At 38.2% G+C, this 60,948-nt stretch overlaps 1 protein-coding gene and 1 long non-coding RNA gene across 3 annotated transcripts; one reads left to right on the plus strand and one right to left on the minus strand.

The window, feature by feature from the left end:
• Nucleotides 1-10,619: 10,619 nt before the first annotated feature.
• TMEM65 (transmembrane protein 65) lies at nt 10,620-47,312 on the minus strand. 2 transcript variants are annotated; one of them, XM_081116667.1, is made up of 8 exons: nt 46,492-47,312; nt 33,938-34,018; nt 27,012-27,056; nt 23,810-23,877; nt 19,033-19,087; nt 18,090-18,132; nt 16,142-16,247; nt 10,650-13,340 (listed from the first exon to the last, which is right to left on the minus strand). In XM_081116667.1, the coding sequence occupies exons 1-8, from the start codon at nt 46,796-46,798 to the stop codon at nt 13,239-13,241; spliced, it is 807 nt and encodes a 268-aa protein (XP_080972793.1). In that variant the 5' UTR covers nt 46,799-47,312; the 3' UTR covers nt 10,650-13,238. The 2 variants fall into 2 exon arrangements, with proteins under 2 accessions (XP_080972794.1, XP_080972793.1); XM_081116668.1 differs by lacking the exon at nt 33,938-34,018 and having other exon boundaries at nt 10,620-13,340.
• Nucleotides 47,313-47,372: 60 nt separating this feature from the next.
• Nucleotides 47,373-60,081, plus strand: LOC308547038. The gene is made up of 4 exons (XR_013997429.1): nt 47,373-47,952; nt 53,868-53,943; nt 54,560-54,627; nt 59,586-60,081. It is a non-coding gene; the product is annotated as an uncharacterized lncRNA (long non-coding RNA).
• The last annotated feature ends 867 nt before the right edge of the window (nt 60,082-60,948 follow it).

Genomic DNA, 60,948 nt, shown 5'->3' on the forward strand with positions numbered 1-60,948 from the left:
TGCAAGAACGTGCTGCAGAGGGTTCTGGCCAGGTGGGGTCTCTGAGAGTAGCACCTACCTTGGGGCTTATAGGGCAGAGCATGTCCCACTTCTTAAATACTGATGCTCAAGTCAGAAAGCCTGTTTGGCCCTGGCCGGTGTGGCTCAGTTGGCTGGGCACCATCCCTGCACCGAAAGGCTGTTGGCTCAATTCTTAGTCAGGGCATATGCCCGGATTGTGGGCTCAGTCCCTGGTAGGAGGTGTGCAGGAGGCAGCCAATGTTTTGCTCTTACATTGATGTTACTCTCTCTTTAAAAAAAAAAATCAATAAAAATATATTTTTTAAAAAGAATGCTTGTTAGTCTAGGATGAGAAGTATGACTGTCAACCAAGCCCAGGTGTCCATTTCAGCACTTCTCAACTGTTTTCCCCATAAACCAAATACCTGGACATCCAAATTACAGACAGATTCTTGTCTGATGAGTGGGATGCCGAGTTGGGGTGGGATGCATGCTAGGTTGATACAGGATAGGACACACCTACCCAGGAATAGGGGTGGTGCCACTCATTGGGAAGGAAGCAGGGCCTTTCCACTGAACAGTGTTCGAAAGGCTCAGCCTGCTCCTGGTTCTTCGAGGGTTTTCTTTCTTCTGTTCTTCAGCCTCACTCTCACCTTGGTTCACATGGTCTTTCCCAAACCATAAACTTCAAGTGAGCAGGTTTCTGCCAAGTAGACTCCCAAGACTCCTGCTAGGTCCCCTTAGAATCACGTCACCTTGATTAGTTTCCTATCATCCCAGACTCCTTGGTTTCTCATCAACAGGTAACTGGTTTGCTCCCAAACTCCATAGGTGGGTTTTCCTGACTTAACTCCCAAACAGAAACTTCATCTGAATTCCTAGGGAAACATCAAGCTCACTGCCCTCTTTTAGTCTCTCTTTCCTGCTTTTAAAGAGTTATTGAGAACACACAAAACAGATGGGTGGTTGCCAGATGGGAGAGGAGTTAGGGGACTGGGTGGAAAAGGCGAAGGGATTGAGAAGTGCAGATTGATAGTTACAGCATGGCCATGGGGATGTGAAGTACAGCGCAGGGAAGACAGCCAATACTACTGTAATAACTATGTATGGGGCCAGGTCGATACTAGACTTATTAGGGAATCGCTTCGTAAGTTATATGAATGTCTAACCACTATGCTGTACACCTGAAACTAATATAATATTAAATGTCAACCTTAACTAAAAAACAAAAAAAGCCCAGCTGGCGTGGCTCAGCGGTTGAGCATCGACCTGGGATCCAGGAGATCATGGTTCAATTCCCGGTCAGGGCACATGCCCGGGTTGCGGGATCCATCCCCAGTCGGGGGCATGCAGGAGGCAGCCGATCAATGACTCTCTCATCATTGATGTTTCTCTCTCTTTCCCCCTCCCTTCCTCCCTCTGAAATCAATAAAGATATATTTTTTAAAAAAAGAAAGAAAGAAATCGTTATGTAGAGAAAAGAAGATCAAAGGTACACTGATTATTGAGGGTCCTGGGCATTCATGGACTTTTAGCATGACACCTATGCAGAGTCACAGTTCTTTTTCAGAAAAAGTGATACTCTTTGGACTTGACAACATCATTTATTTTTTAAAGTCCCTGTAGTTGTTTTCATTCTGGAAACACCTGGTCTGAGGCTGGGCCAAGGGAAACCACACACAGGTTACCCCAGGTCCTTTGGATGCACATCTCTCCTCACCCAGTCTCACTTTAATTCGTAAGGTCCCAGAGGGTTTGGAGAGGCAGGTTTGGCTCCTAATAATATTTATATCCCTTGGGGTGTTAAGCTCTAATCCTCCCCACCCACCAGGTTAATTTTTGGTGCTACTGGTGTGTGGAAGGCCGGGTGCTATGAATGGGTCTGCTTTATTGGACTGTGCTCACACCAGGGCAGAGCCTGACTCCATGCTGCCCCCCAACTGGGCCCCTTGGTTGGAGACAGCCGGTACCTGGATTCCAGGAAGGCAGGGCTCTCAAGATGCAGGGCCTTTCCTGCAAGCTCAGGGAGTCTTCTCTACCTGTCGCCATCCATGACGGCCTCACCTTTCTCCCATCGCCAACCCCTCTCGTAATGGTTGAGCATGCGGTTGTTTCTGATTGCTTTAGAGGTATTGTAAATTCCCGAGTTTAATGAGGTGGAGGGGAGCAGAAGGCTGTCTTACGGATGACTACAGCCCCCACAGGCCTAGTGCAGGATCCAGCTCACATGCATCAAGTCTTGGCCAACTGTCTGGAATTTCTCTGGGTCCCCAAAGTGACTTCTTCAGTCCTGGCTGCAGTGTGGCCTGCCTCTGGAATTCTTTGTTGTGACCTCTGTTTTCACCTAGAGCATATGGACTCAGAAAAATGAAGAGACGTAGAGACAAAGGAACAATAACTGAGCTTGGGGATCTGATCCCAGACTTAAAACTGGTTCCTTGGGCATAATGTCATTTTGACTAACAAAGCCCCAGTAGGTGTAGTTTGCAAGCAGTATTGGTGTCTGCAGAGACCAAGTCTGGGAGCTGTCCAGGCTCTTTACGATGATTCCAACTTTCATTTTGGTCTGAGTCTCCAGTTTTTCTGTCTCCCTCTGTGCTCTGAACGCAAACTGAACTCCGGGGAGAAGTGACTTGTGAGACGGAAAGAGAATGGGCTTTGGGGTCTGGCAGAAATGGGCCTGAATCCCACCTCCATGTCTTGGGAGCTATAACTTTCCTTGCAGGGCTTCTGCCATGATTAAAAGAGATAATATATGTAGATGTGTAGAGTATATAATAAGTGCTCAATATGTGGACATGGTTTGCTTTGATTCATATCATTGTGAACCCTGAACACACCTCACAACTGCTTCTGCCCTCGATGAACAGCCATCTCCACTGGTTGACATCCTATCCATCTTTAGATTAACTGATACCTCTTCCAGGAAGCAGCCCCTGATTTCCAAGTCAAATAAGCCATCACACCTGGAAATGGGACCATGTCCTTTCCTGCCCCTACTCAAAGCCTCTGGGAGATTCTCCATTGCCTAGGAACAAAACATAATCTCTTAGGGAGAACAGCAAGGCCCTTCATGATCTAATCTTTGTCCCCAGTCCTCCAAACTCTGCCTTCATTCTATATTCCAACCCTATACTCTACTGTGGTTTCCCGAATGCAGCAAGCTCCCTCATATTTCCCTACTGCTGGGGGCTGCACCATCAAAATCAGGCACAGAATCAACTTGCACTTAGATTTCTGGGATGCGAGGCATGCAAAACCTGGGGCCCAGATGTAAAGGGCTCTTTGAAAAGTTCTTTCCTTGGAGCACATCGAGAATCATGCCCAAGGTCCTTGAGGGTCTTTGCATTTGCATCTTGCAAACAGAGCACTCCCTGTGTTCACCTGAAGCCACCCTCAGGATGATCATGGAAGATGTGCTGGTGTCCCCACACCCCAAACCAAGCTGTCCCAACTGCAGCCTGGGATCAGCATTCCTCCCATGGGTGGATTGAAAATCCAGGGCTCAGCCATTGTTCTGTCTAGGGTACCAGGTGAGAGTGTGGCCCCCAGGCAGAAACAAGACCTGTCCCTACCCTGACTTATCACTTACCAGCTATGGGACCTTAGACATGTCTCTGAACCCCCATTTCTTCATCTGGGGGAGGGAAGTGGTAATAATGGCCCAAAATGTTATGGGAAGGAGTGCCTGGCATATAGCAGGTGTTCAATAAATGTTTACTATTATTAGAATTTCTGAAAGCAGTTGGCAATGGTTCCTCTGAAATATCACTGGACCACAACAGGCATTTGGGCTGGGTTGTATGCACCGCCTGAAGAGATTGATCCAACCACCTCGGATAGATCTACAGTTCAACATGAAAAGGTCAAGGTCATGTCCTCCATTCTCATCTTTCCCTTCCAGAGGCCTCCCTGTGGAAATTAGTTTACAGCGTCTGGTAAGTCACTTCTCTGGAGAGAAGCATCTCTGTGTTCCAGGGAACATGTTCAAGAATTCGACCCCTGCACCTCTGACTCTTCAGGACTTACTGTGTGATGTGTGGGTTCTGGTGCGGAAAGATGCAAAATCTGGAGGCAGAGGACCTGGGTTCTGGCCCTGGCCCAGCTGGTTACCAGCTGAGCTGTGTGATCTTGGCTAAGTCACTTAGCCTCTCTGAACCTCAGGCTGCTTTTCTGTAATACACGGGTGTCTGCCTTACAGGAAAAGTACCTTGTAAACTACGAAGTGTGGCTCAGGTCTAAGCTGATTGGGTTTCCTTCTTTTTCTCTAGGTCTGTTTTACTGTAGGTTAAAAATCTCTTCTCCGCAATTCCCAAACACAAACACATCTGAAAGACAGTATTTTTTGTAACTCATTTGGCAGCAATACTTGACCTGAATGAATGGGAGTCCATTTAAAGACTTTACTTATTCCACTTCTGGGGAATATTCAGGTTTTACTGCAGAAATAATGTGTTTGGCTGGAGAGTACTGCTCCGTTACCTCTGGGGGTGAAAGTATGAGCAAAGCATTCTGAATTCTGGAACACACCTGGCCCCAAGAGTTTTGCTCAAGTAGTTATGGATTTATATTCTAGGTGTAGACCCTATGTAGTCATTCGTGTACCACTTTCATGACTTTTGTAATATCCCTATTATTTGCTTTATATATTTTAATTGACTCCATTTTCTTACTTTCTCAAATCAATCTTTTTTAAAATACATAGTAAAATAAATCCTAATTATATCTGAAAAGTGTGTATGTGATACCCCAAACCATAACCTACATATCACAGTGAACGGATGTATCCCGCCCTTTAGGCAACAGCGATCTTGAACCAACACTAGTTCTTAAATAGCCGGAACACAAAGGATAAGCATGACATCTACAAGGTCTGGACTCATCTTTGAGGTTCTCAATTATTATAAATATTCAGCAGTTCAATTCCATCAAGTGCTGGCTGCTGTTGAAAATTACTACGAACCTGCCAACAGCGATGGCAGGTGAATCTTAGCTTCCTAACAGTTTTGCAGGTGGTAATTTCTCTCACTGACACTGTAATCTGGTTCTCACCTCCACCCATGGCATAGAAAGTATCAGTAAAATTGAAAACAAAAATCCCAAGCCCACCCAGGTTGACAGCTTTGCCTAAGACCTCACAAGTGACAGGCAGAGCTGAGAGTGCGTTCAGGTGCCCGCTGCTGACACAGTGGGTCTCGGTCTCGGTCACATCAAGGCACTGCTTATGCTGCTTTCTACCTCTAGCTTTTATGAACACTGAGTTTTCATAAAATCAGCCTGCTCTCAGCCTAAAATATCCCCTCTTGGCTCAGCTATTATTCTTAGCCAGTTCTCCGTGAAAAGGCTCCGCAGAGGTCGAATAGGTCTAACAGTTTTGAGCACCTTCAGAATGGACTGACAATGATGTGCCACATCATTTGCCACAAATTTAGAATAGCAGTTTGTGGAAATGGGGCAGGGCCCAGAAAAATCTGTTTCAAGGCCACATTTGACAGCATAATTTAGCCTTTTGGTAAATACCTTTTAAAAAAATCACCATTTCTGGAGCAATCAATTTCCCAAATTATCTAAACAAGTAAAGGAAAATCCAAGGTCTCTCTCTCTCTTTTCCTTTTTACCAGAATTAATCACTAATGTCCCAGCTTACCTCTTTCCCATGTAAAGGAAATTACGGGGTGGGGGTGGGGGTCAGGAGGCCTGGGTCCTAATTTCTGGCCAGATACTAACCGGCCCTAAGTCCCAGGCATTAGTCTACCATCTGTAGACAGAGGCGTGCTCTAAGGAGCTGGGCTGCAGTGTAACATGCAAATCAAGCAGATATGTTTTAATCCTAGTTCTGCTGCTTGGACAAGTTATTTAAATTTTTCTGAGCCCTTCTCTCCTCATCTATAAAACCTACTCAAAGATATTAGTGAGAATTAGAGAACAAAATGGGTGTAAAATACTGAGCACCATCCCGGTACCAAAGTAAATGGTAAGTAACCGGAAGCTGCTTCTGTTTCCGGCCATGTGGACAGTCTGGGCCTCCAGAGTGAGCTATATGAATGTGTGTAATGAACAGCTCTTGCTTTCGGTGATTACGGATTTACTGCCCGGAACAGAACGGCTGAGGAAACATCATGCAGCTGACAGATAAGCTCATCACAATTCAATTTTCAAATGAATGACTTTTTCGAGCTTTGGAAAGCTATTCACAAGATGCCCTAAAAAAAACTTTTAAAAAAGCAACCACCTCAGCTTTAAATATGGCCAGTCATTGACTGCCAGTGGAAAAGGGAGTCAGGGAAAATGGAAGTAAGTCCTTGACTTTCAGAAGAGAACGTTTCATCCAGGTGTGTAACCCCGACTTGAGTTTCACCAAATTACCACCTCTGGCTCCTCCTTTACTGGAGGGAAACTGCCCAGAGTTAAGCAGCAAGAGGCCAGAGGAGGCATGAGGAACCTAGGCTAGTATTTTGTAAAAAATGGAATCACCTGGCCAACTGCATCAGGGTGACTTTGATATGTTAAAATGCAGATTCCCCTACACCCAAATGCATGAGATTATTGGGTTTGAGGTTGAAAATATGTATCTTTAAGTACCCTTGATGCAACCAAAACTTTGAAAATCACTGATCTTACGCCATATTATAATCATGTAATAAATGCCACGTAATATTCATGTGTCATCTCACTAGGATTTCTCCGTCTCCATTAGAAACTCATGATCTGGAAGGAACAAAAGACAGGCAAAGAAACCATCCTAGGAATTGCATAGACAAATAATAGAGGTGAAAACAAAGTACAGTAGTGCCCCAAGGCGGGGGGGGGGGTTGTCAGTCTGCTTGGGGACACAGAGGGACAGTTGTCAAGAAGGCCTTCCCCAAGTGGAAGCTTCACCTACACATTTTCCATTGTTGACGCCCACCTTGCCCCAGACATTGTCAGCAACATGGCTATTTTTATCTTCAACTGCCTGGTTTGTATGTCCTGAGTTTCACAGGACCTTAACAGATTTTCACAACATGCAAGAGAAATACTGGGAGGCTCCAAATCATTGCACTTCGGTGCAGTTATTTTAGGGGTAGCAGTGGAACAAATAACTTCAAAACCATGTGTTTGATCTGGGTTACCTTTTGGTGGCTTAACTTTCATCAACGATGTGTCCAATGAACAGAAATTTCAATACTTAACACAAAATGGAATGTTTTCACTTCCCATTATTTCTCAGCTCAAAAACTCAACAAGTTCCATTTCTTTCAACTATTTAACCAAAAATGGAAGACAGGAGAAAGATTCCTAAAAACTACTATCTTCATTACAACCATCTACAGAGAACCTTCCATATTTCTAGCATCTTTATATTCACCAGGCATTATAAATATATAACCTAAATTCTTAAACTCTGTAGAGACAGTATTGTCTCAATTTTATAAATGGGGACAGGCTGAGAAAGACTGGTCCTTATGTGTAAGTTCCCACAGCTAGGAATTGACTAACTTAGAGCTGTTGGATTCCCAATGACAAATACTATTAACACAGCTTCAAAAAGCAAAGGACTTCAGCAGTGAAATAAGTCTTCCTATATGACCTCCTGACAGGTCTATCAGCAGCAACCATTCCTCTCAAAGGCTCAGAGGCTGAAGGCTTAAAAAGAGCATTGACAACGAATGAGTAGTTTTAATCTATTCATGTATATTTAATGAGTGCAATTCTATCTAGCCTTCTGAAGTTCAAAATTGATACTGATGCTAATAAAAAAACATAAAGAAGGATAACATGTAATAAGGAACTATAATAAATACCAAGGACATGAAGTAGATGTAGCCTTGGCCTCAGTGATGAGATATCACACAAGAGATGTGAAACAATGTGCTAATGATATCAACAGGAAGTCATGGGATCATGGAGAATCTAACTCATGAATTTAAATTGAAGTGATGTTTTGCTGTATTTCATTTATATCTTTCCTGAAATGGAATAATTCAATGTTTTTATTTAAAAGGTTACTTACATTAAGTCTTCCTGCAGAGTAAAGATCAACTAGTACGAACATGTTAAAATGACTTTATTGCTCAATATGTTGAATTATATAAGAATAAACTATAATATAATGCATTACAAGACCTTAGCACCATTGTGAGCCATGTAGGTCACTCAGGATCACAAAATTCTGGAGTTTGCAGAGTTACCAAAGATTGTCCTTCCTCTGGTACCAGAAGATCCTCAAGAGAAGGAATTGCACCTCATGGTTCTGCTGACCCACCTCCCTCATAATCTGGTTCATTACTGGACATCACACACACACAATGGTCGGAGTGACTGCAGAAAATATTTTTTTTCTGAACTGCATTTTGAATTTCTAAATTTTGCAGAAAAAAGGATGAATATTTAAATTAGTTAAACTATTTATTAGCTGTCTGAGTAGGAACAATATTGCAGGAAGATATAATTATAAAACCTGAATATAGCTGGCATCCAGCCTAGAGTTTTTAGTGTATTTATAAAACATGCCAAATATCAGATGGCATGCAAAGGGTACTGTGTTAATAGCAGAGCGCCAAAACACTGGCTAGGAAACAATTTCTAGGAAAGACTAAAAAATCTGACTAAGCTTTTGGCAGAGCTATTCTACAATACACTATTTCTCTTGAAATCTAACTACTTAGAAATAGAAATGGCTTGAAATAAATGAGGGAAGTTTAGAACTTTCATTTTCTACACAAGGGAATATAAATATGGAAAGCAGGGTACTAACCACCAGAATGTTCACTTTGTGAATGCAAACCCCCTAAGTTATCTACTCCCTCTCCAAAATGTAATCCTATAAAATTTGAAGTCTATACAACTGAGAAGCTGCAAATTAGAGACAAAGCAGTCACTAGCATTGCAAAAAATGTCAAAGGGACTGCTGTAATAACAAGAAATAGAGAGAAACACAGGCATAAAGAATAAAAATGGCAACAAATAAGTACCTATCAATAACCTTATATGTAAATGGATTAAATGCTCCAGTCAAAAGACATAGGGTAGCTGAATGGGTAAGAAAACATGACCCATATATATCCTGTCTACAAGAGACTGACCTCAGAACAAAAGACTCACACAGGATGAGAATGAAGGGATTGAAAAAATTTTTCCATGCAAATGGAAAACGAAAAAAGGCCAGGTTAGCAATACTCATATCTGACAAAACAGACTTCAAAGCAAATGCCGTAATAAGAGACAAAGAACTTCACTACACAATAGCAGAGGGAAAAACCTAACAAGAGGATATAACCCTGGTAAACATATATGCACCCAACATAGGAGCACCTAAATATATTTTTAAAACTCTTGGAGGACTTTAAGGGAGAGATGAACAGTAACACAGTCACAGTAGGGGACTTCAACACCCCACTGACTTCACTGGATAGATCTTCCAGACAAAAAATCAACAAGGAAACAGTGACTCTAAATGGCTCACTAGATGAGATGGATTTAATTGACATTTACAGAACATTTCACCCCAAAGCTGCAGAATATACATTCCTCTCAAGTGCACATGGGATATTCTCAAAGATAGACTACATGTTAGGACACAAAACAAGTCTCTACAAGTTCAAGAAGACTGAAATCATATCAAGCATCTTCTCGGATCACAATGGCATGAAACTAGAAATCAACTACAACAAAAACACTCAAAAACATTCAAACACATGGAGGCTACATAGCATGTTATTAAATAATGAATGGGTTACCAATGAGATCAAGAAAGAAATAAAAAAATTTCTGGAAACAAATGAAAATAAACACACAATCCAAAATCTATGAGACATCACAAAAGCAGTCCTGAGAGGGAAGTTCATAGCACTACAGAGCTACCTCAAGAAACAAGAAAAATCTCTAATAAGCTATCTAACCCTACAACTAAAAGAATTAGAAACTGAAAAACAAGAAAAACCAGAGTAAGTAGAAGCAAGGAAATAATAAGGATCATAAAGGAAATAAATGACATAGAAACTAAAAAAACAATACAAAAGATCAATGAAACCAAGAGTTGGTTCTTTGAAAAGATACACAAGATTGAAGAACCACTAGCCAGACTCTTCAACAAATAGAGAAAGGACCCAAATAAATAAAATCAGAAATGAAAGAGGTGAAGTAACAACTGACACCACAGAAATACAAAGGATTGTAATAAAATATTACAAATAACTAGATGTCAACAAATTGGGCAACCTGGGTGAAATGGACAAATTCCTAGAAACACACACTCTTCCAAAACTGACTCAGGAAGAATCAGAAAATCTAAATAGACCAATAACAACAAATGTAACTAAAGCAGTAAGAGAGAAAAGGAGCAAAGTAAATAAGGCATTATTATATAGAAGGCTTGGATATCGCTGCTGTAAATGTCCATCAGTGTCATTTATGCCAATCTTTCTAACGTTTTTTGACATCCCCTTAAAGATAAATTATCTCCATATGGGATCATGCTTCTCTCATAATCTGTAATGTTGTATCTCAAGTGTGGGTTTCCGTGAGGTGATAAATAGTTCCATTTTACTGTCTCAATGACATTGCTACAACCCTGTAACAAATCTGCATCTATTAATCCAATTTCCTTTAGCGACACAATAACCAAGGCCTTCCAAGATAAGGAAGAAAATCAAATTTCAAAATCAAAACCACATTCCAAATTTCTTAAAAGATTTTTTTTTTTGTTCAATTCTTTCGTAAAAACATTGGTCACCATTTAACATACAGTGGCAACAAAATGCACCCAATTTACATGCATCAAGAAGTCAATAAATCGTAATACACGGATGACATGAATTTAAATGAACAGTACTAAAATGTAGCTCATGTTGCATTTAACCACAGTTATAGTGCTCCCAATAAAGAAATAGCTAATATAGAAATAAGAATTCCAGTTCCAATCTGAAATAAGGTTCTTTGTAACAAGTAACATAAAATAATGGTTACATAAAGTAATTAACTTAAGGGGAACCATTTTTCAGAAATCACTTTATGCAAAACGCAAAGATCTTGAAAAATGTGTATCTTAGGTTAAGGGTGCCATTTTTTGAAAAGTAATTACCTGAATGATGCAAATGTTTATTGTGTCCATAAATTAAAATATCTTTCAATATGAAGATTTTCTGTTACATGTTTTGACACCTTAAATAATTTTGCAGATGTTCAGCTAAACTGAAAGATTCTGTAGGACTGGGTTATTTTCAACAGGAAAAAAACCAAAAACACACACAACAGTAATCAAAAGCCCTTTCTAAACTCAAAGGCAAAGTTTCTGGATATGGGATTTAATTAATAAAAAAATTTAAGCACCACAATAAAATGCTTTTTTTGAAAACAGAAAGGACTGGCAATATGTAAGTTAGGGAGGGACAAAAGCACATAAACATTTACCAAAAAAAATTTTTTTAATGAGCACTCTAATCCTCTCATCTGAAATAATAAAAAATTTTTGGTGTGTGTATGGTATTACGTGGAAGATACAAACCACAATTCTGCTTAAGATAGCAAGTTCTATTAATTCTAATTTGACCAAAGAGACTGTGATACTATTTGTACATATTAAGAATGGTATGTATTTATCTTTTGTTTTATTATTTTTTTCCTTCAAAAATCTATGCTTAAAGGATAGCACTAAATTATTTTGAAGTACACTGAAGAGAATTTACGATAAATTGCCTTGTGGGGAAAATTGGCTCCTCAGGAAAAAATAGCTCAAAGTAAATATTTGCAAATAAAAATTTTAAATATATAGTTATAGCTGTAAATACAGCTATCTTATAAGTTTCCCTTCTTTTGCATCTATTTACCAACATTAATAATTTCAGTGGCCCAAGTAGTAATTTTAGTTTCAGTTTTTCTCTCCATGATGTGTTTAATTACTCTTACAAGTAAGAATAACTTTTTAGTATGTGTAACAGGTCACAAGCTAACAAACTTTAAGGGTTCATAAAATTAAAATTTATGATTCCTATACAGATATACTTAAGTCAGATATACAAGAATGGAAATAAATAACTTCCACCTAGAATCTGATTTAAATACCACAAAAGAAGAAAAAAGATCCAAAAAGGGAGAAAACATTTCAATTCATGTAACTTTTGACTATTAGACTATATATAGCAAACCCCAAAACATAAAATATTTATATCTCACTTCAAAAGAAGTTATCCAGAAATAAAATTCATTAAACAAGATTCAAAATCAGGATTACGAGTAGGAAGTACTCAGACTCATTCAATTCAGATGAGAAGACATTTTGGAGTAAAAAACCCTTCCTGAACAATATAAATTGTATGTAATTAACCTTACAAACATCCTTTCAGCTTCACCACTTGATACCATAAACCTTCTTGACAGTTCCCATTTTTTATTTCTCTAAAAAAACTCTTTTAGCCTCTAAATTTTCAAGTGTCATGTCCAACCCCTTAGTTCACTCTAATTCCACAATCACCATTAAAAAGACCTGAAAATAATAATTTTCTTCCTCTCAGGAGTCAAACACCACCATGTAATTATGAAAAATTGAGAAATTAAAAGTAAAAAAGTCAATTTGAAATAATATACTTAAGATATATGATTTTATGTAGTAGGACGACCACAGAATTGCACATTCTGATTGACCTCTGGCACTTGAGACAGGAAATGAAAAGGAGTAACAGAAACTTAAAATCCTTAAAGTCTGCCCCTGTTTTGAACAGATGTGGGAATAAATAAAAATTACTAAAATTATATGATTGTGAATGTTTACTGTGAAACAGTACAAAATTGATGTTGCCAGAAAGAGAGTAAAAAAATCTTCAACTGATAATAAACATCTTACATAATTCGGAAAAATCTTAAGGTTGAGTTGTAACTACAGGGAACACAACAGAAAATGTTTTCATGCATATACACGTTAAGTAACAAATACGCAAACCCCAAGTCAGTACAATACATCAATGACTGATACTTAAATGATATTTGGATATATTAAGAAAGAGAAGGAAAAGGTAAAATGTTGACTGCCATTGATGAAAAAGCATTTCAACAATTTACATGAAATGATACTAAACAGTTTTTTTAAAAAAGATGTCCTAAGAAAACCAAGCCACAATAAGTTAGTGTTTTCCATAATACATGCTGAATTATTTGATCCCATATCTATACACTGTGACTGTCTTAATTCCTAAATGTTGTGACAGCATATTTAATAACTGAGGTACATTAGTTTACATCTTTTATGGGTTACTCTAAGAGGGTTAATTTTTCTTTTCCAGTTTTTCATCTTCTTCACCTACTCCCAAGAAAATCAAAGGAAACATTCCTAGAATGCAGCCAATAGTCACCCCAACAGCTTTGCCCTAAGGAAACAAAAGAAAACATTTTTTGAAAGTTATTTTACCCATGTAAAAGGAATCCTTGCTTAAGTATCTGTAATAAACAATTACTACGTACTATAAAATTCAACTGTGACTGCATGTCTTTTGATAATAGTAACTTAAATATAAAAATAAGCTACAAAAATATTCTAGAACAAATGATATTTAAAGTTCAAAGCAACCAGGAAAATTCTTTTATCAAATTGCCATACGAATAACATCAAAGAAACATTCAAGTAGAAAACACTTATTAAATATTGTACATATATTTTAATGTCAGAAGAGAAGAAAAACCCTCACCTAGATTCTTATTTTGACCTTAGATAATGTTTGTATTTACTTATACATACTTACAGAGACTGTATTCTATTTTAGATTCCTGAGTTCCCCATATACATGAAATGACCATTGCTAATAGACTCCACTTCCACTTCCCACCCATTCGGTTAGAATGCCTGTTACTATCATCCATGAAAACCAAGGCTTTCTTCCTCCTCACTTTAGGAATGCCAGTCAATGAGTTCCAACACAATTATCTCAGTGGGGCACAAAGTCAACAGGGCAGAGAAGTAGGAAAGAAATGGGGTATCCTTTCCTGGCTCCCTGATCAAGGACCTGAAACCTATTTTTCCATTGTAAGAACAGTTACTTATATATATTATTTTTGGGTCTTATGATACTAGGTACTATAGTTAACTATACTGGAACTAACCAAGGACTTGAGTACATTTGTAAAATTGTTCTGCAAGAAAATATTTTCAGAGTTTCAAACAACCAAATTACAAATGGAGTTTTAAAATACAAGGTATGTCAGTTAGAACCTGCATATGCATTGGCATTGATTCTATTTTATTGATTCTAAATTTCAGAGTTAGCTTATGTCATAACTAGATGGCTGATCACTAACTTCAACCACTACAGGCTGTTTATACCCAAATGCTATGTTACAAAATAGAAGATTTGATCCTAACACATAACAAGCAGAGTCAACAACTAAGGAACAGAATTCATATGCTTATGATTTTATCAAAAAACACACTCACAAGTATGTGTGTGTGTATGTGTGTGTGTGTTTGTGTGTGTGTGTGTGTGTGTGTATATATATGTGACAGTTTAGTATTTGAGGTGCTTTTGTTATAGAAGAGGGGGGAAGTGGACCTGCTTATAATATAGACAGAAACAGAATTATCAATTATGTGAGAAAAGGAGACCCCAGGAAAATAATCTTCTCTTGACCCCAACTGTTGTGTTAAAATGTTAAGCCAAATTGCTAGAATGCTAGAATATCCTTACGCCTCAACAACTCTGGCTGATTGATATTAACTAGCTAGTCTCACTTCAATTTATCTACAAATTGCAGGATATGGACACACACACATATAATTTTTTATGCACCGATTGATAGGTCTAAGGTACAGCCTGAGAATTTGCATATCTAATAAGTTTCCAGGTAACGTTGATCCTGCAGGTCCTAGCATTGCACTTAGAGAACCACCACCCTATACAATCCCCTTTTCACACAGTTTTAACCATCACCGACCTTTTCAGTGAGGCCTGTAGTGACCCTCCTATTTAATACTGCAATTTGTCTCCATCCTAGCACTCCCAATCTCTTTTACTCTGCTCAGCTTTCTTTTTTTCTTTAATTTCCCATAACACTGTGAACTTCTAATATACTATTTTACTTGTCAGATTTTAAAATTGTTTCTCTCTCCTCACACTGCTAGAAAGTAAGATCCACCAGAAAAAAGATCTTGTTTTGCTAACCAATATATTCAGAACTCCTAGATCTGTACCCTGCATATAGTAGGCAAACAATAAATATTTGTTGAATGAGTGAATGAATGATTACACCTCCATCTCTAATTCAGACCCTCCAACTCTTGACCTTTAATCCAAATGCCTACAAGGTATCATCACTTGAGCGTTCTACTAACATCTCAGGTTGAACATGTCCAAAACAGAGCCTATTCTCTTCCCTTACAAAGTTCTTCCTCCTCTCTTCTTGACTTAAGTGGTAGCACTGTGACTCACCCAGTTTCCTTTCTATTTTAAATAGCACTCCATCATCTAGGTACGAGGTTCAAGCTCCTCAGCACAGTTTATACATCCACAGAAAAATGCCTTTCCTGTCTGATCCATTCTTACATCTCCAATGTCGTTTCCCACTACTGCTTCTATCTACAACTACTACATATTATATCTCAGCAATTACGAATTTCTTATATTCTTCTGAACACACCCTGTTTTTATCATGCTTTTCTACTGGCTATTCAATTCCAATACTTGGAATTCTCTTGTTCACCTAGTAAATGTCTCACCAATAATTTTTAAAAATCAGCTTTAGATCTAATAATCACCAAGAAATCTCCCCTTAAAAAGAAACTTCTCCCCACAAAATGTTAATTCTTATACTTATGCTATTGATATATCTATTGTATAATTCTATTACTGCATACATCACACTAAATTATAATTTGTTTAAATGTCTTGTTCTTTACCTAAACAACTCTCCAAAGAACTATAGTTTATATTCATTTTATGTCTAGCATATAACTGATACCTCAAGATTAACTGAATCATATGAAGAATTTTTTAAAAATCAAGTACACCTACAAAGTATAAGTCAATAAAAAAAATTACTCTTCCTCTGAGAACTGCCAAGGCTTGGACAATTTGTGCTAAAAACTCCACTCAAATCAATTTTAGTCTCAAATTTCTCAAGGGACTGAACTTGCTCTGGCTACCCAAATTCATTATCATAAGCCATATAAAGTACTTACCAAATGTGTACTAACACGCGTTTGCCACATGTCAACTTGCTTTGGTGTGAGATCAGGAATTGAGAGGCCTAATCTGGCAGCCAAAGCTTCAACATAGCCTGCTAGTCTTTAAAAATACATGAGGACAGAATATAAGTTGTTAAAGAGACATACAAATGTCCTCAGACAGTAAAAAACTAATTATTACAAAGAGAAACTTGATAGTTTTATACCTGTAATTAATTGGCACTCTAGAAATGGTGTAAACATTTTCTTAAACTTTCATTTTTTATTGTGTACAAACATATCCAGTTTAAAACTATTTTCATATTACCATATTTAATATAAAGGTAAACTAATTGACTTAGAGAGCTTATTCTCTACCATTACTTTTAAAAGACTGATTCAAGGTACAGAAAATTTTTTACAACAATTACACTTTATACACTTATTCTAAATTCAAAGTAAAGCACTTTAATATATGATATAAATTAATAACTGTCATCAGAAAGTGAAAATTTCCAAAATTTATCAGATAGATATAAGAAAACCAGCCTAGAAACTAGAAACTTCAGAGCAATCTCAAGTATTTATCAATTCTAAGTTACCTTCACTTATTGGATACAATCTTACTTTATGAACTGTAGAAAAATTTCCAATTAAACTATGCATACCATCAATTATGAGATGGATCCCAATGTTAGATACATTAAATCTAAAAAACTGTGCATCTAAGAACCAATAAAATGTGGTATTTGTTATTTAACGATATTTTTTAAAGGGAAAGAAGGAATAGTTCTTAAAGTATCCCAACAAAATCTTTCTCTCTAGCCAAAATAACTGTTTTATGATGCAATCTAAAGCTAAATGGCCTCAAAATCTATTAGACCACTTAGTTCTATCAAATACAGAAAACTATCACAGCAGCTATAATATCGTTACTAACCTTAAACTTGGAAACTGGGAAATGAAATGTTTGAGGGGTGATATCATTATAGATTTACACCAGAAATTCCAGGACTATAAAATTTCTGCCTTGACCCCACAGCAAAGAAACTATTTTTAACAGTAGCTTTGGCCCCAATTCCAGTGTAAAAGTCTAATATCCTGGGTTAGATCAGTTTAAAGCTGCCTTTGCCTAGTTTATAAGGCTAAGTAGACTTCTATTAGTTCCAAATCCAAATTTCAAAACTTACCACTCCAATGAACCAAGGAAGGAAGAAACAAAACCAAAGATTAAGAGAGTATGTTTATCAGTATAATTAATGTCAACTTAGACTAATTTATACTCCCCAGGCTTCCCAAGCTCAGGAAGCAGCCCAGGACATTTGCTGCTTGGAAGAGCGAGTGCAGAAGTAGAAGGAGAGAAAACTGGCCTTTCTAAAGTAGATATCCTCAGTTTCATCATTCCTGCCACAGGGAGTAAAAAGAGCAAAAACTGGCCAAACACATGTATGCTTTGGCCATTATTCTTTTTGAAACTTCTTTTCTCTAGAAAAAACATGCCCAGTCAGTATCCTCACCTTTGAGCCTTCTCTCTTATTTCTGGGCTTAGTAGGAGGAGGGTGGGGTAGAGTAACGATTGGGGTTCTTACTTTTAATCCTGTCTCAGCTTTGGAAATGTCTATAAAATACATACATATGAATACTTTACTTACATTATGATAGTTTTAGAAAAAAATTTTGCATGTGTCAGAATTTCTTGAGAACATATTAAATACAAATGTCAAGGCCCCATTTCCAGAAACACTAATTCTGTATGACTGGGGTGCGACCTAGGCATCTATATTTGATGTGCACCAAAGATTTAGCACTACTGATTTAGAGATTTTAAAATCTAGTTCTAAAACACACACGAAAATAAATGTCTTTTTTTTTTTTTTTTTTTTGCCTTCTCAATTACAGGAGAATGGAGAAAAGAGAGCAAGTAAGTACACACATGCACAAATGAATAAATGAATGGACCTACCCAAGACCAGCTAAATCTGACACAAGATTTCCCAAAGCAGCAGCTAAAAAAGTGGAAAATGGACAAGTGAATTGTTACATGGAAATCATAAAAATCATTATAATACATCACTCTGTAATTAATAAAACACTGGTCTGGAAGTGTCAGCACGTTTCTCAAACTACAACAATTGTATCCAAAGTAACTCACTGGATAGCTCTGAATCTCAAGATTTCATAATAGAATGCAATTCTTCTGAGATTATAGTATTCTACCTCCATCAAGGAGTAGGTTTTTTTCTGTTGTGGCAGCCAGTTTCCATTATGGTTTCAATATTAAATTATGTGTATAATATTTTGGAGTTGTAACTTTCAGATAATATTTGGTAAAGGGAATTTGGATATTTAGAAAAAAGTAAAGCCATACGGATAGCTCTGAAATTCAAGGAAATCAATGAGAAGAAATGTCTCTTTCATTAACTCATCTATTTATGTGCTCCATGTAATATACAGAACACAGAACTATCCCCAAATTTCACCATCATGAAGAATAGAGTGTTAATTGGAAGGAAAGAAGAAGATAGAAGCAAATTAAATTTTCCATCTTGTATTTCCTTCTTTGATTTTTCTACCCAACTCGAAAATAAATAATTTAATAGAGAAAAGGGGCAGAAAGATTTCAAGGTGACTAGTAATTAAAAGAAAAACTTTGCTTTAACATAGTCAATATAGTAGATTATTATCACTCATTAACTAATATAAAGTGCCTAAAATTTCTCAGAAATTTTGTGTTACATACACAAAATTGAGAATTAAAGGACTAGGATTATAGAGATAAACTAGCAGAAATTTCAGTGAGTAAACTTTTTTAAATAAATTATCCTCTTCTACACTTAACCTACTGAAATGTTTTTTAAATATACAGCCAATAGAATATTATTATTATTATTATTATTATTAAATACCTGCCATAGTTGAAATTCCCAAAATAATTCCAATAGACATCTCAATATGGGTTCCCTGAAAAATGATTAAAGAAATTAATCTTAAAATATTAAAGCTCTAGTGATTATAAAGTAACAAAGCACTAATAAAAACAGATAACGTAGTCAAACATGTTATTGCAGCAAAATTATATACAAAAATATGCAGAAATATGCACATATAATGCAGTAATTCACTTAATTATTAAGTATATGCAATATGCAATAATACCAATATTTTCTTCATTAAAATTAGGCTTTCAGAAAAATAAAAAATAGCAACACATGTACAATACAATTCATCATTAAAAATCTAGGATTTATATTTTCCTACTACAGAAAAAGGTTCTTTAAAGCTCTTTGAGCATGAAGTCGACAAACTCACCTAAATTTTAAATTCTGAATGCTACATCTATACTATTGTTATTTATACTATAAAAGATTGAAAAGACAGACTAAACCAGTTTCTAGGGACTCAAAATATCATAAACTCCAAAAATTATCCTTATAACACTTAGTTCTTTAATCATTAAGTGGTGGGACTATCTGATTAATTTATAAGTAACAACAGCCTTTAACACAATAGAGCTACAGCAAAAATGAGGCTCTGTTGTATTTCCAGTGCATTTATTTATTGAGAGAGTTTAAGACTTTCTACATCTAGGATTTCATTCCTCTGAAGAAAAGAGGAGCACATATTTTTACTTCTACTTTAAAGAGAAGGAACTGAAGAAGATTAAACTATACTAATGGGTTATTACATAGACTAAAGAAGAAATCTATGTAATTTCTTAGATACTGTGCTAGTTCAGTTCTAATCCTTGGGCAATGCTGCCATAAATGGACTTAATTTTCAAAAGCCCTTTTGAATACTAATGCTTGACACTTTTTTAAAATTTCAATGATATTTGTGGGGAGAAAGGGAAAAAAGAATGCCTCATCTGGTATGTAGAAATATTGCATTAATCAATTATTTATAAAACTGAAAAGAAGCTGAGTTAAGTTTTCCTCAATTTTCTTTCCCCTAGGCCTTTGGTTCCACCTCTTTAAAATCAATTTTTATAGACTATGGTCCAAACAGCCTGATGCACAAAAGTCTCCCAGGTACTTAAAATTACAAGGTTGTAAAGGTATCCAAAGAAAGAGATTTCCGAAGAAGGGAAAAAAAGAACAGGCACAAAAAATATAGATGTGTATCTTTATATATGGATACAAAAACAACAAAACACTGGAGCTTTAATATAGAAGATAAGTACCTGACAGTTACAGCCCACGAAAAATAAATGCAGCTTCTTTAACAGCAACGAATCATTAGAAATGGCCCAAGAAGAATCTATTTGCAATACATGTATTTAACAAGTACTTAAGTATTTAATCACTTGATTAAATTTAAGGAACCTGAAGGTCCTTCTAATAGCATAAAAAGCCTCATATAACTTACTTTTTCCCATAGTTACATCAAATTTCATGTTAACAGGTGAGTTAGAAATTATAAACAAATTTAACACTAGTTGTCTTAAAGGTTACCTGGTTCATCACCTGAGTATAATTATAATCTACTCTAGAATTCTAATAAATGTTATTCTAATTAAATTGCAAGAAAAATAATCCAAAACCCCACTAAGTTACAAAAAAATCCCAATAACAAAAATATAATAAAAAGCTATAAAACCAAAAGCTTAATATGATTAGCAGCAACAATAAAGGTCAAATCTATTACAAGGAGTTATACGGTGGTACCTCGGTTTTTTAATGTAATCTGTTCCAGAAGACCGTTCGAGTTCTGAAACATTTGAAAACCGAGGGATCCACAGCCAACAGCTGGGCCTCAGGATCTTGCCCTCAGCGGAAGCCACGTGGCATGTTAGACTTCCAGGTGTGTTAGAAAATGGAAGCGTTTCCTTCTGGGTTTATGGTGTTCATTAACCGAAATGTTCGCCAACAGAGACATTCGAAAACCGAGGTACCACTGTATATGACTTTGTTTTTATTACTACAACTAGGGCAGCAGCAGCCCAGAGAATACACCTACCCGGAAGAAGAAACTATCAAATGTCTATGGCATGACAGAAAAGCAGAATCAAATATCTTCTTAACCTACTATCTTAAAGCAGACATAGCTGTCCCACAATGTTAGAAGGCAATCAGTGTTTTTTAAAAAAGGTAAAAAGCCCCGCTGTTGTGGCTCAGTGGTTGAGCATCAACCCATGAACCAGTAGGTTATGGTTTGATTCCTGGTCAGGGCACCTGCCTAGGTTGCAGGCTTGATTCCCAGTAGGGGACATGCAGAAGGCAGGCGACCAATGATTCTCATCACTGATGTTTCTATCTCTCTGTCCCTCTCCCTTCCTCTCTGAAATCAATAAAAACATATTTTAAAATAAATAAATAAAAAGTAAAAAGTTTTCTTATGGGGAAGGGGCAGGAGTGGGGTGGAGGGGTAATAAAGGAAAAAGGGGGGGCATCTGTAATACCCTCAACAATAAAGATAAATTTTTAAAAACTCTTATGATAATAATGACCACTGTTTCCCTTTTCATAGATTCTATAGTTATATTATTTATGTATTTTAATTTCAACAGTGTATTACTAAGCCTCTTTGGAAAATTTCACTGTCCCTGAATTAGTTTGCAATTATTACAGGAAAATATTTTTGCCACACCTATTACTCTCAATCAGGTATTGAAGCCAATGATTTAAATATTTACTTTAGCATTATATAAATGATAACCTGGTAATTAAGTCCCTAAAAATGGATTTCAATGTAAACTAGAAAAACAAATATTACTAAATTAGACTCAACCATCTGGGGCCTGCAAAAGTAGTTCACTGTCACTTATAATGAGAAGCAGGCCTGAGCTGCACAAAATAGAGAACAATATTACAATAATTTAACTCTAGGATGTGGGTGTTTTGTTTTGTTGGTAGCTCTATTTAAACACATACATGCTACTTTAGATACTTATAAAACCCTATGGTGAAGGTCTTATCCTCAGGAACTTAAAAGCTACCCATTCTGAACTTAAAAGCTTTCCCTATTCTGAACTCTCCTCAAAGTCTCCCTGAACCCCTCTTTATGCAAATATCATCTCAACATTTCCCTGTAGCCAGGTTAGTCTTTCGACATTTGAATATCTAAGGTCTGCCCTATGGAGGTGAAAAAAAGAAAGACTATTAAGATGGCAGTAGGGGGGCTAGAGGCTGTTAATAAAAATAATCTCAAATACTGAGCCATGTAAAATTGAAAGAGTATTTGCCACAGAGAGACTTTAATTCAGACAATCTATTCAAGAAACACATCAAGTCTTAACTATGGCTTATAAATTCATCATGACGAGGTTTTCATTACAATTAGATCTGACTTACATTAACTATTTAAATAATCTAACCAACTCAGATTTTAGTACTTTCAGGAAAGACAGTATAGTTCTAAATGGTTGAATAAGTGTCTCACATTCACAGACATATAAACTGGCTAATTTGATCCTTATGTACATATTAGGAAAATGTTGAAATCAGTTCAAAAACCAGCATTTTGAAATAGTATTTTAGAGGCTTTTGCCAGACTACTCTGCGAAAGAATTATCCAACAGGTGTTATCACCTTCAAGTTGTGTGCATGTTAGAGTATCTCCTGTGACTATTTATGAAGTAGAACGCCTTCCTGCTGTGTGCACCCAGTCAGGTTCCTCAACCAGGGGAATGGACCGACTTTCTGGATATCTGATTCCCATCAGTCTGGACATAAAATGAGAATATACAGCAAAAAACTCCCAAGACATTCTTGAATGAATCAAGATATTCTTTAAGCAAATTCTGTAATCTACACAGTGTAAATTATCCTTTTATCCCTATTTTGAAACCAAATATTCTATTTATGTCCATCATAGCACATGTGACCTCCAAAACACCAAAAACCCCCCACAAAAAAACAAACCAAACCTTGCATCTCTCATATGTATTTTCCTCACATTCAATAATCCAAAAATCATTACTTTTTTTTTAACAGTCTCCTACACAACAGCTAGAATTTATAGAATTTTATTAAAGTTAGAGTCAGTGAAGAGAAGTGGGTAGAGCACTAGGTAGTTTCAAAATAGTTGCATTTTAATCACGGAGTTACTTCTGACTTTAGAATCTAAATCCAATACCGGTATCCATTAACAAAAGGTATCACATACAGTGAAAAAGGTACATCAGCCATCTCTGAGACTAACTTTTAAAGAACACCCTTACATTAAAATGATCATGAGAAAGGAAAATCTTTTTAACATTACAATGGAACAAAGACAGAAGGGGTTTATATTCACAGTGATCTGAATTGAAATGTAAAACATCTCCCAGTTAAATGGATAGACTGTATCAAAACACCCTTTAAAACATTTTTGCATGGGAAAACTGAACAAGGAACTAATAAAATAACATACATGTGATGTGAACTGCTGATACAATTAAAGAATGTAAGAAAATTTAACATACATTTTTCTTTAATAAGATGGTTGAAACCAGAACAGGATAACATAGACTCAATAAATATGTGTTTATTATTGTCAATGCATTACCTAAGTCTTCATGATTACTACACATGATGTTTTAAAATTGAGCTATGGTCTAATTAACATAAAATATAGTAAAAAAGTAGCTTCATTCATTATGTTATTTAAAACTTTATAGCTACAACATGCAAATTATTAGAAAAATTTAGACCGCATAAATCTCTTTATTAACTAAAAACAGAAGGGGTAAGAGAAAGAACTTACTGCAACAATCATAATTGCATTATCCAAAAAGCCAAACCCTACGAAAGGTATCGCATTGTGGATGAATACTGAAAAACATCAAAAACAGAAAAATATATTTTAATATTTCTATATTTTTAAAATGACAAAAATAGACCATATGATTAAAGTCTCCTAAATAGATTTGATAAGCTTTGGAATTTGCTTTCCATTCCCCATAGCCAAAAGATTCTGCTCCTGCTATAAGTTACTCAGTAGAAGCTATACTGAACAAAAATAAAAAATAAAAAACACGTAACATGTAAAAACAGTTGTGTTAGGCTTTTGTGTTTTCTTACTGGCAACACACACAATTACACACAGTTAATGGCAGAACAAATAATAAATATTATAAAAACCATGTTTTACCTGTTTAATTGATATTGGCATCAATCTGTTTCTCTCTTATATCTAAAGCCTGATACCATAAAACTGATCTCCACATTAGAAATAATAAAAAATTCCCTGAATCATATTTCAGGGAAGCTATGTGGTCACTTTTACTCAGTAAATAATTTTTTAAACAAATATTAGAAAAATGTGATTATCTCATCCATATTAGACATCTACATGCAAAAATCTTTTCCCCCTGACAATGCATTAGTATCCCTGAATGCTTTCACAGACTATAAACAAACAATATGTTATTTAATCAAAATGTAACTTGGCCTCTTCCTACTAAAGGCACACTTTACCTCATCTATCTAGTACACAATATGAATAACCTGAGGTAATAGAGGCGTAACTAGAAAGAACTAATATCTATATATTTTTTATACATTTAACCTCATTTCTTTTCATATTTGCCTCTTCAGCAAATTGCAGAATGCCTAGTGCATAGAGATGCTCAATAAACATTAGTTAATTAAGTTGAGGACCACTAACCTGGAAAGGAAGAGAATTCCAGGTTGAGAGAATTGAAGGCAGACTGTGAAACAGATTAAAAGCTAGAGACAGTTAAAAGACTTTATTCTAATTAATCTATAAAGCTGCCAAGGTATAGTCAACATCAGTTCAACTGAGGACTTTTTTTTAGGAAAACATCAAAGCTCTGAGTTTTATACCAGATCCAAAAAATAAAGTCCCTTAAACCAGTTAGTTACGTGTTCAGTTTCAGTGACTTTAGAGTCTTTTTTTATGCAGTAATATCCACAGATAGTATAATTAAAATACTGGGATGGGCAATGGCAGGTTTGCAGTTGTAAGCATGCAAAACACAGAGTTTATCCTTGTATTATTATTTATTCTTGTATTATATATTTTTCCATATGAAAAACTGTAAACCTACTTTTGCCAGCCCCTGTATAATCCAGGAATTATGAAAGTTTGATGTTACTATAATGAGCCAATCAGGAAAGGCTAATAAACAGTCCAAAAAGGCTACAAAAAAAACCAAAAAACACTTCTACCCATAACCACTAGCAAAGACTAAGATCAAGGGAAAATAGTATATATTCTAGGTCATTTCAGATTTCTTATCAAGCAAGAATTTCCGAGATAAAAAGCAACACCTTTTTAATTATAAAGAATATTATTTTAAATGCTATTAAAGATGATAAAAAGAAATAGGACATAATGAAATGGGATTTTTCAATTAAAGAGTCTAGTCCTATTTCTGTGACTTTTTGCCTAAATCTAGTTGCTTAACTACTGGACAGTCAAAATTTTATAATAAGCAGCCAAAACATATACGCAATCTCAATTTTCAAAAAATATAATACAAATTTTATAGGTCAAAAGAATATAATGAAATTTTTTAAATTTACTAAATGAAACAGTGAAGAAAAGCTACTTAAATATATTGCTGGAGAGGTGTCTCCAAAGTCATCTTCTTAGTTGTCTTTGAAATGTAAATGTGGCAAAGTAACTAGAAACCTTTGGGATTACTTAACATTTTGGCACCTCTAAAACTGGCCAGTTACAAATATCTTAAAATTAGGTGTTAAAGCTATTAAACTAAGATTAGATTAATTGCTATTAGTGAAAACTTGGTCAATAAAACCAAGGCACACTGCTATAATAGTAATTTTGAACTATAAAATATAAATTTTTATGTTCAGACCTAAATCAATGTGACCTATAATAAAAATTTTACTTTCAACGCAAAGGAAAAAATACAATTTTCAAAAAGTTAAATAAACATGTACTGGATACTCCACTGGGCACTTGAGATACAAAGATAAATGAGATTCGGTTACCAGCCTTCAAGATGTTTGAGTATGATAACAGACCTATATAAACAGTTAATTTCAATATGACCAAAAAAATGATAATAGTATTATACAGTGCTATGGATATAGATTGTATGAATATAAGCTAGGAGAATCAGGAAAGATTACCTGGAGAAGTCTTAAAGAATTCTTAAATTGCTTTGGTATTTGGGAAAAGTTAGTTATTTCTAACATAAATTACATTCTACTTCTGAGAGAAAAAAGAACTACTAAATAAGTTTTTAAAAAATTATACGTTTGCTCTCCATCCAGTATGTAATGATCTCCTTCCAATTTGTAATTTCTTCAATTTCCTTTGGGAAATACTATTCTATAACTCAGCAGTTATTAGCAAATCGCTCTAGTACTTAGCTTTAACTTAAAAACCTACTCAAATTTACTGCACTATAAATAATTCTCTTCTTTCACTGTCTTCATAATAAGCTCCCAAGCTGTTTTGCATTAGTTCAGTGTTAGCTTTTGAATATTTATTCCTATCATAATAAAGACAGCAGCATTGTAAGGTTCTTCCTCCTGGTGATTTTAAATGAACTTCACTGTCTTCATTACTAGAAGTAGCAAGCCAGAAGTATTTTCTCCACCAGAGAACAGTTCTACCCAGCCTTGAGCCTAGTAATTCTAGTTTGGCAATTGCCTGACTTAAATCCAAACTAAAGTAAATATATCCCTTTTTCTGAGAATTAAGGAAATCTCTATGATAAGTATAATTCTATTTCTAGATGGTAAAATATTTAAACAATAATAGATATGGTTAACAATCTTAGAAATGCCATAATACTGTAAGATGTCTTAAACTGAGTTTATAAATTTTTTGCTTTGGTATAATAGATAGGATAACAAACTCCATCTAGAAAGATTTAATTTATTGGCTCTTTTGTACTATCAATAAATGATATAGTTATTTCAAGTCCAAAATATAGATGCACAATATTTAACAATTATAGAACCATTACCATATCTCAGCTGTCCTGGAGTGGGTGGCTCAGCTTCCAACTTTTCTAAAGGGGAAAAAAGGGGTGTGGGACAAGAATTAGTTACTATAGCATGAGTTCTTTTTTTATTACAATGAAGAAAACACCAGCAGATTTACAACGTTGGGAAAATATTGGAGTTTATTCATAAATTATCTTTTGGTTAATGGACTTATATCATCCATACAGAAAATATTACTTGGTATGGATTAAATACAAGGCTAGAAAACAAAACCGAGCTTAGTTACAAGCCTGCCATTGACTCTATAATCCTGAATAAATATTTGCTTTTCAGTTTTTTGTTTTTTAAGTCCTTGCATCTACATAATAAGCCTGTTTACATTAACTGCAGTTTTAAAAATTTCAAAAATAGCCCTGGACCGTATGGCTCAGTTGGTTGAGTGTTGTCCTGCACACCGAATAGTCACTACTTTGATTTGGTCACAGCAAATGCCCAGGTTGTGGACTTGATTCTGGGTAGGGGTGAGTGTGGGGGGCAACAGATGGATGTTTCTCTCTCTCTTCTTCTCTCTTCCTCTCTCTCTAAAAATCAATAAAAACATATTTTTTTAAAAATTCAAAAATATAGCTACTCTTCTTTAAGATAGCAACCCGAGGTGACTTAAGAAATTTATACAAATGAACACTGATAGCGGAAAAGGAAATGTTCAAATAGGCCTAGATATACTTTAAAAATAGTAAAATTATATTTTTAAAGCAATGTATTACAACAATGATTGTGTTATGCTCCTTAATTAATCTCCCTTGATGATATACTAAATACCTTGAGTTTTGAAACCTATACTACTGATTAATATAGAATATTCTACACAATAAAATAACCTTAAAAAGTAGGGTATTATTCAACAAGTAACAATATACCACCTATAATATGTCATGACAAACACACAATGTTTTCCCAAGTATATACAAAGTAAATATATTCAAGTTCCATTATTAAATCTAAAAATTAACAATAATTACAAAAAAGCAAACTATCCAGTCTTATAATCACCACCTCACCATTTGTATAAGCACAAGAGTGGGCTGTGGCAAAATGGCAGAGAATTCTACCCGCTTCATCCTCATGAATTAATCCCACAGAATTAATCGATAACCTGTAGAGAAGAGCCCATACCATGGATTGCTCTGCTCTAAGATTTAATACAACCAGATTGTCCAACAAAACACATTACAAACTAGATATATATTTCCTAAAATATTTATTTATAATCTATGACAAGATAAGAACTGAAGAATTTAGTTTAAAAAAACAAAAAGCAAATAAATCTCCATATATAAGGTATATTAAAAAAGTATGGATCATATTTGTGAGTGCTATTTTATTTAAAAAGCATATAGTACCATCTGGCTTTAAATACACTAAAACCTAGGGTTTAATCAATTGTAGTATTCAGAAAGTTCTAAGAATTCAAGTTTAAGTTTTGTTTTTCCTCTTTTAGAAGTATTAAGAAATAAAGATATACTAATCTTCGTAGAATTTTACATCTGATTAAAATATATTCTCCATTCTTTGACTTGCACAATTACCTCAAAATTTACTTTCAAAGTATGCAAATAGTTTTCCAAATTTTTAAAAAAGAATGTAGAATACCACTGTAGTCCACAGAGAGTTTGCTGGTGAAATAAATATACAAAAGTGATAAAATACCAGAACTATTTGCTAGTTGCTTTACTCTTATTATCACTACAGTTCTGACACTGTGAGAAGTCCTTGTCAATGGACTAGAACATCTTGAAACATCTAAAAATCAACAAGCAGACCTTCCCAATAGAATGAGAGTATAAAGTATCCTTTTTCTTCTTCAAATTCCCTACATACTCACCAAAATACTTAAAATATTTTACAACTCCTAAGATTTAGGGCCAGGTGAATGTATAATGTGCAACCATAAAGAGAAAAAACCCCACAAATAATGTATATAATCTTTCTAACTACAGAGAAAGGTTAAAAATTAAAGGTAATGAAACATAATTTTTTAAAGAAAGAAAAAGAGAAAGAAATATAAAATAAAGGAGATAGGGCAGAAAGGAAAACCACTGGCACAGAGTTGAATGTAAAAATCAAATCACAGATTCTGCCTCCTGCTTCACAAAGAACCAAAGGAATGGCAAGAGGAAATATGAAAGAGACATTTCTTAGAGAGTGGAAATTTTATACAAAACATAAACTTTATGGAAAGTAACCATCAAAATTTTTAAAATTATAAACTGATCACTTTGAGCACTTTGAAACTGTTTTCTTCTTTACCATATTAACTGAATCAAAACAAAATATGTATCAGAAGTAAAAAACATTAGATGTACATAAACAACAGAACTCAATCTTGAAAACAAACCCAAGGTTTCATTAATATATACAGGCTTTAAAATGCAATGGCTACTAATATAACCTTACTGAAAATAGTCACAATAAACCCTAGAAACTTTATTTCCCTACCTATGTATCCTCACCTTAAGAATTTTCTTCTGGCATAGGTAAACTATCTACACTTACATTGGAAATGTATTCTAATCTAATGTTTTATTCAGCCAACTTTGTAGTCAGAAAAACCAATTCTTTCAGTTATTGTGTGTGTATTATATACATTATAATTTCTTTTCCTGAAGATTTTAAAATAATATGACATTAAGATTGTACTTCACCACACCATATTTTCCAACTATTTTTACCTAAAAAATTCTAGTCCTACTTCTAACACTGGCTGAAGAACCTTCTATCAGACCAATCCTTCTGCACAGAACAACTATAAACTATAGACTAAAATACAATATAAACAAATAAGCACCTGAAAGCCTTGGAAAATGACCAAACATATGTTGATTCTGGAGAGGAATCAACACTCAGAATTCTGGAGGAATGGAACTAAATGAACTGCCTGTTTGTTGCAGTTTTTGGCCTGAGGGCACGCCTCGATCCACAATGTGCAGAACCACTAAAACGCTAATAAAATATCTCCAGGTTTTCTGGTCTGAAGAAGCAGTGAGCAGGGTGCAAAGTAACCAAAGCCCCTAGAAAGTAGGAGGGGAATCCTGGAAAAAACAGAATCAGAATGGAAGAATCCTAAATTCTACAAACATTCAGCTCAAATATATGGCTCATCTATGAGCCACACAAAGGGAAGACTCCCCAAAATCCTAGCTAAGGGTAAAATAATGAAAGGTTTGAGCAGCAGTCCAAGAGACAGATTTGTAGTATAAGCCTAACCATTAATTGCCTGCTAAAACAAATTTTAAAAATCTGTATTTTAAAGAATAAAACAGAATCCAGGGTCTCTGTAACATAATAATCACAACAATGACTAGGATACAGTTCAAAATTACTTCAAGAAGAAACAGGAAAACATGCCCCATTCTCAGGAAAAACAACAATAGATGGAGACCAATCAAAAGTAACTCAAGTGTTAGAAGTAGCAGACAAGGACTCTAAAGTAGCAATTAAAAGTATACCCAAGGTGTAAATGAAAATATGTTCAAATAGAAATTATTAAAGAACTGAAAAATGCATTATCTGAAGTTTTAAAATTAACTGTAAAGGTTTAAAATCAAAATGGAGGTGACAGAAGAAAAAGTTAGTAAACATCAATATAAGATCACAAATCAAGGAAAAAATTTAAAATCATTTATAACAGACTTAGTAACTATCAAAGCAACTTCACCCTGAATGACATAAAAGGAACAGTTTAATACACACAGTATTCCTTTCATTACAAAAAACTAAATACTCTTTAAGTGCCCAACTATCTACTTTCTGATCTTTTGACCACCTAATAATATCTACTCCCGGCCCCACCCTAGCATTTTCCCAAGAAAGTACTGGCATAGATTTGGCAACACAAATCACTATTTGGCCTAATAAGAGATCTGTAAAAAGGAGAGATGAAACTACTATGTTTAAGCAACAATTTGGGGATAATATTTCTTTTTTCTTTTTTAATATATCTTTATCAATTTCAGAGAGAGGAGGGGGGGAGAGAGAGAGAGAGAGTTGAAACATCAATGACAAAAGAGTCATTGATCTGCTGCCTCCTGCATGCCCCCAACTGGGGGTGGAGCCAGCAACCCGAGCATGTGCCCTGATCAGATCGAACTGCGATCTCCTGGATCCTAGGTCGATGCTCAACCACTGAGCCACTCCGGGCCGGGCTGGGGGCAATATTTCTGAACATTACAAATAACTGCTTAGACTTTTAATAGAACCGAAAGTTCCAATGGATAAGGTAAATTCTATAATAAATATATAACATTAAAATATACAAACTTGAAGTTCAAACCATGCTGTATGCAAAACAATTTAAGCAAATCATATTAAATGTAAAAAAAAAATCAAACATGCACCAAAAGAGGTTTATGAAGCTAGACAGCAATATTTTTTAAAATAAACAAATTAATATGGCTAAGAAATATAAAAACTGACATTCAAAATTGAAAAATGAAAATACTCTTCAGAAATAGCAAGGAATTTAACTTTTTAACTTAGTAAATTTCAATCAACAGGTTTTGTCTTTTAAAATAAAGACTATAATTATAAAAGGACTTTAAAATTATTTTAAAAATATATATGCTTTAGCTAAGATTCCCCCCAAAAGAATTTGAGTGTGATTTTGTAATTTTATTTAGTATTTAAAAGTTTCCTGCATATTATGTAGTAAAGAAATTTCTATACAGATCACATAATACAGTCATCTCATTAACCTTCTGGGGTACATATCATGTGACCTGGGGCTTCATTGCAACCTAGGCTGCAATCCAGTTTACTTAAGGGCAACTAACCAATTCCTGGGCTGAGGCAGGCCAGTGGCGTAACAGTTGAGAGAACAGGAGTTGCCCAGTAGTAATGATGAGATGATAATGCCCAATGAATTATCATCTTTATTAACCTCATTAATATACTAACCTGTTAATTGTTTACCTCTGACTTAAGAAATAGTAAATACTAGAAGAGAAATAATAATTCTCTATACTATAAGAGAAATAAATTATTATAATAAATTATTATTTCTCTTATAGCTGTCATTTCATGGAGTTTTAAAGATAATCAAACATACTATTGATTAGTGGTTGCTTTTACATGTCTAACTTGTGAACTTGGGACAATTATATATCCTACTTAATATACAGAGGCTATATTCCTTTTCTTCATGCCAAATGAAGAAAAAAAAGAATAATTACTATATACAATGACATTCCTTTTTTAAAAAGACTAAGATACTAAAACAACTTTTAAAAAAGAGATCTTGTAACTTCTACTTATTTATTAGGTATAGAGATAACACTATAATGTATAACTTTAAGTTTAGAAAATCATTTAACTATGGATTTTGTATTGTATTATATTATAGATGGAGAACTTAAAGTGAGCTAGGACAAAATAATAATTCATCTTGGAACATCATAAGTGGCAGATGTATCTGTGGGTATGGTTATATAGAGTCCCAGAAGATATTCATTTTAAAATAAAATTGCTTTATACTAGGAATGAGCAGAGATTTTTCAGTCACTGCATTACCTTTTTCTCTTTCAATCATTCCCCAAATAAATATTCTTTCATAGAATGTGAGCAGCGAAAGGGTTCTTGGAAACCACCCGCTAGTGGTTCTCAACATGGGGTGGTTTGTCACCCTACAAGATGCTCTAAAATGCAGGGATGTTTTTGGATGTGATAATGACTGGGAAATGCTACAGGCACTAGGAATTCTAAACATTTTACAATGCATAAGAGCCCTTTATAATGAAAAATTATCCAGCCCAAACGCTAGCAGTATGCCCACTGAGAAATACTGACTTAATTCTCCACTTTGATGATGCAGCCATTTATGCCCAAAGATGTTAAGTGACTTACTCATAGATGCGTAGCCAAGTCCAAAATCCATATTCTCATTCTCTTATTCTATTTTCCTTTCAAAAGTAAATTCTCAATTAAAACAAACCATATAGAACCAAGAATCAATTGTATATGAATATGTAAAATATTATCAGTACATGAAAGAATTTATTCTTGCATTATTATTTATTTAACCTGAACGTCTTTTTCCATACAAACAACTGCAAACCTACTTTTGCCAACCCCTGTATAAAGCCTAAGAAAACTAAGTTGTAGTTACCCTTTTAAAATTTCAATTGGTCCATAAAATATTTCTGATTCCTTTTCATATACTGTGTTATACTTCTTAGGCAATGTATCTGTATTAAATAGTAATACAAAATAAAATACAAATAAAGATATTTATTTTTATGCCTGCCTTCCTCCCCAATCTCTCTCTCTCTCTCTCTCTCTCTCTCACACACACACACACACTCAATACAATTCCCCCAATACTACCACCACTACAACATGCAACATAAATTAGATATCAAGCTGTATGGAGACTAAATCTAAAATAAATTTCATGAATGGCCTTAAAATGAAATTATATAAGGCTTCCAAATTATTCAAGAACATATGTTTAAAACATATTTTCCTGAAGCTCAGTTACTTAAATCCAGTTTCTCTTTACAATATTCTGAAAGCTTCCCTATGTGGTCCTTTTTCCTATGCATTCATCTTTGTTGCTTCGTATGTGTGCCTTGCTGGGGTTATTGCAACAATTTTTAAAATACACTATTTAAATATAACTAAATATAAGTGATTTGGTCGTTTGTTAAGGTCATAAATTTAATCCTTCAGTTAATTAAACATGCAATTATTATTCCATCATATCCACAAAATCTAGGATTAGACAATAAAAAATACTCTATAGACGGTCTAAAACAATGATGCAAAAAAATTATAACTAAAGCATGCTATTTCAAACCAGCAAGAAGTCAAAAAGTTCTGTTAAATAGATGCTTTGCTATTTGCAATAAACATCTAACGATCAATCAATACTGTTAAGATTGTACTATACCAAAACTATCAGGGGTCTCTGCTGATGATACCTTCTTCGCTGACTTCACAATGGCAATCTCAGGTTTGGGATATCTGCATGCTAAAAATATTTTAAAATCAAAGTGTATTCAAGCAATAAAGTAAAATATGTATAAATAAAAAGGATATATGAAACTTTGAAGTGAAGCATGCTTTAATATAGGCAGCCCTCACCTCGAGCAGTAGTGTGGGACAATTAGAATGACAATGCAAGCTGAAACTGCAAATAACCAATGAAGAAAATGACAATTGTTCTGTGATCTTTAAAAATTTTTTCCAAACACTGAAATCTCTCATACAAGAAAAAAAAGTCTGGAACTATGTATGGTGATGAATGTTAACTAGAATTATTGTGGTGATCATTTTGCAACATAAACAAATATCAAATCATAACCTTATACATCTGAAACTAATAGTGTGTTGCTAATTATATTGCAATAAAAAAATTTTAAAAACTCTTTTACTGACAGTTATAAAGGAAAATTTGGAAATAGCAAAACTAATGTTTATTTAGTATACCATAATTTAAAATATTAGAAACACTGATAATTAAAGTATTTCATTATTTCTTTGTAAAAAAATTATCACAGGTAGCTTCAACAGTGCTATTACTCATATAATACAGTATGGAGCAAGCATCTTTTCTATGCCTTGGTGAGTTGTCATACTCCTTTCTCAGTCTGAATTAGCTTACACATTTTATCTTTTGTATTTTCAATGTCATAAAATATCTCTGAGAGTTCCTTTAGTGTGAAGTCTGCACCAGAGTCACTTCCTCTGGAACATCTTCATCCTTTTAATCACAACCTCCTCACTTATGAACATGATAAAGTTCACCTTCTCCAGGCTCCTCTGGCTGTGTATCTGGAGTCTCTCAAATGGCAGCAGTTCAACGGCACTGTCAACATTCCCACATCTTGGAGGACTGCCTCGGCCGAGCAATGCTGCCTCACCCAAAGCTCTGCACCCTGCCCAGGGCAGTCCACACCCAATAGCTCACTCTCACAGAGGGAGAGACACAGACCTCTCACCCAACTCAGGACAACACTGAAGGTTCATCCTATCTCTAGAACCTTCCGCAGGGTCAGCTGAGGCTTCCTCTGACACTGTATTCCCCAATAAATTTCTTGCATGCTTATCTTTGTCTCAGAGACTGCTTCCCAAGGAACTTAACCTGTGACAGGGATGGCAGGGCTTCGTGTCCGCAACATAGTCTCAAATGACTGGGGGAGGGGGAAAAGCTTATTGTTCCATACTTAAAACTTTTCTATAAATTTGAGATTTTTTCAAAATTTAAAAAGTAATATAAAGTTAAGTGGGGAAAGCACAATTACACTAAAAAGTTATCATTGTATAGCTATAAAATCAGTATTAACAACTCACATTTTTTCTAATGTCTAAGAAGGCCCTTTGAGCAAAAGAAAAAAACAAAACAAAACAAAACTAGGATGTTTTTTAAACCATGAGACCTTTCTCACACACAAACAAAATTCAGTCAGCTCACCAAATGTGCCACATCTTACATTATCATTCTCACATCTGTTTGCCTGTTCCCTTTCACAATTCAAGCATGCCTAAGTTTTATCTATGTGACCTCGCCTCTCTCCCACCTTAAAACAAAAAACAAAACCACCTTCTATAACCTTGCTACTCAGAATATGGTCCCTGGACCTGCAGCACTGAAATCACTGGAAACTTGTTAGAAATGCAGAATCTCAGGTCCCACCTCAAACCTACTGAAACAGAATCTGTATTTCAACAAGATTCCCAGATAATTTTATATGTACTTTAAACTCTGTGAAGCAAGGTTCTAGTTTCTACTGTGGGATGTAGAGAGCTACAAAGAGCATTGTCACCACCCTTACAGTGAAACAAAGTCAAAGTAAACTCAAATTCATGACTTATTTTGAACCGAACCCAAAAGAGAACTGAAGTCATAGAGCAAACAACTTGGCCTAAATTAAGAGAGGCAGGCACCTGCAAGGACAGAGGGGACGTTAGCACTTGCTTACTTGAGATCAATGCAACCAGACACCTTAAGAAGGGTACAGCTAGAATAGTAAGGGAACAGGTGAAGGCAGAGTGCAGGCTGGCAGGACAGTGGGAAGGCAATGGCATAAGTCAGGGGAGTCCATACTTTTTTAGAAACTCTTTGACCAGCTATCCCACCAGACACAAAAAGTGATTAGGGAAGGAATCTTAAGAAAGTGTCCAATTTGGCGCCGACCTTCAGGAGTAGAAAAGCAGTTGTGCAGAAGGGATATGAACTTCTACCTTAGATCCTTTTTTCAACCTCTCCTATGAGTCAAAAGCTTTAATCTGTGAGAAGGGCAAAAATACCATCAGGTAGAGTGACCAATCATCCAGTTTGCCAGGGACTATCCCAGTTTTAGCACTGAAAGTCCTGTAGCCCAGGAATAAACGTTACCCCTAGCTCTTGGGTATTTTAATTTGAAAAATGGAGTTTCAAATTATCTTCTTGATTTCTATAAGCTTCTTACTAAAGAAAATGAAAAGATCTTACCTGCTAAATGGCCTGCATATTTTCTACAAAATGCTGCTAAAAAGGGGTGTGACTTGCTTACCTGTGATATTTTATTTTTCTCTGATGAACTAGAACTCTACACAGGACTGTCTGTAAAAAAAAAATGAGTATACTAGTAACAGATAGTTAAAATAAGTTCAGACTTCTGACCGATGAGCAGAGATAATCTCAGTAATACTCAAGCTACTATCGTAGTACTATCCAAAGTTCCCTTTAAAGAGTTGAATCTCTCTTTATTGATATCCCCTCCTTAGCTGACTAAAATCTGGCTTCTTCCCATAGTTCTTATAAAATTACTTCTGACAAAGATATCGGCCCCTGTTGTGTTAAATCCTATGTGCCTTCTCCTTACTTGGCCTATGTAAAGCATCAGATCATTCCCACTATCTTCTTCACTTAGCTTCTGGAATACACTGTTCTTGCTCCTTTTCCTGTCTTTGTGGATACTTCTCAGTCTCCTTCTAGTTCTGATTCTTCCTCTTCCCTTCCAATAAACACTGGTGTTTTTAGTTCTCTCTTGGATCCTCTCCATCTATATACAATTACTGACACCCATACTTACTTTAGATTTGTGTTATAAATACACACACACACACACACACACACACACACACACACACACACACCCCTAATTACCTGATAGCTCCATTCACATTCACAAAGCTATCTTAAACTTGACATGTCCAGACTTAGCACTTTTTAATTTCCATCCCCCCAAATCCATTTTTCCCGAGACTTCTCCCTCACAGTTAATAGGACCATCTTTTACTCAATCACTAGTCAGAACCCCAAGTCTTCCCTTTCTATTTCCTTTCCCTTAATTATCTGCCCCTTTCTAACTCACCAGTTTACTCTCAAATAAATGTCTTGAATCCACCTCCTTTTCTTCATCTCCGTGGCCACTTAGCCTAAGCTACCATCATCCCTAGCCTAGAACACTGTAACAGCTTCCTAAGTGGTCTTTCAGCTTATGCATTTGCACTCTTACAATTAGTCCATTAGCAGCCATAGTGCTCTTTAAATCCCATTATTTCACTCTAGTGCTTAAACCCTCAAATGGCTTTCCTAAGGTTTACCTAGAAAGGCCCTGACTAATCTGGCTTCTGTCTACCTGCCCATCTCATCTCATTTCACGCTCCACTTTGTTCATTAAATTCCATCCATATTTGCTTTCTGTCAGTTCCTACACTTTGCCAAGTCCCTTCCTACCTCAGCGTCTTGGTATTTGCTTTTCCTTCTCAGAATGCTCTTCCTCCAGCTGTCTGAATGACTGGTTTCTCAATCCTTTATTTTCAGCTTAAATATTACCTCACAAAGGCCTTCCCAGATCACCTTATCTATGTAAGTGTCATTCTGTTTATTCTAATAGCACTGATAATCTATAATTATTTATTTACTATATTACTCATATCTTTCCTCTCTCAAAAAGTGTAAGCTTCATGAGAGTATTATGTCAAGTTAATTAATTCTCTGATGTACCCCTAACAGTGTCTATTACATGGCAGGGAGAGTAACGAATATTTGTTAAGCAAACAAATTTTCAAAGTTTGGAAAGTATTCCCATAAATAGTATGTTAGATTTTTTTAAATAAAACTCATTCAAAAATCTAAAGAAAAATTAGAGTAAAGGTTAGAAATTTATGACAGTTAGGAGTCCTAAATACTAGTTTTCTGACTTTTCCAAATTCCTCAAACAATTTATAGACCAAGATATGTGACTTTCATTGAGCATTTGAGGTGTAACCATTTTCCCCAGCATGTGTTAAAAAACCCATGTATAAATATCCAGAAAGGTGTAATAATTAGAACAGGGGTTTTAGAGTCAAACAAATCTAAGTTAAAAACTCCACTGTGCCACACAGGTTGCAGGATCTTGGGCAAATTCCTCTTAGCCTCAGTTTCTTAATATATAGAATAGAGATCATTCCTTCTCTCTCCATGAGAAGTAAACAAAATAATTACATGAAAACTCAGTTCAGTTAGTTTGACACATAGCAAATACTTAATAATTGCTAAGTAATTGTGGTGAAGATAGTGTCAGCAGAAACAAGAGTGGAAGCTGCAGAATGTCTTCTATAAAAAATAAGAACCATTTTACAATAGAAATTTAGAAGCTGCTTTTTAAAATACCAAACTGTTTTAAAGTACAAATGTTTTTATAATACAATGGGCTAAATAATCTACCCTAAAGCTCAGAAAGAAAAAAGAAAATCTATGTAAGAAAACCATTCTAATATAAATTTCCCTGAAACTTTAAGATCCAAAAATAGTAGTATCTCAGTTAATCAGGTGCTTAAAACAATGATCCTCTGGACAGCCACAATCCGGATATTAGCAAAAAGTACTCACAAGATCTTCAACGTGAGATCTGAGAGTCAAAGATCAATAGTAATGTGATCGATGCAATTGGCTGGCTGGAAAAACAAAGGACAATAGTGGTTTATGACCCTGAAACGTGTATCAGGATTAAACCCTATTGAGAAGCGTAGGGGGATCAAAAACAAAAGGAGAATGAAAAAAGAAAAAGAAAAAACACTATGAAAGAGTGACAAAGAGCAGACATTAGAAATAATAACGGAGATGCCAAGAAGCAGACCTCCTTACACAGCAGAAAAGAGTTTACCACAACCACAAGGGATGAATGAGAATAGTGTAGAATAGTCTGAGGGCACCGAGGAGAAGGGGGAGGGGTACTGTAAGTCCAGCACATTTCACTACCATTATATGACAGAGTCCAAAAAGCCTGCCAACTGAAATAGCAGTGTTCTAGAGGCACATGGTGTGATGACTAGTATGTCTACAAATAGAAGTAGCCCAAAGAAAACTGTGTTAAAATACAGTATATAAGGACTCTGACATCAAGTAGAAGCTAAACTGTGCTCATGATACTTTTATTAAGACAGAGAAAAATGCAGTACTATGTTCAAATATGCTTCCAACAGAAGCTATCAAAGTAAATGTTTAAGAGCTTAAGAGAAATGACATCTTGTTACCTGCAAAGTCCCCTGTCTAGAAGATCTCTTATTTACCAGAGGATCTGAGGTAACTAAGTTATTATATTTTAACATTTATCTTCTTGTTTTTAATGTGGTTGTTTTCATTAACTTAAAGCAGACATAAACCTATGAGTCAAGCACAAGGGGAGAGTCCTATAAATCTATATACTAATTGATTCAGCTGACTTGAGAAAAATGCTAATAAAATTTTCACTCAGGGATTTAGGCTCTATTTGTTCCAGTTAGCTTTACACTGACATGCCAAAGAAAACAGACAAAAGTGTGGTTATGCAAACTCATCACTATTTTTAGAAAAACTGAAACTATTAATGGTTCAATATCAGATCATCCCCAACATTCAAAGGCATCCATTTTCTTTAGTTGCAAGTAACCTTCTGGATGACCCTATAAGTTGCAGACTTTATATTATTTCAATTTTCCTATCCACAAATTTGTTTATAAAAACTTGTCAGGATTGCTATAAAAAGTTAGCAGTAAGTGACTATTGAGGTGAACAACACCAAATTAATCACTAGTGAATTAAACACTATAGCAGTGTTCAACTTATCTGAAGCCATATTCTTAAGTTTCTAATATTTAGAATTTAGTCAAGAATTTAAAAATTAAGAGACACTGAAATCAAGGAAATCAGTTATCGCAAAGCTCATTTATTTGACAGAGAGGTGAGGAGTTTGATAGGGAGGTAAGGGGTTACTCTTCTGTTCTTATCCAGAGACAAATTTAAAATAAAGCAATGAGCTAGAAAGCAAAAAGCATACACTTATAACAGCGAGCATCAATGTATGATAGGAGAGGATTGTTAAGGCAGAGGACTGAAGAAGGAGGGGCCTGTAGCATTTCACATAAAGCAATGGCTCTCGACCAGGGCAATTTTACTACCTTCCACGTCTTCTCCATGGAACATCTGGCAATGTTTGGAAACATTTTTGGTTGACAGAACTAGGTGTGAGGTGGGTAGGAGGTGCCTCTGTCATCTAGCAAGTAGAGGACAGAGACACTGCTAAATACCCTCTGTGAAAGACAGCCCCCACAACAAAGAATTATTTGGCCCCAAATGTCAATAGTGCCAATGTTGAGAATTTGATATGGAGGAAGGCGTCCCATGTAGCACCGTATATAAAAGAAATCACTGTACTAGCACTCAGCATAAGAACTAATGTTTAAATTTCTTAAAATAAACAGAAACCTAATATGTTAATGGTATGCATTAATAGAAAAAAAATGTAAAACAAGACTTCCAACAGAAATGATTCATTTTTTAAATGTACTGATAGAAAGGAATAAATTACAACTATTAAGTATCATCATCTACATGGAATACCTCTTCCTAATTTCCCTTCCCTTGAATCCAGACTGGTCTTAGTGACTTGCTCAACCAATAGCATGCAGCAGAAATAATCTGGGACTTCCAAACCTAGGTCATAACAAGTCAGGTGGAAGGTTGAATAACGGCCCCCAAATATGTCCACATCCTAATCCTCAAACCTTTGAATATGTTACCTTATATAGCAAAGAAAATTTTGCGGGTATGATTAAATTAGGATTTTGAGAGAGTGAGATTATCCAGGCCCTAAATATTATCACAGGGGTCACCATAAGGGGGAGGCAAGAAAAGGTCAATGAAGGAGATGATATAACAAAAGCAGAGATTAGAGTGATATGGCCAGGAACCAAGGAAAGACAAAAGGTGGAAGAGACAAGGAAGAGATTCTCCTACGGAGCCTCTAGGACAGAACTTAATGATGCTTTTATTAGCCACTTAAGTCTCATTTTGGACTTCAAACCTCCAGAATGCTAAGAAAATAAACTTGTATTGTTTTAAACCACTAAATTTGTGGTAATTTGTTGTAGCAGCAATATGAAACTAATACAAAGTTTTAAACCTTTTATCTAGCCCTCTGGAACATTTCACTAGGAGTCTTGGTCTATCACCTAGCTACTACAACATCCTGAGATTGCTATGCTAGTGAGGTCACATACACCTACTCTGGTCAGCCATTCCAGTTGAGCCCAGCCTTCCAGCCATCTCCATCAAAGTGCCAGACATGAGTGAAATCATCTTCCACCCTATAATCAGCCCATCTTCCAGCTGAAGTTTATAGAGTAACCTCTATAAATACTACATGAAACAAGAATTATCCAGCTGAGACCCGATTATATTCCCGATCCACAAAATCAAAAGATATAATAGAATGGTGGTTGTTTTAAATCACATTAACTCCGGACATCAAGTTATATGTAAGTGATGCTTAAAAACTGTTAAATAGCATATATCCATTTTATAATGGGAAAAAAATCTTATTTTTGTTATCTGTTCTCTACTGGCAGTAATCTCTAGTAATAGTAGCCACTCCGATATGCCCAGTAACTTCAAAGTATTTGGAAGTAAATTTGTTGGAATATACTAATATATTAGGTTCTTTCCATATTGGTAAAACAATTGATTACGGCAAAGCTTCATGTGACTTATCTAGGCCCAAGATACTGAAGCTCTCAGCTTATTAGATATCTCACTCCTCCTGACTCAATTCACACTTCATGTCCTCAGCCTGGCTCTTCTCTTGCTGGGTCTAATTGGGGCTACATTTTCCTTATTCTTATTGTTTCAACCAAGGCACTGAAATATCTTTACTCACATATCTTATTTTGGAGAATGAAATGTTTTCCTTGCCCTCTTTCTTATTTTCTTTGAGCAAAAGCCAAAATTATTTCCAATTCATCCCAGAGGTTAATAGCTTAACAAAGTTGCTACTTTCTCACATAATCCTGAACAAAATGGCTGAGAAAAATGGAGATACTCTCCTTAAGAGTCCAAGATCCTTAGTGGATCAAAACTCCATGAAAAATCTAGGCATCCACTTCAATATCAGCTTTTTATCTTCCAGCCTTTCACTTAACAAAGGTCCCTTATGCCATATGGCAAGTTCTCAAAACAAAGCTCTTCATCTACCTTAAATAATCACAAAAGATGAGGAACTACAAGATTATAGTTTAGAATTATATGATGTGTCTATGTGGATGTAGATAAATGGTATCAAGCAAACCTAAAAGTATACAACTACTACTTATACAGTGAAAAAGAAAAGAAATGCAAGGTGATTAAGATCTAACATTGATAGAAAAACTGCTATGTTCACCTCAATACATCTCTTATTTGTTATATGTAAAAAGAATCTCATTTTTAAAATATCTTAAGTACACATTTAACAAAAATATTCCCTAAGAAGCTCCTTTTTTTCAACTCAAATATTTTACTGTGCCTCCCTGAAAGCCAATTCTTCTCTACATAAACATAAAATTCTCCAGTAAACATTAATTACAACACCTTAAATAAGTGTGGAAGGCAGCCTCTAAGATGCCTCTCAATGATTTCCACCTCCTGGTTTTACAGCCTGTACAGTAGCCTCCTACAATGTACCCAGGGCAAAAGAGATGGACCGTCTCCTTTAAGACTGGGTAATAAAAGATTGTGGCTTCCAGCTTAGACTATGTCATCACTTGTCCTGGAGGAAGCCAACTGCCACATCTTGAGAACACTTAGGAAGCCCTGGGGAGAGGCCCTCATGGCAAGAAATTGAGACTTCCAGCCAACAGCCTGGTGAGTGAGCCTTCATAGGAATGGATCTTCCAGGCCTGGTCAAGAGGTCAAAAGATGCAGCCCCAGCTGAAAGTCTGATTACAACCTCATGAGAGACCCTGCATCGGAAACATCTCACTAACCTGTTCCAGGATTCCTGATCCTCAGAAACTCTAAGACAATGCATGTTTGTTTTAAGCCATTATATTTTGGGGTAATTTGTAATATAGCAACATATAATACAATGAACAATGCCATTGCCCATCCTTCAAAACCAAGTTGCTATACATTCAGCCCTCAGTATCTGCTGGTTCTGCAGCTGAGATTCAACCAACCAGAGAGAAAAAATATTCGGGGTGGGGGGAGTTACATGTTGCCGACATGTACAATGTCGTTAGGCCTAGGATGGATGCCTCTGTACTGAACAATCATATTTTTTGTCATTTTTCCCTAAACAATACATTATAACAACTATTTACAGAGCTTTTACACTGTATTAATTATTATAAGTAATCTAGAAAGGATTTAAAGTATACTGGGATGATGTGTACAGGTCATATGCAAACAGTATGCCATTTATATAAGGGACTTGAGTGTCCACAGATTTTGGTATCCATGGGGTCCTGGAACCAGTTTTTAAAAATAATTATAACTAGGAATTATAATTGCAAAAAGTGGGAGACAAATGTGTTTGAAAATCTTGGCTAAAATTAAAAGGCAACTGTAATAATGTCAGCTTGCCAGCCCTAATTGTAAAAATGATGAACTAACAATGTACTATCAGGAGGATACGAACTGTTTCTGGAAAAATACCAGGTTGAGCAGGTAAGTTGAGAACACATCATCAACGTTTTTAAAATTGGGGAGGAAATCAGTTTGTAATTTAAAAATCGCAATATCCTAAGAGGCTACCATAAGACATCCCACAAAGTAGGCATTATCTATTTGATTCTAATGCTTTATCTTGTCACAGACTATATCACATATCTACTGATAAACACATAAGAAACACAAGGGCAGAAGTACTAAATTTGACCAGTAGATTCCACTCACATATCAAAGCATGGATGTAATGTTTCCACACCAAATCGAAAACACTTCATTAGATCATACAAGCAACCTTCCCAAGAACACATAAGATCTCCTACATTAAGAAAAAGCCCTTTTAACAGAATTTATTTCATTAGAAAATGCACTAAGTACATACATATTTATACATGAATCGGGTGCTTAAAAACATTCAAAAAGCAACAATAAAGTAAAAACATAAGAATTTTTCATTTGTCTGGGAAAAGAAATGTTCATCTCAGCAACGGAATGAGCTGTATTCATTTGCAACATAATAATGAATATGATAATTTGTTAGTGATGATTCCTGCTATCTCCATAGTAACTATAATGTATTGACATTGAAAACAATAAGGAACACTAAGGCTGTCCTAAAAATGAAACCAGTAGCATCACGTAAGTGTCATTTGAGTCAAAGGGCAGTAATTTAGTCATCAACATTGGTGAAAACAGTTGATTTAAACTTTGAAGTTCTTTAGGTTATAAATAGGAGATAAGCAAGCATTCTCTCTCATATAACTTACATAGTTATTAAGTATAATTGATGCTAACTGATCTCCATTGACTGAGGTTTATAGATCCTTTCCGGCATATTTAAAACCATATTAAATTTTAAAATATTATCTTCATCAGAAAATGTACTATCTCTATTGCAATGTGCAATAGGTACAAAGTGAAATTTACCCAGGACGTGCTTTTTCAGGAATTGTTATAAAATTATATTAACAGGGCCCTCCAATCTTGTACCAATGGTAATGCAGAATGTCCAAGAAATTACTTAGAAAAGGTCAAATGTGTGGAGAAATTCAGCATGTGAGTGTCTATGTTGTTTTTCAAGGAGTTCATTTTCAGAACTGAATATTTTAAAACCACATACTGAGTACACACATAGGTTACAAAATATGCTAGCATTCGATTATGACTTAATATAACATGATTACACATTTTAAAAATACATGCAATGTGACATTTTTCCTGTAAAAGCACTGTGGGTAGACATGTCTTGACCCATTCAATGCTATAAGCTGGTCCACAACTCCCTGAACTGAGAGGAAAAAAAGCGGTTAAAGGCACAGAGCTTATAAAAGTTTCTGGAGAAGTAGTATAGATAAGTCATGCTTATATGAGGTAGATAAATCTTTCCTCCATTCTGTGCAGAGTCCAAAGAAACACCTTCAAGCACCTGTGGCAAATCAAATGCCATCTTCCAAATCAATATGCTGCAAACTTCAGGAATATACAGAATGGTTATGTACCTACCAACTTTTGGGGGAGGTGGGAGATAAGCTTTTAATTTTCAAACACATGAGCATATAATATAAAATAGTAGCAATGTATTTTGTCTGCATTACTGTATTTAAATGGCAAAAATATTTTAAGACTGAGTGATTTTATCTTTTACTCCTTTCATTTGTTTGATTTAATGAATTTTTTGCTTTTTCAGCTGCACTCAAATTCTGACCTACCAGCATTTTGCACTGGTTGTAAAAATATCCTATTTTAACATGTTGGCTTAAAAATAGCTTTGCTTTCACCATTCCAGATTACTTTTGAGCAGAAGTCTGCTTTTTTCTTATAGAGCCACAGATTCTCAGAAAAATACCTTCTTGTTTACTTCATTCTTTCAATCTCTGGGGAAACAACAAAAACTGGAGTTTAGCGAAACAGCGAACTTATTATGGGCCTGCAAGTATGTAGCTGCAGTTGCTGGTGTGATACACTCTTTCCTCTTCCCAGGGAAATGTTTCCTTCCGAGGCTCAAATGAATACAACCAGATGCGTGTGCGAACAAGAAGCGAGAGCATCTCCGCCTTATGAAGCAACATCCCTCCTTACGGTCGCCCCACACATCTTCGTTTCATAACCATTCAAGAAAGTTTCTTCCTGCCTCTCGGGTTTGTAGTGCTTTCGGAGGAAGCAGGCGGCCACCTGCACGGCTGCAAGTTCACACGAAAGCATCGAGGACTTAGGGACAGAGGGCTGGGGAGGGGAGGCACACAGCAAATCAAAACAAAATCAAAACAGGATCTATCGGTTGACAATTTGGGCTGAAGCTCGGGCTTCTGAGGCCGGGGAGGAACCAGCCAGCCAAGTGTCGGCCCTGGCTGCCTGGCTCGATCGGCGCCGGTCCCACCAGCCCCGGGGACACTCAAGAGGCGGAAAGTTCCCCCCCTCGGACGTCCCAGGCGCGGGGCCAGGCGGGCGAGGGGGGCCTGCCGTAGGGGCGACGGCGGGGGTGCCAGGCCCAGGGCGGCAGGGCTCCCCGGGGCAGGCGGGGCAGAGGAGGGAGCCAGGCCCCTGGGCCCACCCCCACGCGCCCCCCTTACCTTGGGCGATGGCAATGGACTCGAAGCGGTGCAGCTCCTTGAGCAGGCAGCTCCTCTCGGTGGAGTGCAGGCTGTAGATGAAGTCGCGCGCGCCCTGCGCCGTGTTCAGCGCCTCCATGGGCTCCTTGGGATGGGTGCCCAGTCCCCGGGGGCCGCCGAGGGAGCCTCCGGGAAACGCGAGCTCCAGCAGCCCCCGCCCGCAGCAACACCAGGACGGCAGGCGGGGCGCGGCGGCGGCGGCGGCGGCCGGGCCGGGCCTCAGGCTGCGCGCGGTCCGGCTCCTCAGCAGCGGCAGCAGCCGGGACATGGCGGGCTGGGGCGCAGAGACCCCCGCGGCAGTCCGGGAGGGCGATTTCTGACGAGGCCGAGGCTAGAAGGAGCTGGGCTCGGCCGACCCCGCCCCGATGTCCTCCAGATGGGCAGCCGCGGCGCCGGGCACCATGCACTCCCCGGGCCCGCACGGCTCTCGCCTCCTCTTCCGTCCCGGTCCCTTCCAAAAGGCCCGCGGCGGCTCCGGTCCCTCTGAGGAGACAAACTTTGTCTGGGGCTGTCGGGCCGGGAGAGGGCGGGCGGGCGCGCGGGCGCCTCCCGGTTGAGGAGGAGCGGCGCGGGCGGGCGGGCGGGCTCGGCGAGGGCTGTGTCTGTCAGTCGGCCTTTCCAGAGGGATGAGTCAGCCGCGCGCCGCCCTCCTCGGCGCCGCCCTTCTCGCCCGCCGGCTTTCCCAGCCCTCGCTCCCACCTCGACCGCCTCGCGCGCCCTCAAAGCCGCCGCGCTCCCAGCCCGCAACAGCCGCCGCCACCTCTAGCGGTGGTTTAAGGGGTGACAGGGAGGAGCGAAGGAAAGGGGCGGGGCGGGGCGGGGCGGGGCCGCGCAGGCGCAGTGCTCCGGCCGCGGGCGGCGCTCCGGGTGCGGAGCGTGCACGGCGTGCTCCCCCCCGCGGGCGTGGGCCCGGAGGCTCGGAGGGCCGCCCCCGCTCGCTGGCCTCCGGCACCTGGCAGTGCAGGAGGGAGACGGCGGGGAAGAGCTTTGCACCCCTCGCCCCGCCGGGCAGTGCGGCTGCCACGCGGCCCCCCTCACTCCATGCCTACGTCTGAGGCTCCTCGGGAGCGAGGCCGCAGCGGGCCGCGCGCTCCCCGGCCGCCGCCGGCGGATACCAGCCGGGGGCTCCGGACGGCCGCGCGACGGCTCCGAGCCTCGCGGGGTCCCAGCACCCCTCGGGCTTTCGGAGGTGCGCGCTCAAGCCGTGCGCCCTTGGCAAAGCCAGCCCCGCCGTGGCGTCGGGCAGACCCTCGGTGCCTAGGGCGCCCGCCCCGGGAGCTCCCCGAGGCGGCGAGGCCGGCGCTGCCGCTCCCCGCGGAGGGCTCGAGACCGAGACCCCGACGCTGCTCCGATGCCGGCAGCTTGCAGATCGGTGATGCTGGAGGCGAGAGGGTCCCAGACCTTTTCCGGGTGTTTGCCAAGGTTGGTTTTCTCTACGCCGACACAGAAACAGTGCCGCGATTCTCCGCTCCTTCCAGATGCCCGGGTCCTGGGCACCGTTCAAGACCCGGCTCAGAGTGCCCTGCTTCAGGCTTTCCTTTCTCTGCGTCTGAACCTGCCCTAATGACACTTAGGCTTCCCGTCTTAGAGAACAGATCCCCTTAGAGATAAATCTGCTCACGTGTAATCAGGATCCAAATCCTATCCTCCTGTCCGCTGCGCGGCTGCAGCAGCCCCGGCCCTAGTTTGCAGCAGGCATGCTGCGAACATGCAAGTGCGATGCAGCCACTAAACCCCCTTGCCCGCGGTGGTTCTCAGAGTGTGGTCCCTGGGCCGCAGAGCTGGTTAGACCCGCGCGTTCATGCGCTCCACCCACACCTCCTGTATCGGAAACTGGGAGTTGGGCTCAAGTCGTCTATGTTTTAGCAGTTCCTTCAGGTAATAGGGATGCACATAAATTTGAGAATCTTTGCTCTAACTTAAAGAAACACGGAAGGCAATTTTTTTTTTTTTTAAGTCTGAAGGTCTCTGGTGTAGTAATACAATTAAGAATGCGCTCTGTGGAAACGAAGTTCTGTGAGTGTACAGGCTGTCTTTCTTGTCTTTTAAACCCTCGACACCCCCAGTGTGTGTTGCAATCCTCTGCAAAATTATTTCAGTCTCAAGTTCTCGGTATTAACCACCACCCTCTCCCCCATATCTCTTTCCCGTAAGAAATTCTGACTTACTGGGCTTGGGGTGGGGTCCTGGGAAGTGGGGTTTGGAGAAGCTCCCCACCAAGAACCCATCCCCAACAGTCTCTAGGACATCAGCTTTGTGTGTAGGCTCCAGAAACAGATTGCTGAGAGTTTGATAACTGGATCTACCATTACCTACCTAGGTTGTTAGCGGTAGATTATTACAGTAGTGGTCCCAATGCATCATGCCTGATGGTATCCACTTCCTTGTGTAGACCTGTCCCACGTCGACTGTGGGCTTGGTCGTGTGACTTGCCAGCTAGTGGGGTATCACAAACCTGATCTGGTAAGTGCTTACTGGTTGGGGCTTGCTGTAATATGTTTGCTGTATGATTTATGAATATTCCATTCTGCTATGGAAAATTGGACAGGCTGAAATGTGCACATAATTTGCTTACAAGACATGCTACACATAAAATAAATAGATATGTGTAGAACATAGACGTAAGGATGGAAAAAATGAAAGTGCTACTTTAGATAGAAAGAGGTAGACCAAGTGCACTTTAAATAATAATAAGGCATGGATCATACTACTTCGGACAACAGTGTCATCCCTAAATTGGCTGCCTACTAGTAACAGCCATTATAGCCCCATTATGGCCTCATGTAGTCTCTGCACAAGATAAACTCCTAGCTACTCAGCCAGCTAATGGCCAGACACAGTGATGACCAGACATGCTTGTCCCTGCACCTCTCGGACAGAAGAGGTACATGTTGGTTTCAGGCTCCTTTAATCTGCTAACCCCCCTCACTCACTCTTCCCTCTGGTCCTTAGCACCACACATCTGCAGAGAAGACTGGCGTGGCAGAGAGGGTTAGGACATATGAACATGGCATAAAACAAAATTTAGGTACTATGTTCCTTCCACTCTGCTTATACCCTATCCTAAGCATATTTATCTACACTGTCTCTTTTCTGTTGCTTCTCACTCTGTTCTAAATTGGGTGATAAACTAGGTTACTGTGCTGCTCTTTGAGTGAGTGTGTTATGCCAGACTTAGTGGCTTAGATAGCTAGTTTATTTTGCTCTTGATTTTGTGGCTCAGAAATTTGGGAAGGGCTTGCTTGGCCAGTTTATTGTTGGAGTATCTTATCAGATGTCAACTGCAGCTGCTGTCATTGGAAGGCTCATCTGGGCTGGACATCCAAGGTGGCACACTCGTGTGGCTGACAGTTGACACTGGCTGTTGGCTGTCTGGAAGCTCAGCTGGGGCTGTGAACCAGAGAGCCTTCCTACAATCCCTCCAGCATGGCAGACTTCTCACATGGCATCTGTCTTCCCTCAGAGTGAGTGTCCGAAAAGAACCAGACTCATGGCCTTTTCTGACTTATCCTAAGAAGTCATGCTGCATCACTTGCACTGTATTCTACTAGCTACCAGCGAGCCACAAAAGCCAGCTCAGATTGAAAAGAAGGGAAGATAAATACCCCCACCTCTCAATGGGAGCAATGTCAAAGAATTGGGGACATGCTTTAAAGTTGCTCAGTTTCATACTCCATGAGGGTCATATTTATCTGTCCACAAACATTCCTATAGGCAACAAGACTGACTGTCCCACATCCAATATAAAAAGTGCACATGCACACATAATACCCACACACATGCTGCATGAACACACATCTATATGACTCTTTCAGGGCAATATTTTGTAACTGTTTCCCCTTCCAGGCTTCCCATCATGTTTGAGGTTGGAGAGGGAGATCAATCAAGCTAAATATAAACAATAGGTCTATGAAATGCCTTCTCTTCAAACTTTACACTCAAATATTTAGTGAGGCTTCCAAATATTTAGATGTCATACATCTACTTTTAAAAAATGACTCTATCTTTGAGCCCAGCAAAAAGTGGAAGGATTTTGAATGTTCCTATTTGCTTTGGAAGAAAAATAAGGAATCCATTCAGACTTTTCTGAACACCTTTTCAGAGACACTTATCAAATCATCTCTTCACACATATCTGAATTCAACATATATTGACACCCTCTTTGTACCATCCACCAAGATAGGTACCGGAGGTATGAAAATAAAAAGATATGTTGTTTAAGGCCACATTTTCTATTTAAGACCTAATATTTTCAATGCTAGAAGTAGCTACTATTCAACAGTATCTGATTCTCAGGGCCAAAGATTATTCTTCCCTGTGCCCTTGAAGTTAGGGGTGCTCTGTGACTTGTTTGGCCAGTGAATGGAAACCTGACATATTTCACCTCCAGATGCAGGTACTCAGTTGTCTGTGCTCAACTGTGTAGCTCTCTCCTCTCCCAGCATGGTGAGATTCACAGCATGTATCGCAATGGAAGTTCCATGAAACCGAAGAGGCCAGGAGTAGTGAGCCAGTATGGCAGGGGAGATGCCCCAATCCACAGCAGGTTTTTACATGACAGAGAAATAACTTTTTTGTGTTGTTATTGTAATTTAGGGATTGCATTTTATTGCAGCAAACACTCCCATTTTATGACTAGTAAAGTTCCTGGTTGGCTCTGTTTCTTACTAGTATAAAGTTGAATGCCTTCCTTCACCTCTGTGTTTTTGATATAAAAGGTGAGCCTGTTTTGGCTCCAGCATGTTTGTTTTTCCTGATTAGGATTTAGGGAGACTGGTTCCCCCTTCCCTCTGTCTGGTTTCAGAGCTTTATATAAGTTTGGACCCACAAACATAGATTTGGGACTCAACAGCATTAAGGGAGTGGTTAAATCCATGCAAGTGGATGAGGTTGTTTATAGAAAATATATAAATGAAAACATAAGAGGACAGAGACCTGGGAAACAGCATCATTTAAGGGGTAAGCAGTGGAAGAAGAAAGCCCCCAGAAAAGGAGGTGAGATGATGTGGCAAAAGGGGGGGAAACAACTGTGGTCACATACGCCAAAAGATGATAACCTTTCTAAGAAGGAGTGATCTAGAGTTTCAAATGCAGCAGCGAAGTAAAGCAAATGGAGGACAAGAAAGGACTCATTAGAAATGGTGGGTTGAACACATAATTATGACCATTTGTAATAAAAGTGCACTAAAATGAATGACAGTGGGTTTTTAAAAGACCCAGTCTTGCAGTCATAGAGAGAATGGGAGAGTAGATAACAGCAACACTATAACACAAGACAGAAAGCAGGTGGAGGAGTGGTAACTAACCAGATCAGAGGAAGGTGAAAACTAAGCTGGAATGGAACAACCTAGAAGAAAGTAAATTTGAGCAACAGCCTCAAAAAACTACAGGAATTGGAGATGCCAGTGCCTCTGAAGGTAGAGATATTGTTGAGCTAAAAAATTAAAAAAAAAAAAAGACCTAGGTGAAAAATTTTAACAGAGCAGTTATAAAGCCAGATTTCCTCCTACATCCGATACAGCTGGGAGAGCGCCACTTCCTTGCCCTGGCAGAAGTCTAGAAGTTTACTAGTGGAGACACACTAGGTTTGGAGGCACAAGAAACACCTGAGGGCAAGGGAGGCATACCAAAAACAAGGAGATTGAGTGAGGGCCACATTCTGACTCATGGATCCCTTGCCACTCCTCTGCTTTGCTTCAAGAACACTGGTAGCCGTACTTATGGGGGATTCCTCTCTGAGGACCCACTGAAATAGCTCAGTCAGGCAGACCACCCTACAATGAAACCAAGTTAACTAGCTCTGCCAATCACAGTTTCCAAACAGCTTTTTGTTTCCTCACCCTTAAATACAAAATATGAGCCTGGAGCCTAAAATCACTAGTATGTTGAAGAAAGCCTTCGAGATGGAAAGACAGACCAAAATAGCCAGCATTTTAAAAAAGGATCTTTGAGGATATAGAGAGCAAAATCTTTTGAAAATGCATAACATTAACATCTTTGCAAAATAAGAGATACTGCATCTATGGAAAAATAGGAATTTATAACAGTAGGAACATCTAGAAAACAAAAAATATTACTTGAAAATTAAAAATATGACAAAGTAAAGAATGTAGCAAAAGAATTGGAAGGTAACACTGAGGAAAAGTTCTTTAAAAGTAGATGATAGATGATACAGCAAATAGAAAACAGAAGATAAATTACAAAGTTAAAGGATCAGGTCAGGAGGTACAAGACAGTTAAAGAAGATACACTGTTATGATATGTCTAAACTAGTCAGATGGGGGGGGGCAGTGTCTTAGCTTGGGCTGCCATAGCAAAATACCGTAGACAGCATGGCTTAAACAACTGGAATTTATTTCTCACAGGTCTGGAGGCTAGAAATCCAAGATCGATTTCAAGGTAGATTTCATTCTGAGGCTTCTTCTCTTGGCTTGTAGGCAGTGGACATCTCACTGTGTGCACATGACCTCTTCTTTGTACACGTGTGGAGAGAGAGAAAACTCTACGGTGTCTGTTCTTATAAGGGCACTAATCCCATCATGAGGGCCACACCCTCGTGACCTCATCTAAACCTAATTACCTTCCCAAAACCCTATCTCCAAAAAGCAACACAATTTGGGTGGGAGGGACAAACATTCAGTCCATAGCAAGAAGTGTGTGTGTGTGTGCGTGTGTGTGCATGTGTGTGTGCGTATGCGCGTGTGCATGGTGTGTGTGTGTGCGCGCGCGTGGTGTGTGTGCATGGTGGATGTGTGTGCACGTGTGCATGGTGTGTGTGCGTGGTGTGTGTGTGGTGTGTGTGGTGTGTGTGTGCATGTGTGTGTGGTGTATGTGTGCATGTGTGTGTGTGTGCGTGTGTGTGTGTTGTAGGGCAAGGAAGTGGGGGTAAGAAAGCTACGTCCTTTTCCTTCATTGTAAGCATGGCAAGTAGGGTCACAACAGGACACAGCGGTACCCTCTAAATGGGATAATTTGAGAAGGGACAATTTATAAAGGTGTGAGAGTGGGGGAGCCACAAGAGATAGTACAGTAACCCAAGACTTAGTAGCAATTGCACTGTCACCAACCTTTGGCCCAAAGCGGTAAAAGTGGAGTAGATGGGGACCACAGTCCAGAATGAGAGCCAAGCAGAGGAGCCCTCCTTGACAGGAGCAGTTACCTCCAGTTGAGGACACAGCCAGCTGGAGTAGATCAGCAAGGAGGGGGCCATGGGGATAAATATGCTGACCTCTCTCTCTCCTTCCCCCCCTCCCCCTCTCTCCCCCTCCCCCTACTCTCTCTCCCCCCTTCCCCCTCCCCATATCTCCCTCCCCCTCCCTCCCTGATCTCCTTTCCAGGTTTTTCCAACTAGAGAACCAGCTCAACTGAAAGCCCAAGGGAACATTCATAAATCCATTGATTAGGTTGATACAGGTGAGTTTCTCTGAACAAAGAGCCAGGAAGAGGGTAGAGAGCAGATCCAAGGGACAAAGGAAAATATCCAACACAATAAGAACACACACAAAAATGAAGAAACAATAGGCATAATCCCCATTATGTGCTCAGAAGAAGCTCCTAAAAGAGTTGAAAATAATTGCCTTTCTGAAATAAAAATTGGAAATAGGGAGACACAGGGTTGGGAACTGCTGTTTTATGTTATATACTTTGTAGAACTATTTGACTTTTATAACAGAATACAGCTTTGATAAAAATAATTTTTGTGCTCTTTGGATTTGTAATGAGAAAATCATTTATAACCATTTGCCATGCAATTTCAGTTAAGTGCTGGGAGCAGAGATCAGATTACAGTGGGTTGGGGAGAGAAGCTAAAATGAGTGGGAGATGAAATCTAAAAGACAGCCAACTGTTGTTACTCAACTGTTTAGTTAAAATCACTAGGTTTAGATAGATCTGAGGTGTGCTTCATGTGAATTGTGTTTTAGCAAGCCCCATACTACTACTTTGGGCCCAATTGTATAATCCACGTTCATGCGCAGTTTTAGGATTCACAACATCTTTTTGTGCTTTTAATTATTAAAATGTTTTCTAGCTATTAAAAAATGGCCAGAAGGACTTGAAGAGACATTTTCCCGAAGATGACATTCAGATGGCCAACAGGTATATGAAAAGGCACTCAGTGTCACTAATCATCAGGGAAACGCAAATCAAAACCATAAGGAGATGCACCTCACACCTGTTAGGGTGGTCAGTACCAAAAAGACAAGAGCTAACAAGCTTTGGCAAGAGTATGGAGAAAAGGGACCCCTTGTACGCTGCTGGTGGGAACGTAAGTTGGTACAGCCATTAGGGAAAATGGTATGGAGGTTCCTCAAAACATTAAAAATGAAACTACCTTATCTGCTTCTCAAAGAACTGTCTGCACTCCCATATTCATTGAAGCATTATTCACAGTGGCAAAATATGGAAATAACCTAAGTGCTCATCAACAGTGAAAGGCTAAAGAAAATGTGGAATATTGTTAAAATAAACTGAAATGGCGGTGCTCTCCCTACAGGGAGCACGCCCGTGCCATTCCCTGCCCGCCTCCTTCCCCCACAGGCACCTATCTCCTAAACTCCAAGGGACCCCAGGAGACTTGCAACCAGGGGAGCGATGGCAGTGGCAGCTCATCCTGGACTAACTCCCTGAACCTGTCTCCAAGGCCCCCAGGGAGTCAAAGCAGCCCAGCCGGGCTCTCCTGTTGTTTCTTCCATTCCCTTCCTTGTTTCACTGTCCTAGGTGTGTTTTTACTGAGGTCAATAATTCTTGCTTGCTTTTCTACACTTCGTCTCTTTTAAAATTTTTTTCAAAATTTATTTTTACTGTTGAAAGTATTACAGATGTCCCCTTTTTTTCCCCATTGACCCCCTCTACTCCTCCCTCCCCCCACCCCCCATTCCCTCCCCCATTTTCACTACACTATTCACTGTGTCTCTGGGTTATGCATATATGCATATAAATTCTTGGTTAATCTCTTCCCATCCACCCCTCCCCCCTTCCCTCTGAGATTCCTCAGTCTGTTCCATGCCTCTCTGTCTCTGGGTCTATTTTGTTCATCAGTTTATTTTGCTCATTAGATTCCACATATGAGTGAGATCATGTGATACTTGTCTTTCTCTTACTGGCTTATGACTGAAATCTTTCCTTCAAAAAGACAAGAGCCAAGGTCTTATAGTCTTGCTGGTAACAGGATGGTCTGAAGTTAAAACTTTTTAACTAAAAGCAGTTTATGGTAGATAGGCCAGTCCTAGGCTAGAATCTTGCCTGACAGAGGTCAACTTTCTCCTTAATTGAGCCTGTCTATTGTCTTTTTTGGAAGATCAGGGTAAGTTCCCTTTTTCTGCACCCCTCAGGACACAACCAATGCACCGGGGTCTGGACCACAAATCCTCTTTGTTATTGAGCTCATTGTTGACTGTTAACTATCCTGTACCCACTTATATAAAAGGAGCATGTGTCTATCATTTTACTTTTCATCCAATACCAGAGGTCCCCCAGTCCCCATGCTTTGCTTTCTCCCACCTCCTTAATCTATCACCAGTGAATTTCATGTAACCCATTTATGTCTTCTCTTTTGATTGTAATGTATAAAATAAGATGCAAAACTGACATTCTCTGAAGCATTTTCTCAATCTGTTGAGATTTTGCTTCCCAGCAATTGTCCGTTTGGCTCAAATAAATTCACAAAAATTCTCTTAAAAATAAATAAATAAAATAAAATGGCAGACAAAACCATTTAAGCCGTGTAAACAAAATTTTATCTTATTTCATGAATGTGAGCAAAACTTAAGTTATTTCACCCTCCATTGCTTCCCAGTTGCTATAAAGTTAAATGTTTAGGTCTGCTGATCAATTTCATATAATAGCTAATCATTTAGTATTCACCACATGGAAGACACTTGCTAAGTACTTTTCATACTTCATCTCCTCTAATCCTTTTAAGCTTCCAAAGTAGTTTCTGTTATCACCGGTTTATAGATATGAAGAATAATGATGATGATCATAGCTCACCACTTTTGAGTGCTTACTGTGGTGCAGGTACTGTGCTACATCTTTAATATAGATTACTTCTCTTTATTTTCATTAATCACCTTATCAGGTAGGAACTATTTTTAGTTCTTATTTTTTAGATGAAAAACTAGTGGTACAGTCCAGACAGGTTAAGTGAGCTGTCTAGGATCACACCGCTAAGAAATGATGGACAGGATTCAAACTTCTGGTCTCTGTGACTCCAAAGTTCAAGCTTTCTTCTAAGGCCCAGCCAAGTGCAGGCACAGATATGTTGACCATAGAGCTGAGAGACAGTGAGTTACTGTGACGTTGTCTGTGTATGAGTTTCAACGTTTCTATTTATCTCCACGGCCATCATCTCAGTCCTGACACATCATCTCTGATCTACACCACAATAGCCTAAATGGTTTTCCTGCTTCTACTCCAGCCTCATTCAAATCCATAATCCTTAAAGCAGACAAAATGGTTATCTTAGAACATAAATCAGGTCATTTCACTGTCTTGCTTAACCCCTTACCCCTCTGCTCTCATGGCTTATAATAGAATCCTAACTCCTCACTGAGTCCCACTGGACCTTCCATGACCTATCTGATATCTGAGACCTGATCTCCTTACACACTGCCCTTGGGAAGTCAGCCACACAAACTTCCCTTATGATGCTGGGACAGACCTATCTTGTCCCTTCTCAGGGCTTTGGTCCTTGCTGTTTCTTCTGTAGTACTCTGTTACTCAGCTTCCCCGTGACTGTCTCTCTAGTCAAAACCTTTTCTGATTGCCCAATATAGAGTCTGCTCTCCCATTTACTATCAATCTTGTCACTTTGTTTTGCTGTTTAGCAATTTTTGTTATCTAGAATAACCTTGTTCATTAAGTTGTGTACTTTTCTATAGTCTATTTCCCCCTAGTAAAAATAAGCTCTATGAGAGTAGAGACCTCATCTGTTGGGACTTTATCTGTCTTGCTAACTGCTCAATCCCCACTCTTAAAACCCTGCTTTACAAAAGAGATGCTCCATAATTATTGCATATATGAATAAATGAAGTACACAAATCATAATGCACAGTCCTTTGCCCTTAAAAAGTTGGGTTTACAGTCATCAGGTGGTCCAAGACATACTTGCACAGTCATAAAAGATTCAACAACAATAAGAACTGCCAATATGGAAATAAAATAGTCTTCACTCAGAACAAATTTGATGACCATCCCAGAGTGAGAAACTCCTGGGGAACACATTCTTTCCAAGCTTACACTGGTTGGGCAGCTGGAATTGCTATAGGTGATGGGAATGGCACCAGATGTTAGACCAGTGGGGTCACACTGGAACTGGGTTCAGCAACCTCAGTACAGTACTTGAGTTCTGGCTACGAAAGAATTCAGAGCCAAGACTCAAACTACAAGAGAATATTTATTTGGAAAATCACAGAGGTAGAATAATTAATTTGCAGAAGAAATGGGCTTAGAAAACAAGTTATAGAGGTAAAGGAAGGGCCCTTGGAGCTTGGGAGTGAGGAAGCTAATGGTAAAGCACCTGGGAGGGAGATCACACTGGGTCCTCTGTACTAAGGGTTTTATGGGTGGAGATCTTAGGGGAGGTCCCAGGGGAAGATCTCAATAGAACATTCAGCAGCTTTTCAGGTGTCTCCTTTCACTATCGTGGTCTCCACTGATTGATTGGTCAGCAACAGGGCAGGGGGTCATTACCCAGTGAAGCTGGTCCTGAGTTCAGCTGTGGTGTTGTTTGTCTAGTTTTGCTGCTTTTCTGGGCCTGGAGCTGAAATACAATTGAGGCCTAGGTATTTTCTTTAGAGAGGAAAGATCAGGGAATCCAAACTGCATGACCAGCAATGCTAGGGGAGGACAGGTTACCCTGAAGGGGTGGTCCCACTCTCAATTGTCCTTTGCTAGCACCCAGGGCTTTCCATCCTGATGACATTCTGTATCTGGGCCCGTCGTCCTTTTCTGTTCATGTCTGTCCAACTGCTACCACAGAGTGACTGAGAGCATAGTGAGGTACATGCGTAGTACAGGTGCTGATGACTGATGAACTCTGCTAGAATGCAAAAGCAAGTTCCGAAAGCTGGGCCAATTCCCATTTCTTCACAGCACATGTTCTTCGTTCTTGTGCTTGGCTTCCAGGTTCCAGTCTCTGAACTGCAGGTTCATTGTGCATGCCTCTGTCCCAACAGTTTTTGTGACATGTTGAAATGGCCCTCAGACTTGGTCCAGCCCTCTGCACAACCCTAACTGTCCTCTGAATCCTGGAGTAAGGAATTCCCTCCCTCAGCTCTGGTCTCCCAGATGCCTCCTATTGCCCCTAAAATCTCTCCCCACCACAGAGGAATTCAGACAGTTGACACCAAGGTTAACCAAGACATGTTATAATAGAAGAAAGCATGGGATTTGGTGTCGAAAGAAAAGTTAAAATCACAGCCCACCATTTGTTCTTTGTATGCCCTGGAGCAAGTTGCTTAAGGTTTCTGAGTTTCGCTTTCCTGCTGTTAACCTAAAAGTAAAGGCCAAAGTGAGAGGCAACAAGCATTTATTTGGGATCCTTTGGGAAGCACTGATTCAGGAAGAAACCCAAACAGTGTTCTGATGAGGAGGTGAAGGCAGAAGGTATTTATGAGAAAGGGAAGGGCAATGATTACATCAACAGAAGGAAGGAATTTGTATGGCTGTTAATAAGCTAAGAAAGGGATTTCTGTAGGTACAGATGAGCTAACAGTGATGCTAATTCTAAAGAATGCCTTTGATCTTTAGTTCTAGTTATGATGTTTGTTTTCCTGTTATCTTTGCAAACAGTTGTTTGGAATACAGTGCTGCCTTAGGCCCAGTCCAAAGGTTATTTTGCCCAGTTTTAACTTTCCAAAAGTTGGAGGAATAAGACATGCAAGACAGTTCCTCTGGGATAGCAACTCTGACTCCATTTCAAAGTGGCTCTGTTTGTATTATTTTTTTACACTTTCTTTTAAAATCTTGAAAACAATATCTACCTTACAGGGTAGTTGAGATGATAAATAAGGAAAATTCCTCCTTTTACACCTCTTTCTCACTTCCTCTTTCAGTGTTTTCTATCTTATTGGACAGCATTATTATCATTCAAGCCAGAAACCTGGAGGGCCTTCCCCCTTTTTAAAAAAAATGTTTTTATAGATATTAGAGAGAGAGGGAGAGAGAGAAACATTGATGAGAGAGAAGCATCAACATCGATCAGCTGCCTCCCCCCCCCCAACTGGGGGCCAAGCCCAAAACCTAAGCATATGCCCTGACCAGGAATCGAATCAGCAGCCTTTTGGAGCATGGGTCGACACTCAACCACTGAACAACACCAGCTGGGCACCTGGAGGGCCTTCTTGCAATTTCTCCAGATCTACTTCCTCCTGCTCCAAGGCCAAAACAATCCTCACTCAGATTCCTTTCCATTTCACTGACATTCTTTTTTGGTCAAGACAATCATCTCCCACCTGGAATACAACAGTCTCCTAACTGGTCTCCCAACACTGGATCTATTCTCTACTGTGCCACAATCATTAATAAAATGCAAATTTAAGTATCTCATTTACTTCCTGAAAACTCATCAATGGCTTCCCATCGCTGCTAGGATAAGTAAGGTACACAGTCTTTGTCAGGACTCATGGGGCCCTGCTTTGCCTGGCCCTGGCTTCCTCTCCAGCTTCACCTCAGCACCAGGCACACAGGTCCTTGTCCCTTCTGGAAACCTCCATCATGTCTTAGACACTCTCATATAATCTTCATTCTGCCTGGAGCCTTCTCCTTCTCAGGCCACCTTTGTGCTCCTACCCAGTTCATTTCTACCCATCATCCAGGTCTCAACTGAAACACCATCACTTTCTCAATCTCTCTTCCTTGAAATCAGAGTATATTACCCCATCCTCCCTCCTTCTCTCTCCTCCCTCCCTCCCTCCCTCCCTCCCTCCCTCTCTCTCTCTCTCTCTCTCTCTCTCTCTCTCTCACACACACACACACACACACACACACACACACATCCCACATCACTCTTTTAATTACACGATTAGCATCTTTTCCCAGCTATACCTATTCTTCATGAAGGCAAGAACTGTGTTTTGTTCAGCTTTGAGTCTCTGGTGACTATCAGTGCATAATAGGTGCACAATAATTGCTTGTCAGATTAATGAACAGTAAGAGTAAGTCTAAGCCTATTGTAAATGATAAATGGGCAATAAAAATATCAAAGTTTACTTTTTTGTTACAGCCACATTGTTAGAACATTAGGAATCCAGCTTTGAGCTCATAGCAGCCATTATACTGGCTACAACTATGGCATATTTGGGCTCCTGACAATTGGATGTTAATTCACATGGCTGTGAAAACTTCTGACACTTCTGTTCCCCTTCTCTTTATCCTACAGGTTTCCTTAACTGATAAATGGAGTGGGAAAGAACGCAG

Source organism: Miniopterus schreibersii, assembly GCF_964146895.1.
Source record: "Miniopterus schreibersii genome assembly, chromosome: 17".
NCBI classification, from domain to species: Eukaryota; Metazoa; Chordata; class Mammalia; order Chiroptera; family Miniopteridae; genus Miniopterus; species Miniopterus schreibersii.

Excerpts from the sequence above, each read along its gene's own strand:
- TMEM65 (XM_081116667.1), bottom strand. The coding sequence starts at position 46,798 with ATGTCCCGGCTGCTGCCGCTGCTGAGGAGCCGGACCGCGCGCAGCCTG. Across the intron at positions 34,019-46,491 it reads GTCCATTGCCATCGCCCAAG|CATGCAGATATCCCAAACCT; the intron begins GTAAGGGGGGCG and ends AAATATTTTTAG. Across the intron at positions 23,878-27,011 it reads TCCAGGACAGCTGAGATATG|TATTCATCCACAATGCGATA; the intron begins GTAATGGTTCTA and ends GATGTTTTTCAG.